Source organism: Lathyrus oleraceus, chromosome 1 (genome assembly GCF_024323335.1).
Source record: "Lathyrus oleraceus cultivar Zhongwan6 chromosome 1, CAAS_Psat_ZW6_1.0, whole genome shotgun sequence".
NCBI classification, from domain to species: Eukaryota; Viridiplantae; Streptophyta; class Magnoliopsida; order Fabales; family Fabaceae; genus Lathyrus; species Lathyrus oleraceus.
Window position 1 is genome coordinate 200,763,027 of NC_066579.1, and position 72,089 is coordinate 200,835,115.

General features: G+C 34.8%; 2 protein-coding genes and 1 long non-coding RNA gene across 22 annotated transcripts; all 3 read right to left on the bottom strand.

Annotated features, from left to right (window-relative positions):
• Window positions 1–19,311: 19,311 nt before the first annotated feature.
• On the bottom strand, window positions 19,312–29,304 carry LOC127127511 (uncharacterized). 20 transcript variants are annotated; one of them, XM_051056718.1, is made up of 18 exons: window positions 28,954–29,301; window positions 27,986–28,103; window positions 27,753–27,899; window positions 27,424–27,648; window positions 27,124–27,339; window positions 26,824–27,039; window positions 26,338–26,739; window positions 25,383–26,219; window positions 24,711–25,250; window positions 23,907–24,578; window positions 23,488–23,775; window positions 22,997–23,389; window positions 22,377–22,592; window positions 21,946–22,161; window positions 21,515–21,730; window positions 21,009–21,299; window positions 20,062–20,472; window positions 19,312–19,926 (listed from the first exon to the last, which is right to left on the bottom strand). In XM_051056718.1, exons 1-18 carry the CDS (start codon window positions 29,065–29,067, stop codon window positions 19,625–19,627), a joined length of 5,820 nt encoding a protein of 1,939 aa, XP_050912675.1. In that variant the 5' UTR covers window positions 29,068–29,301; the 3' UTR covers window positions 19,312–19,624. The 20 variants fall into 20 exon arrangements, with proteins under 20 accessions (XP_050912675.1, XP_050912683.1, XP_050912693.1 ...); XM_051056726.1 differs by having other exon boundaries at window positions 23,488–23,754; window positions 27,424–27,651; XM_051056736.1 differs by having other exon boundaries at window positions 21,084–21,299; window positions 27,424–27,651.
• Window positions 29,305–29,958: 654 nt separating this feature from the next.
• Window positions 29,959–30,938, bottom strand: LOC127127614 (uncharacterized). Its single transcript, XR_007805382.1, has 3 exons — window positions 30,836–30,938; window positions 30,274–30,623; window positions 29,959–30,179 (listed from the first exon to the last, which is right to left on the bottom strand). It is a non-coding gene; the product is annotated as an uncharacterized LOC127127614 (long non-coding RNA).
• An 8,531-nt stretch (window positions 30,939–39,469) lies between these two features.
• LOC127099608 (uncharacterized) lies at window positions 39,470–40,156 on the bottom strand. The gene has a single exon (XM_051037399.1). The coding sequence runs from the start codon at window positions 40,154–40,156 to the stop codon at window positions 39,470–39,472; it is 687 nt and encodes a 228-aa protein (XP_050893356.1).
• Between the last annotated feature and the right edge of the window lie 31,933 nt (window positions 40,157–72,089).

Consider the following 72,089-nt stretch of genomic DNA (forward strand, 5'->3'; position numbering starts at 1 on the left):
AGAACCCATCAAATGAATCCCAGAAGATGCAAGCACAAGATCCCCTCAAAGAGATCGATCTAGGAGACGGGGTCACTAAAAGACCAACCTACATAAGTACTAAGGTTTGGTCAAAAATGAAGGCGAAGTTGATTGAAGTATTAACCGAATGCAGAGACTGTTTTTCCTGAGATTATAACAAAATCCCCGGTTTAAATTGAAGCATTGTGGAGCATCGACTGCCTATCCAACCTGGGAAAAGGCCAGTGAAGCAACACCCTCGACGATTTGCTCCGAAAATCACCTTGAAAATTAAGCAGGAGATCGAAAGACTCCTCAAAAGTCGTTTCATCAGAACTGTGAGGTACGTAGAATGGTTAGCTAACATAGTGCCTGTCATTAAGAAAAATGGAACTCTTAGAATCTGTATAGATTTTAGAGATCTAAATAATGTCACGCCAAAGGATGAATACTCGATGCCCGTGGCAGAAATGCTGGTCGATTCGGCCGAAGGCTTCGAATATATGAGCATGTGTGATGGTTACTCTGGCTACAATCAAATTTGTATAGCTGAAGATGATATCCCCAAGGCAGTGTTTCGATGCCCTGGAGCTTTAGGGACATACGAATGGGTCGTGATGTCGTTTGGTTTAAAAAACGCATGAGCGACCTATCAAAGAGCTATGAATGCCATATTTCACGACTTCATTAAGAATTTTATGCAGGTATATATTGACGATATTGTGATAGAATCGTCATCACAAGGAGATCATTTGGATCACCTTCGACGCTCGTTCGACAGAATGAGAAAATATGGATTGAAGATGAATCCATTAAAATGTGCTTTCGGTGTACATACTGGAGATTTCTTGGGGTTTGTGGTACACAAACGAGGCATTAAGATCAATCAGAACAAAACAAAGGCAATCTTAGAGCTCAAAAGTCCGTCGACAAAGAAGCACCTCCAATCTTTGTTGGGGAAGATAAACTTCTTAAGACGGTTCATATCGAATCTAAATGGCAAGACGAATGTGTTTTCGCCACTGCTCAAAATTAAGAAGGAAAGTGATTTTCACTGGAGACCTGAGCAACAAGAGGCTTTCGGCGCCATCAGAGGTTACCTTATAAAGCCTCTCATTTTGTTACCTCCTAATAGGAAAAAAATGTATGAGTTTGTATATTGTTGTGTCGGATACAACTATAGGGAGTATGTTAGCCTAAGAGGATATTAATGGTGTTGAAAGACCCATATATTACCTCAGTAGAATGTTAATAGCTGTTGAAACTAGGTACATTCTCAACGAGAAACTGTGCCTATGCCTGTACTTTGCCTGTATGAAATTAAAGCAATATATAAAACCAGTTGATGTGTATGTCTCTTCTCATTACGATGTTATTAAACATATGTTGTTTAAACCTATTCTGCATAGCCGAATTGGAGAATGGACACTAGCTTTAACAGAGTTTTCTCTGACATATAAACCTTTAAAGGCTATGAAGGGCCAAATTATGGCAGATTTCATAGTGGATCATGCTATGATTGAACCTTCACTAAACATGGTTGACACAAACCCGTTGCGGCTATATTTCGATGGGTCGAGCCACAAAGATGGAACAGGAGTTGGGATATTAATATTATCCCCACAGGATGCTCCGACAAGGTTCAAGTGTAGAATCGACGAAAAATGTTCCTAAGGCTGAGCACGAGGCCCTAATAACCGATCTTCGAATCTTGAAAGAATTGGCAGCCGATAGAATTGAGGTACGAGGAGATTCGGAGTTGGTAATCAAGTAGGTCACACGAGAGTACAAATACATCAAGGAAATTTGTTGAAATATTTCGTGACGGCAACACAATTGTTGGAGTATTTTGAGGTCGCCGACATAACGCATGTGCCGAGAAATAAGAACCAAGAAGCCAACGATCTAGCCCAGATCGCGTCTGGGTATAAGATGTCTAAGTAGAGATTCCAAGACATCATTGAAGTCTGAGAGAAGATGGTGTCAGATACACCACCACTAAGGGAAGATATCCTCGACGGAAATATCAGTTGTGATGAAGGGTTCGACGTAGAATGCCTCGGAGGTTTCGAGTTTAAGAATTTCTGGGGGCACGAAGTTTTCACTGTTAACAGTTCATCACCATCAGATTGGAGAAGGCCAGTCTTAGAATACTTAGAAAATCCAGTCGGAAATACTGACAGGAAAATCAAATACAGAGCCTTGAGCTATGTGCTGCTAGGAAATGAGTTGCTGAAGAAAACACCAGAAGGAGTATTACTTATGTGTCTGGGAAATACAGAAGCATATTTGGCCATATCTGAGGGGCATAGTAGAGCATGTGGCGCGCACCAGGCAGGCCACAAGATGAAATGGTTATTGTTCCGACAAGGCGTTTATTGGCCCAGTATGTTGAAGGATTGTATCGAGTTCGCCAAAGGATACCAGGAATGCCAAATGCATGCAGGCGTTCAACACGTGTCAGCGAGTGAGTTGCATGCAATTATAAAGCCATGGCCTTTAAGGGGGTGGATGTTAGATGATATTGGTGAGATTCAACCGGCCTCATCGAAAGAACAAAGGTTCATCCTTGTCGGAATAGACTACTTTACTAAGTGGATCGAAGTCGTCCCTCTGGTAAAAGTAGATCAGGAGGCGGTGATCGAATTCATCCAGAAACATATTATATATTGATTCGGCATCCCAGAAACCATTACCACAGATCAAGGTTCGGTTTTTGTGGGACAAAAAATGCAAGAGTTTGTCGCCGAAACGGGTTTCAGGTTAGTCACTTCCACACTTTATTATGCACAAGCAAATGGTCAGGTCGAAGCGGCCAACAAAGTTATAATAAGTCTAATTAGAAAACATGTTTCCAAAAAGCCAAAAAATTGGCACAAGACTTTGGATTAAATCCTATGGGCTTGTCGAACATCCCCAAAAGAGGCAACAAACTCGTCGCCTTTTTAACTAACATTTGGGCATGATGCCATATTACCAGTAGAAATTTGTTTGCAATCCTCCAGAGTACAACGCCAGAACGATCTTCAGTCGGAACAATACTAGGAGTTGATATTTGATGAACAGGTTGATTTGGACGAAGAAAGATTGGTTGCGATGAAAATACTGACACGACAGAAAGAACGCGTGTCGAAAGTATACAACAGAACGGTAAAGGCAAAAACCTTTGCAGTGGATGATTACGTCTGGAAAGTAATCCTGCCCATGGATTGAAGAGATCAAACTTTAGGAAAATGGTCTCCAAAATGGGAGGGCCATTTCAGATAATCTGAACATTTACCAACAACGCTTATGAGATCCAAGAACTCGGTATGGATCAAAGGGTTTTGAGAGTTAATAGGAAATATTTAAAGAAATATAAACATATGCTACAAGAAATCCATATCCAAACATGACGAAATTCATTAATTCATTAAGGGGCCTAGAAATACGCTACAAAAATGGTCGATTGACCTTACAAGATGAAAACAAAATAAAATCAGGCGGGAAATCTAGATTTGAAATCCTCAAAAGAGGTTATCTTGTGAACAATCTTATTATCTAGAAAAACCTTTTTTCCACGCAACTGTTTGATGTGGGCCTCAATTTTGAGGGATTTTTACCCATGGGAGATTCCTTTCAGAACCTCGCGGCCGACAGCCTCTTGCGCTGGAAGCTCTTCAGCCGTCTCTAAGGAAGCCTTTTCTGCTCCCATATCAGCAATTTTTCTATTCAGTTCGGCTATCTGGGTTTGGTAGTCCAAAATGTGTTGGTCGAAGGCTTGTTGTCGACAGAGGCGTTCCTTTTTCTTTGTTTCAAATTCGCTGAGTGTTTGCTCACATGATCCACTAGAGTCCCACTCAAGCCTCACTTCGTTGAGTTTCATCTTGATTTAAAGATCAATGTTTTGACAGAGGTTAAGTACCTTGACAAGTGAAGAAGGCCTCAAACTCGACAAAATACTTGACCATCGAGGCAGGAAGGTCATGAAGCGCAAGTGTGTCAAGGAATTTGAAGATGTCACGGGCTATCCCTTCTTCTGTTTCAAGAGCAGTTAAAAAGTCGCTCTCGAAAAGTGACGCCTTTAGTTGTTGAAGTATGAAAGTGGCTTCAGCATTCAGATCCGAGGAAGGAGTTATAATCGAAGACGGAGGAGACACATCGGTCGAAAGATGACGGAGTTATTGTAATTTTTGAAGGGCCTCTGCGGGGTTTTGTTGTTTGATAATCCTAATCTCACTCGAAGTTAGAACGCTGGTGGATACACCTTCGTCAACAACATTTAGAGGATTTAGAGTTGGTGGGGAAACAGGATTTTGTTGAACCACTGGTGAGGCAATTTGAAACTCAGCTTGTCATTGTGGACTCAAGACAATGTCGGCAGATAGATTGTCAGCCCTATCTTCTGCCACAATTTCGATCGAACTTGGAGAGGCCACGGGTTGCTGGGGGATGAAAATATTAGAACTTACGACGAAAAGAAACCCACAGTTTATTGATATAAAGATGGACGAGTACCTGAAGGACCACAAGAGGTGGGGAAACTGTAGGAGTCCTCTCTGGATCATGAGGGGTCAAAACCTCCTCGGGGTCATCTTGGATTGCAGGGGGCGAACTCGAAGGAGCCACCTTGGATGGAGTCTTTTTAGCCTGAGCCTTTTTTCTTCGGATAGGAGTAGGGGGCATTTTGGGGGGTGCCTTTAACGTCGGAAAAATGTGCGAATGCACACTACTGTCGGATTCCTCGTTGTCGACTGAAGGTACTTCTTCAGGGACCTAAATTGCAAGATAAACAAGGGGTAATGAAAGTTGTTAAGATGGAAAAAACTTGAAGACATTGATATGAAATACCTGTGGATCAGGAGTCGATGGCTCCCGTTGCTTCTTCGAGTGCTTGGCCAAAGTTGGTTTAGATGAGGGAACAACCCTCTTTCGACCCTGATAACAGAAACTCTCAGTTTTACATCCACAGGAAAAGAGGAAATAAAAGTAGTAACATATACCTTTCTGGGAGCTTCATCGACATTGTTAGTTTGGATTATGTGGTCAGGAGCATTAATAGGCGGTATATCGTCGGCGGTGGTGGATAGAGCATAAATCATATTCTGAAGAAATTGGTCACTAGAAAAGGCGTGACTCTGGTAGGTGGCCCACCATTCGTCAAAATCAAATGTTGTCAAAAAGGATTGTTGAAATTTGAACACAGGAAGTTCATAGCGTTGAGTAGATTTGCAGAAACGAAGGCAAGCTTTATGGCCATCAACATTTAAAGATCGACCAGACTACAATATCAGTCACATGAGACACTAGAGGCTTCATAACCATTTAACTTAAACCAAACTGGCGAGCTACCAAATTGGGTTGATGGCTCATAAAATCGTACTCCTTCGACCATGTTTCAATTCTGTAAGATAGCAATGTAGGAGTCAAAAATGCTCTCCATAATGCATTTGATTATGCTGCGGTCTGAGGAGAGCCACCTGGAAAAGGATCTTTAAACCACTTTGGGCCGAGGTTCGATCAGCGAATAGAGTCATGCCAGGAGAAAACTTATCGGCTTCGATGAACATATCCAGGTACTTCATGAAGAGGTGTTTGTTGGGAGTTTCTTGGCATGTTGTCAAACCTAACCTAGCCCCTTCGATTGGTCGATCTTCATTTAATATCATGATGCGTTTCGACACGGGATAGCCCAGTTGATACTCGAAGGTGGCATTTAGCCAGTGTTGTAGAAGCCACAAGGGACCCGACAAATTCAGGGCCTTGGAAGTGTTAGGGATGAGTTTTAGTTTCAGATTTGCAAGCCCCAATGCCTGATACAAAGAGGCTAATAACAGTTTACCCAAATACATATGTCGGTCCTCATGAATTTGGATCGCCAGGTTAATGTATCTCTTCGCTATCTGCAAGGAGTTGGGACAGAATACATAGTACGAAAGCCATAGTGTGAGGAAGGCTATGTGTTCTTCGTCGGATACCTCGATGGAGTATTTGTTATGGTGATCCTCGATGTAATTCTGGAGACTGGGTTGACTGAAAGAGAAAGTATTTTCCGTTGGAAGTGTGGGGCGAAGATTTCTCCCAACGGTGAAAGACCAGTGATGTCCACTATGTCAAAGAGTATGGGCGTCAGCATACCACATGGCAGTTGGAAGGTGTTGATCAAACCCTCCCAAAAGTACATAGAAGCCAGTAACATGCAAGGATTAACGCGATGGGCATACCTCGATTTTTGGATGGCGTCGAAGATTCCTGCACTCCTCCATTGATCTTGGCGTTTTCTCTGAACTTTGTTAAACCACGCCAGATACTCTTTATTGTCGGGAGTAGGCATGGATCTGAAGACTCTGGCTTTAGCCTCCATAAATCTAACATCAATAACGATAGACTTGTCGAAGGCAGGAGGAGCAGCAGGTGCATAACCAGAGAAAAAAGCTACAACAACTTTTGGTGAAGATTTTGGCTCCGCGAGAGGCCCATAAAATGCAACTAATTTCCTGTCGACCACAAAAGGAATCAACATCTGGCGTTGCCAGTTTTTCATCACTGTTTCATCAGAAGAAGTAGGTTGAGGAATGTGGTTCATACTCTCCTTTGCAGTAAGCTTAAAGGCGATGGGGTTATGCCCAGTGGCGTAGAAATAAGTTCTTTAATGTGGGTAGAAGAAGCCATGAAGGAATGAAGAAAATATGGTGAGTTTGGAGGGTTTTTTTTATGAAAGATTCACTGCAGAAGTTTGTTGAAGAACTGTGCAAGGAAAAGGCGTGGTTACGAAAGCAGAAAAGTTTTGAGGATGAAGAAAGAGCTATTTATAAGCTAGCAAGATGAACAATCAAACACTAATCGACTAACAAATGTCCAGGGAATGAGTAGTGAGAGAGTTAGTGGTGTTGGTTACAATCCCACGACCTAGGGGGTAGCTAATAATGATGGAAATACGTCTGGAAAACAGCGTTGCAGGAAAGCCATCATCACACATTAAACCATAATTAATGACAAGACGGCTAGCCGAAATTTGGACAATCAAAAGACAAGTTCCTCGATCGGCGAGCTCAAGTCAAAACCAACCTTTTCAGGGGGAAATTTGTTAGCTGACAAATTTCGACCAAAGAAGGCAAAGCGTGGTCGATTAGAAAGTCCGTCGGAGGGTTAGGTAGACGTGGAAAGTTGACAACCCAGGGTCGACGCATAAAGGGTCAGTCAAAGTCGAAGGTTATCACCATGATGAGGAGCGATCGTGGGTGTCGGATACGTGGGTAGTTATCTACATACGTGGGAGAAGTGGGGCGACACGTGTCATCTCGAGACAGATTTGCAACCTCCCAACGGTTAATTTTTACTAGTATTTAAGCAAGTTTTAGGGATCATTTCAAAGGTGACATTTTTAGCATTTGCGGTAGGAGTACATTTGAAGTACCAAAGCGTTTACGAGAAAATAGTCATCTCCCTACGAAAAATGCATCTTTGCCTCCATTTATATTCAGCGATCATTTAACTTATCAAATTATCTTTATTTTGTTGCCTTTATTTTCACCAGACTTTCGTCTTTTATTGCATTTACTTTATTGTATTTCCAACTCACCAAGAGTTATATTCACCCCTTTTTGAACATTCCAAAGATTTTACCTACTAAACCACCATACACTCAACAGGAAGTCTAGGACTTTGTAGTCGGTCTTACAAGTAACCCTCTGATAGGAAGGGTAGAGATTGTTGACGAAGAACAGTATGCATGTTATGTTTGAGTAGCATCCTAAAATATTGATTTTATTCTTTAATTAAGAGTGGGAGTTTTAGGGTGTTACACAACACACTGACGAAAGTAAATATTGTCCAATTTTCTCTATTTTTCTATAATTCGACTCATTTATCATAATAGAACAAGAGGTTCGTGTGTGTCTTCTTAGACAAGAATCATGCACCATAAACCCTGCTTTTAAATTATAATCTTTATTCATTAAAGATTTGTTTGTTTCAAAGTCAAACTCAATTTAAATTGTTTTAAACAATGATAGAGTAGAATTCAAAATATTTGATCTTTAAGGAACGCTAATTCTTTTACTACTTTAATATTACCTTTTGCGATGTGTCAGATGGGTTCAATTTTTTATAGACGAGATAATCCTGTCTAATTTTTAAAATTGTGACTTTTAGATATGCTATAAATTATTTTCATAAATTATTTTAAAGTACACAAAAAATAAGTTTAAAAAGTTTATAAAATATATTTTTAAAAAATTGTTTTGATAGTTTCACAGACAACGTCATAAAATTTATATAATAAATAAATTCAAATTAATTAATTAAAACAGTTAGTATAGTAGGACGATAGCTTCTACTCATACAAGAATATATTTATCCATGTAAACATATGTATAATTACATTTATCATGTAAATAATTCAAATAAAACAATTAAACAGCTAGTATGTAATAATTACATTTGTATGTAGTTTTATTTTAAAATGTTTTTATAATAAATATCTTTAATATTAAATATTTTTATATTGTAAATCAATTACAATTATTAATCTATTAAAAATATTTAACTTTAAATAATGAGTCTGGTTATTTTAACTTTAAACAAATAGTTTTTTTTTTAAATAACTTTTATACAACCATTTTTTAAATATATATATATATATATATATATATATATATATATATATATATATATATATATATATATATATATATATATATATATATATATATATATATATATATATATATATATATATATATATATATATATATATATATATATATATATATATATATATATATATATATATATATATATATATATATATATATATATATTTATTTATTTATTTATTTATATATTTTAAATTGAAAGATTAATTTTGATATGTTATAACATAAACATATATTATTAAAGATCAAAACATAGTTGAAATTACAATAATTTTAAAAAAATTAATTTTTAAAAATGTTTTAAAAAAAAAAACTATTTAAAAGAATATTAAATTTTTAATATTTAAAAAAAGAAATCAATAAAATATTTAAAATAACAATTTTAAGAATAACTTTTGAAGCTTTTTTATTAAAAAATATCTATAAATTATTATTACAACAAAATTATATAAAAAATATTTTTTTAAACAAAACAAACGGGCTCAATATTCTTCACTTTATTCTCAAATTTAATATTCTTCACTTTATTCTCAAATTTAATATTCTTCACTTTAATCTCAAATACTATAATTGCAAACAAAAATATAGAATATCTGTGCATTCGAACAATTCTCGTGGTCTTTCACATTTATTATATTCAACATTAAACTTGTTGTGCCCTTGTGCATATACCTTTATTTAATAGACTAACTTCTACTAAAAATGTAAACAAAAGTAGATAACATAAGATGTGGTAACTGGAATGTTTGTTAAAAGGTAATCAAATGATTTCGATAAATTTGAACTAAAGTTTATCATATAATAATGTTGATTATTACTCCTGCAAACGATGAAAAGAAAGTATTTATTTTCACATAAAACATATTATTCTATTTCGAATTCTATTTCGAATGAATAGACAATACTATGGAATAAAAATTGGAAATTTTGTTTTTTCTATCAAAAATTTCAAAATCAATAAGTATTTTTTTATCGTGAATTAATAAATTTGCATGCCTTTGTACCGGAAATTTTAAATTTTTCGATAATAATCTAGATATTTTATTCGAAAATTTTAAAATTTCTGGTACAAAATCACTTGAAAATTCCAGAAATTTCAAAATTTCCGATAGTTATAAAAACTTTGGTTATTCCGGAAATTTCAGAATTTTCAATAGTCATAAAAACCTTGTTTTTATCGGAAATTTTAGAATTTCCGATAGTTATTAATTTTTTCCTTCTTTTGCAATGAAATATAGAGGCAGTGACGACACTATTGTAGGCAGAGCGATAGATAGAGTGGAAAACTAAGTTAGGGCTGTTGAGGCTGAGTCTTCCCAGATACGAGTTGGACGAGTGATTCCAACCAATTCACACCGAAAATGGTTGGCTGAGCAGAGGCAGTTCTGCGCATCCCGTAGCATCTGACGTCGATCGATCAGATCAGTTGAGCAGCCCATAGATGATGTTGAGGTTGTTTATGCTCGGGATGTTCATGACCCAGCGGTAGAGACAGATGTGACACATATTGCTGATGAGATGGTTGTTAATTACTGATGAGGCGGTTGTTGATGAGGTGGCAGATGAGGTGGTTCATCCAAATGTCGTTATTACAGATGTCGTTGTTGTTGATCTCGTCCCATCTGCTAGTGCTGACATAGAGGTCATGACTCCTTTGACCAAGTCGTCTGTGCACACTGATGGAGGATTCCCGGGAGGACCCATTGACTGATCGATGTTGATCGAGTATGCTGGCCATGTGGCATATCGGCTATGGCAGGGAGAGGTATATATATTTTATGTTTAACTTTAGTTTATTTATTATTGTGTCATGAAAGCTACCTGCTAATTTTTTTAATTGTTTGTTACAGGACCGTCTCCCATTAAAGGTGAAGTCGCACGAGTCGAAGCTGAAGGGCTTCCCGAAGTCTCTGATGCTTGAGGAGGTCATTCGTATTGTACGTGATTTTCAGCTCCTTGATTTTGCCCACTGCTTCCTCGTCATGCTCGATGTTCCACCACTTACTGCTTTTGTTGAGAGATGGTACAAGGAGACATCTTCAATTTATCTTCTGTTTGGGGAGATGACTATCACTCTGGATGATGTCTCCTCATTGTTCCATCTCCCCAGCAGATTCTAGACGACTCCTCTTATTATCCTATCGCTTGCAAGTTTGACTGATGCACGAGATTTGGGAGTTTCTTAGGAGGTTGTGTTGAAGGAGTTTGACTTCAACAAGGGAGCTCACCTTTGTATGTCTTGGCTTCAGGATAGGAGGAGCGCGTTGCGGCATAGATGTATGAGGTTGTCATTAGGGTGTACATGCTACATATAACAACATGTACTCTTTTTGCAGACAAGTCAGGTGTCTATATCGATGCCTGATACGTGTGGTTGTTCAGTAGCCTCGACGTTACCGATTGAGCTTGGGGTTGCGATGTGTTGACAATCCTGTATACTGCACTTGGAGTGGCGATAGTATTTGAGACCATACAACTTGCTGGTTATTTGAGTTTGTTATAGGTATACCTGAAATTATTATTTATTGTTGATTTCTTATTTAATTATTATGAATAACATTTCTTAATTATTATTTGTTGTGTTGGTGTTTGTATATCAGTGTTGGATATACAAGCATTTTCCTGCCATCTGTGATAAGAGAGTGCAACATTCCCAGTGGGGGCCCCCACGAACGAGGAGATGAAGGGTCGGGCAGTCACATCTTGGAGGTGTTGTTGAGTACATGAGGAGGATAGATGCGCTGACTGTAGATGATGTCATCTCGACACCATACATTGATCGTAGAGTCCACCGTGAGTTTAATGACTCTTCTTTATATTCAGGTTATATGCAGTGGGAGACCATGGTCGCTAGACACTTGCCTGAGAGGTGTCGCTAGACACTCCGCCGCCGCCTCCTACAACTGACGTTGATGACCAGCAACGCCTCCAGATGATTATAGATATTATGGATAACCTCATGGGTTTGGTTAACCCAAATGTCGACGTTTATACTGGATTATCTCGTGATGTATACATAGCCCGTGGGAGGCCTATTTAGACATTGTTATCTTTATGTATTATTTGTATATTATTTGTATATTAAATGTAACATTACTCAGACATCTTCATCAGAAACTTTTTTATTAGATAATATTTTTGATCTTGTATTCATGCCACATCAACATAAACTATCATTAGATAATGAATTATATAACTTAAATATAACTTTAAAAAACAGCGATAAATAAGAAAACTTAGACACTACCAGATGATTATGGGCGTTTCATCATCTTTATCATGTCGTCGACAGACATTGAAATCTTAGCATCTATCTCGATCGTCCCCTTTGTTAACCTACGGCGAAATAATCTCCACATATCCTTGACATCTTCATCGATCTTCAATTCAATAAGGTTGTATTTCACTCTTCCGTCAGTATCAATCCAATCTTCTTAAAACTCAATCTTTCTCACCATTATGTTTTCAGTATCACGCAACAACTCTTTCAAATTGGACGTCAAGGTGGCGAGAGATGTAGTGCCATCAGGAAGTCGGTACTCTACATGAGGTGAAACTCTGTTAAAGAAAATTTATGCCTTGATCAAAAATTGAGGAAGAGTCAGTTTTGAGAAGTTTTTATCAAACAGTAACTGACCCCTCACCCCACACCCCTATTTATACAACTCCACATTTATTGTGGACCACACAAAATTGTCGGTCACAAACTGTCGACAAAATCCTAAGCGTTTAAAATTTCAAACAAATAACACTACCGGAAATTTCACTTTCGTTGAAATTTCTAGTACAAAATGGTATATTCATAATTTCTAATATTATTTGTAACTTCCCAGAAATTTCATACATTCTGGTATACCAGAAATTTACAATACACTGACGGAAATTTAGTGTGTACCACAAATTTTGATTTTTCCTACCGGAAATTTCATTCAATATTTTGTCAAGGGTAGTTTTGGAAATTTGAAACTATGAGGGGTGTCAGGTATAACTGGGGGTGGCAAGTTAAATGCTCACAAAACTAAATTGGAACAAATAAATGGGCCAAATAGGTCGGCCCAAAGTCAGTGCATTCAATTGATGGCCAGTACGCCCCAACACACAAACAGGGCCTTAATATGTCAATTGTAAACATAAAGTAAAAGGAATTTACGTATATTGAATGATCTCAGACAGACAAGGGAACATAAATGTTTATGATCCCTCTATTAATCTTATGGAGATTGAGCCTGCAAGACCATATATTATCATTTCTACTTTAATCTTTACAAGAATTACAAAGATTTTAAAACTCTGGTATCAGAGTCTGACTTTATTGTGGTAGTTACTTCTTTACACTATTATTTTCTAAAAAGATTTGCATTATTTCAAGGTTTTACTTATTATTTCTTTCATAAGCTTGACTCTTGTTTTCTATATTGGTACCTGCTGGGAGTGTGTGCTCCAGGTAGTAAGACACGTTGAGTGAGGCAGTGAATCTGTTGATTTAGCACACTGTAGTTACTTCTTAGAAAACAAATTATAAGGGGGCAAGAGGAGTTGTAAGTTTAACTTAGTTATAAAAGAATTATTTTAGAATTTACTTTGTAAAGTCATGACATTGTTTCATTAGTCATGTCTCAAATCCTTAGAACCTTAAGTGAGATAAGGAGTAGTTCTTGTAGTGTTAGAAGCAGACCTTTAATTCACATTACTTCTAATAATGATAAAATTGAATTAGATCAAGATACGTTTCAAAATCATGTGCTAGAAATCCAAGAATTAGAAAGTAGATTAGTTAACTGGTCTATGTCAGAGATTAAGCTAAAAGAAATTTACAAAATCAACACGTTTGATTACCATAGTAAGAAAATTGCTCATATTGTTGAATCCTCTAGGTATATATGTAATAAAAATGAAACTATTAACTTACTTGACATAAAGTTGTTAGAGAATCATCATAAAGAAGGATATCGCTATATCCATCTTGGCTTAATCCAGATCGCCATTAAACATCTTCACAAGTTAGGTCTTAATACTCATATATTTTTAGTCCTTCGTGATACGCGTATTAAATATTTTCATAATTCAACAATTGTTATAGTTGAATATAACCTTAATGATGGCCCGGTTTACTTCAACTGCCATCCAAATTACTCTATGAGTTTATCTGATGAGTTTACTAAGAACTCTTTAGTTGTTTATGTTCAAGGCCTAGGAGATACTTTTAATCTTGGAGTCTCTAACATAGATGTCATTATTAGAATTACATGCAAAGTGTCTAATGTCAGCTATAATTTCAAATCTCTTAGATCTACCCCCAGAAATGAAACTTGCATTATTGAGGCTAATCATAGCAAGTCTAATGTTATAACCCCTAAGATTCTTACTGCGTCTGATATTATTGATAAATTTCCTCAAGAGTGGATTTTACAAGATGTAGTTAAATCTGAAAAGATTGAAGCTAGATCCATTAGAGATGTTATTCAAGACCTTGATAGATCTGTCAAAATTAGAATGAATAGGAGTCAATCTTTTTGCTATAATCAGTCTAGCAGCATAGGTTCTGCACCCAGTGTTAGGCACTCTGTAGATTCTGCCATAAGGGTAAACCTGGCAAGGGTAAATTTTGCTCTTATAGTACCCCCCCGATCTTTATACTCATAGAGGACTTCTAGTACTAAACCTCTATCTCCCATCCATGTCATATTATAGGTGGTACAGAGATATGTTTCTCTCTAAATTATGCCTTAGGTCTGACGAATCTGCAGATTATTGGAAAGAAAGATTTATTAGTGGCTTACCTAGATTATTTGTTGAAAAGGTTAAGACAAACATTCAACAAAATTTTAATGGTACTATTCTTTATCGATCTTTAACTATAGGTGAATTATCTAATTATATTATAGAAACGGGAATACAAATATGTATTGATTATAAACTCCATAATAAAATTAAAAATGAGAAAATAAACAGTAGGCGTAAGATGGGTTCCTTCTGCGAGCAATATGGAGCTACCCCTCTTAGAGCTCCCAGTAACCCTAAGAATAAGAAAGTTATTCGTAAAGGAAGAAATAACTTTCGTTACCACAAGAAAAAACCTTATAAAAAAACTATGAATTTTACAAAACACCTTACAAGAAAAAATATGGTAAAAAACCTACAAGAAGTCGTTTACCAAGTTTAAAGACAAAGATGTTAAATGTTATAAATATGGATGTTTCATCCATTATGCTAATAAGTGTAAAGTTCAAAAAAAGATTGATCAATTAGGAAACCTGGATATTTCGAAAGAACTAAAGGATAGTCTTATAACTACCTTATAAAACATCTTACTTAGTTCTGACAAAGAAGAGCGTTCTTCTTCTGAAGAAGAATCGTCTTGTGAAGATATCAACCAGATTAATAATTCTAAAGATTCTTATTCAGATCCTGACGAATGCTTAGGAATAGATTTTTGTAACTGTGATAAAAAAAAGTTAATGTGCTAACCAACCATCAGGCCAATACCTTAATAGGAATATTAGACAAAATGGAAGAATCTAATAGCAAAAATACTTTCATGAGACAGATTAAAAACATTATTGACGAAAATGATTTCGGTAAAAGAAATGGTAATGCAATAGAATTTAAGGATGTCATGAATTTATTTTAAAAAACCCTTGAAAAGGTTGTTTTAGTGAATGATTTACAAGAAGAAATTAAGAATTTAAAGAAAGAAATTCAGAGTTTAAAAATCAGGGATGATGATTTAGAGTTTAAACTTTTGGAATTACAAGGTCATATGATTATTCAAAAGCCAAAATATAATTTCGCCTAGTGTTACACATGATGAAGACAATAAATAAATTATTGTCACTACTAATGAAGACCCTTATATCAATAAAATAGAAAAAATAATATCACATAAATGGTATAGTAAAGTAAAACTCATAATACAAGACAAATTTTTTGAATTAATTGCTTTAATAGATTCTGGTGCGAATTTAAATTGCATCCAAGAAGGATTAATGTCAACCCAATATTATGAAAAAACTAAAGAATCCTTAAGATGGGCTAACGCCAAGATCTGTAAAGATCAGGTTTGTTATGAAACTTCTTTTCTTTTAGTCAAAAATATTCAAGAAGCTATTATTCTAGGAACCCCGTTCCTATCTCTTCTATATCCTTTTAGCATCGATAACATAGCTATTACTACCAAAGCCTTAGGACATGAGATAAAATTTAAACTTTTAGATCAACCAAAAATTAGAGATCTTAACTTTATCCAAAGTAAAGGAATTTCTTTTATTAATCCTATTAACAATAAAAGGAAACGCATTAATGTCATTAATAAGGAAATTCATTTTAAAAGAATTGAAGAACCATTACTTTTGTTTGGTATTCAAGAGAAAATTAAAATTATGAAAGATAGGTTTGTTAAGCATCTTTGCGCAGAACAACCTAATGCTTTCTGGAAAAGAAAGACTTACACTATATCTTTATCCTATGAACCTGATTTCAAAGAAAAAGATATCCCTACTAAGCCTAGACCAATACAAATGAATAAACAATATTTAGATTATTGCAAAAAAGAAATAAATGATTATCTAGAAAAATGTTTAATTAGACCAACAAGTCACCTTGGAGTTGCTCTGCTTTTTATGTTGTTAACGCAACTGAGTTAGAACGAGGTAGTCTTCATCTTGTGATTCATTACAAGCCTCTCAATAAGGCTTTGCAGTGGATTAGATACCTTATCCCTAATAAGAAAGATTTGATTAGTAGACAACACCATAAAAGTATATTTTCAAAATTCTACCTTAAATCAGGATACTATCAAATTCAATTAGAAGAATATGACAAGTATAAAATTGCTTTTGTAGTACCCTTCGGGCACTATGAATGGAATGTTTTACGTCTTAGATTCAAGAATATCCCTTCTGAATTTCAAAATACTATGAATATCATTTTCAATAATTACTCTCATTTTACTATAGTCTATCTTGATGATATTTTAGTCTTCTCAGACTCCATTAATCAGCATATGCAACACCTTAATCAATTTTATGATTTAATTAAGAATAATAGTTTAGTTCTATCTGAAAAGAAGTTTAATCTATTTCAGAGTAAGATTAGATTTTTAGGTTTTGACATTAGCCAAGGTATGTATACCCCTATTAGCATATCATTAGATTTTATTAATAAGTTCTGAACCGAATTAAAAGACAAAATCCAACTATAAAGGTTTTTAGGATGTCTTAATTACATTTCTGATTGTATCCCTAATCTTAGAACTATCTGCTTACCCTTATTTAAAAGACTTGGAAAAAAAACCTCACCTTGGGATGATTCCATGACTGAGAGTGTTAGACAATCAAAACAATTGGTCAAGAAGTTACCTTGCCTAGGAATTCCTCATCCTAGGATCAACCGTATTGTTGAAACAGATGCCTAAGACTTAGGGTTTGCTAGTATACTAAAGCAGATACTTCTGGGCACGGAAAAGGAACAAGTTGTTAGATATTATTCTGGAACTTGATCTCCGTCTCAATTAAATTATAGTACTATTAAAAAAGAAATTTAGTCATTATTTTATGTATTTCTAAATTTCAAGATGATTTGCTTTCAAAATCATTTGTTCTAAAAACTTATTGTAAAGCGGCTAAAAGCGTTTTAAAAATAGATATTAAAAATTTAGTTTCAAAACATATTTTTTCCATATGGAAATCTTTATTATCTTGTTTTGATTTTGAGATAAAACATATTAAAGATATTAAAAACTCTTTACCCGATTTTTTAACAAGAGAAATTTTACTGGGAAAACATAATCAAGAAACCGAGTGATTCGCGAGATGACTACGGTCCTCCATTGTCCCCATTACAGAATAATAAATTTATAGTATTAGGATTGCCATCTTTCGTTACCAAAATGACTTCACATACACCCTTCAAACCACTAAACATACCAGCTTTATCATCACCATTATCTTTTACGCAAAAGATTATCACTCCTTCATCTTCACAAATTAAGTTAAATTCTAAATTAGTTTTTTATACTTCCCCTCCTTCGGTAAGAACTTCCTTTATTACTAAAAGTTTGGTAGACCCTATCATCCCTCTAGAACCAATGTATTGTTTATCAGATGCATATGCGTCTCTTTTTTTGTAAGTTATCTCAAAAAAAATCCTCTGCGATTTTTCTTCTTACCTAAAGAATTAACAAAGACTAGAAAGTTTTATGAATTTATTTTAGTTGATATTGACTTCATTTCTCTCACTCATCAATACGATGAGGTTGATAAAACAAAGATTAAGTTTTTCAAATTTAAGATCATTAAAGTTTGATCTTCGTCCAATTGGGGCCAACTCCCAACAGAAGGTTGCTCCTTCTCCAGAACTTACTCTTCACGGACATTCAATTACTTTGATTATATGGAAGCCTGGACGGATATCTTAGTTATTGAACCTTTCAACCATACTTGGTTTATTTGATTCAACAAAGATATCTCCTTAAACTTCCTTTACTGGTTCATTCAATGGTTCCAACTTGTTGGACCTACTTTGGACATTTTCCCAGATTACACTGTTAAATCTTTCAATGAATTTACCTCAGTGACTACTTGTCCGACGCACAAGGCGCTATTATCATTTTGTGAAGATTTTGGCATTACCTGGATTAGTTCTTGGACTTTTTCATCAAAGTTATTAGGGAAAGACTGTCCGACAACTCAGCTAATTAAAAGATTTTCAATTAAATGGTGGGTCAAGTTTAACCCATAATTATTATCTTCAGCAAACTTTGAGGCATGGTGCAAAGCTCATCCCAACTTTTGCAAAAAAGCAAACTTAAGTTCTCAAGATACTGTTTTTTTCATGGACCGGTCTAAGTTACTAGCAATCTTATCTACTAGTGTAGGTCCTAATGAATTTTTGTCTAAATTAAAGGAAGTTATTTCCGGTCCTAATGATTTTTTGTCTAAATTAAAGGAAGTTATTTCCGGTCCTAATGATTTTTTGTCTAAATTAAAGGAAGTTATTTCCGTTTTATCTAACAGTGAAAGTGGATCTAGTACCTCTACCAACTTAAATGAAAATGAAGACGACTGTTACGGTATTACTGATCTGAATGGTTAAAGTTTGAAGATAAGATTTGAATTATTAATTAGACTCGTTGATGATAAGATTTACTAAATGTTATGTCAGAAGATAAGTTTGAACTACTTTTAGAAATAAGATTCGTTATGGTATTATTGTAGGCCATGTGGGCCACCTTATCGCATTATCTTTGCTTTTTTATACTTTGTCGACCACGTACCTGTAAAATATTAGGGCGTTTTCAATTTTATTTCACCTACGTTTTGTATGTTAAGGTGTTTTCAATTTTATTTCACCTACGTTTTGTACCATTCTCTATATAAGAGAATGAATGAAGATTGTTTTGAAGGGGTATTCAAACTTGGAACTTCTCAAGTAGGAAACCCTAAAGTCTAAGATCCTCTTGTAAGTATTTTAAAATGAAATCATGTTGTATAATAATTTCGTTCTTATTTCTGCATTTATTTTAACAAACTATAACTTTTGAAACTATTATCATTTATACTTTAATCTTTAGAACTTATACCCAGTGACATTGCGACTCTAAGTAACCTAGCACCCATAGAACGAGAAAGTATTTAGCATGTGAGCATAACCATGCACAGTAGAAGCAAGAACTTAATCCAAACTGAACAAATCTCTTCCACACAAGATAAACAACCAGTCTTTAAACATATTCAATACAACACATTTCATGTGAAAATGTCTTACAATAAAAGGCATTAAACAAGATAAACAAGTAACCAATCTTTAAACGTATTCAATACAATAGATTTCATGTTAAAATGTCTTAAAATAAAAGGCATTAAGCAACAAGCATTAAAAAGAACTTAGACTTAACACCAACAGTCATCATAATGTCTACTATACTGCAAAGCATGATCATTCACTAAATTACAAGTAGTAACTTACAAACACTACATAGACTGTTAAGATCAATTCTGATGAAGATCTTGAAGAGGTAGCCTCTTGGCAAACTTATTCCTTGACACCGTCGAGCTATCGACTTCTTTCTTGTCAGTTTTAATGTTCTCTTTCATATCACAAGTACCAACACTATCTCTTGTTGCGGGTTTTTGAGACAAATTCATTTCAATCCTCATCTTTTTACGCATCATTGATGATTCTTGGAGCTTGGGAGTAAAAACGATGCTTTTCTCTCCACTTGCAGTTGGTGTACCCTTTGATGATGAGTCCAATTTCTTTTGATACGCATCTTCATCACCAGAAGCAGTATCTAGAAATCAAGGTTTACAAAAATTATGAAAACGTCAACATTGTTTGAACTCCTACCTTAAAAGTGCAATTGCAAACACGACTTCGATTTATCAAATTTGTTGAATACATAAACACTTCAAATTTAAACTCCTACCTTGAGCAAAAAGTTGTGGAAAGCCGAAATCACACGACTCCATTTCACTAGAATGCGGCACAGCTGGAACAAACTCATCTGCCTTCACTTCCTCATTTGAATTTCCACCACTAGTATCATCCACATCACTCATTTTTCTTTTCCGGCTTGCCCAATAAGCTTGATTTTCATCTTTGGCTCCATCTAGACCAATACCAACATGAACATCAGAGGTGTCTAAAAACTTGCAAACTTCCCACTGAGCATTATTTTCTTCTTCAATCATGGCAATCTCCATCTCTTTATGCATCATAGATGATTCATTGAACATAGGAGTAAAAATGATGTTTTTCTCTCCACTTGCAATTGGTGTAGCCTTTGATGGTGAGTCCAACTTCTTTGGACAAACATCTTGATCTCCAGATGCAGTGTCTACATATAAAGGTTAACAGGAATATCAATTAGTTCGTTCTTATATAGAAAAAGTCATTCATACAATATTTTATCATAAAGTATACCAGCCAATGCACATATGACCTCGCCTGCAATTTAACACAATTGTTGAGTGCATAAACACTATAATAGAAATTGAAATTAGGGGTGGCAAAACGGGCCCGGCATATTGGCCATGCCAATTTTGCCCGCACTTTAGTGCGGGGCGGGCCAATGGTTTAGGCCCTAACCCTCTAATGTGTCCGCCCCGCCCTGCCCCGTTTTTTTTTTTTTGCGGGCATGGGTATTAACATAATTTTATGCATTTTTAGGCTTAAATTGTGCAATTTCCGCGGGGCCTTCCCGCCCCGTCCGCAGTTTAGTGCGGCGCGGGTTAAGGTTTTAGGCCCACACTCTTAACTATGCCCAACCTGCCCCATTTTTTACGGGTTTTTACGGGGCAGACCTAACCGGACCGGGCATGCCCGTTTGCCATCCCTAATTGAAATTCACTCCTTACTCAATTTAAACTCTACCTTGAGCAAAAATTTGTTGAAGGCTGAAATTGCATGAATCCATTGAAGATTGAGGCACAGCTGGAACAAGCTCACCTGCTTTCACTTGCTCAATTGAACTTGCACCACTAGCATCATCCATGTCACTTCTTATCCTTTTCCGGCTTGCCGAAGAAGCTTGATTTACATCTTTGGCTCCATCTCGGCCAATATCATCATGAACATCGGAGTTGTCAAAAAACTTGACAACTTCTCGCTGAGCTGAAACGCAATCCTCCTGATTGTTTTCTGCCTCAATCATGGTGATCTCGCCTGCAATTTAACACATTTGTTGAGGGCATAAACACTTGAATAGAAATTGAAATGCACTCCTTACTCAAAATATTTAATTATAAAAATTGAAACTGAAATTGAAATTGCATGAATCTATTAAACTGCAATGCAAGAGAATGTTTACATTCCATAATTCCTATTATCATTTTTACTTCAATTAATGAACCATAAAATAATATCGGTCCAATATTCACCTGCTTTCACTTGCTCAATTGAACTTGCACCACTAGCATTATCCATGTCACTTCTTATCCTTTTCCGGCTTGCCGAAGAAGCTTGATTTACATCTTTGGCTCCATCTCGGCCAATATCATCATGAACATCGGAGTTGTCAAAAAACTTGACAACTTCTCGCTGAGCTGAAACGCAATCCTCCTGATTGTTTTCTACCTCAATCATGGTGATCTCGCCTGCAATTTAACACATTTGTTGAGGGCATAAACACTTGAATAGAAATTGAAATGCACTCCTTACTCAAAATATTTAATTATAAAAATTGAAACTGAAATTGAAATTGCATGAATCTATTAAACTGCAATGCAAGCGAATGTTTACATTCCATAATTCCTATTATCATTTTTACTTCAATTAATGAACCATAAAATAATATCGGTCCAATATTCACCTGCTTTCACTTGCTCAATTGAACTTGCACCACTAGCATCATCCATGTCACTTCTTATCCTTTTCCAGCTTGCCGAAGAAGCTTGATTTACATCTTTGGCTCCATCTCGGCCAATATCATCATGAACATCGGAGTTGTCAAAAAACTTGACAACTTCTCGCTGAGCTGAAACGCAACCCTCCTGATTGTTTTCTGCCTCAATCATGGTGATCTCGCCTGCAATTTAACACATTTGTTGAGGGCAAAAACACTTGAATAGAAATTGAAATGCACTCCTTACTCAAAATATTTAATTATAAAAGTTGAAACTGAAATTGAAATTGCATGAATCTATTAAACTGCAATGCAAGAGAATGTTTACATTCCATAATTCCTATTATCATTTTTACTTCAATTAATGAACCATAAAATAATATCGGTCCAATATTCACCTGCTTTCACTTGCTCAGTTGAACTTGCACCACTAGCATCATCCATGTCACTTCTTATCCTTTTCCAGCTTGCCGAAGAAGCTTGATTTACATCTTTGGCTCCATCTCGGCCAATATCATCATGAACATCGGAGTTGTCAAAAAACTTGACAACTTCTCGCTGAGCTGAAACGCAATCCTCCTGATTGTTTTCTGCCTCAATCATGGTGATCTCGCCTGCAATTTAACACATTTGTTGAGTGCATAAACACTTGAGTAGAAATTGAAATGCACTCTTTACTCAAAATATTTAATTATAAAAATTGAAATTGAAATTGCATGAATCTATTTAACTGCAATGCAAGAGAATGTTTACATTCCATAATTCCTATTATCATTTTTACTTCAATTAATAAACCATAAAATAATATCGGTCCAATATTTTCCTCATGAGTTAAAAATAGTATATTTTTTATTCACAATTTTGGAAAGTAAATCTAACAATTTTAGAAATTTTTAAAATGTCAAAACATTGTTTCAGAAAATAAACAGGGCAATCAAATTGTAACCAGGACTATGATTTGACTCACTAACACTTGAACAGAAACTGAAATGTATTCCCTACTCAAAATTTAAACAACCTTGAGCAAAAAGTTGTTGAAGGCCAAAATCGCATGACTCCATTTCACTAGATTGCGGCACCGCTGGAACAAGCTCATCTGCTCTCACTTCCTCATCTGAATTTGCACCACTATTATCATCCACATCACTCCCTTTCTTTTTCCAGCTCCCCGAATAACCTTGATTTTCTTCCTGACTGTTTTCTCCCTCTATCATGTTAGTTTCCATGCATCCTTCCATGTTACAAGTTTCCATAACATCACCAAGTGCAGTTGATTCAAAATATGTTTCAACCTCAGAGCCCTTAGTAGTTGAAGCTTGAAGGTCATTAAGGGAAAATCCAATGCATTCCTCAGGATCAGCAACCATACAAGTCTTTTCTGATGATTTAAGCATCTCTTCTTCACAAGCTTCTGCAGAAAGAGTGCAATAAAATATTATTTTATGGATTCCTACTTATATATAAAAACTATAAATACTGATATATTTAAGAACCAAAACTGCATTATACCTAGAGCAGCCATTTGATGAATACTAAGATCAACCTCTTCGTTATCACTGGTGACCACTAGACTAGGTTCTGCATGTAGAATTTCATCACTAGGATCAATGTTCACTTTATTGCGACCAATCTGCAAGTTTTCATCCACGTCACAAAATCCAAAATGTGTTGGTGCCCCTGAATTTTTAAGCAGCTTGGTAGATGAACCAATCATTTTCTCTGGAGTAAGACTTAAACTCATTTTTGTTGAAGATTCAAACTTCACTCCACCTGTATCTGCATTTTTAGTAGCAATAGCTGAAAAATACCAAAATTAGAGAGATTATACACTCATTCCTATTAAATAAATGTTACAAGGTTAAGAAATCTTGCTAATATATGTCTATACATGGCTAATCATCAATTATTTGGTGGAAAAATCAATATACCTGTTTCAAACATTTTGTGAAGATTGAGAACACTAGTTTCCGCTTCCCTTAACGGATCAGTTTTCAGAAACTGAACTGGTGTCGCATCTGAATCTTCAAAACTAGATGAATGAACCTCATCTAGAATATCTCCACCAGTCACGTAGGTGTTCAAATCAGCATTTTTCTTTGATACTGGGTTAACAGATCCAGGAACATCTTCAAGAAGATCAAATTTATCATCCACATTAGCAACTTCATCCTCCATCAAATCGTTACCAAGTTCTTCTGAAACAGCATGTATAAGATCCTCATTGTCGCTCATGACCAACGCACTAGGTTCTTCATGCATAACATCTTCATTGGGATCAATGTTCTCCTTATTGACACCAATCTCCAAGTTTTCCTCCAAAAACCAGAGTCCAGTTCCACCATTTGTTGGTGTCTCAGGATTATTAAACAGCTTCGGAGAAAACTCCATCGTTTTCTCTTGGCTAGGATCAACTTGCTCCTTATTGGCACCAATCTGCAAGTTTTCATCCGCATCACAAAATCCAAAATTCGTTGGTGTCCCTGAATTATTAAGCAGCTTGGTAGATGAACCAATCACTTTCTCTGGAGTAAGATTTAAACTCATTTTTGTTGAAGATTCAAACTTCACTCCACTTGCATCTGCATTCTTAGTAGCAGTAGCTGAAAAGTATCAAGATTAGAGAGATTATACACTTATTCCTATAAAATAATTGTTACAAGGTTAAGAAATCTTTCTGATATATGTATATACATGGCTAATCATCAATTATTTGGTTGGAAAAATTAATGTACCTGTTTCAAACATTTTGTGAACATCGAGATCACTAGTCTCGGCTTCCCTTAATTGATCAGTTGTCAGAAACTGAACTGGTGTCACATCTGAATCTTCAAAACTAGATGAATGAACCTCATCTAAAATATCTCCATCAGTCACATAGGTGTTCAAATCAGCATTTTTCTTTGATCCTGGGTTAACAGATCCAGGAACATCTTCAAAAAGATCAAATTTATCATCCACGTTCGCAACTTCATCCTCCGTCAAATCATTACCAAGTTCTTCTGAAACAGCCTGTATAAGACCCTCATTGTCGCTCATGACCAACGCACTAGGTTCTTCATGCATAACTTCTTCATTGGGATCAATGTTCTCTTTACTGATACCAATCTGCATGTTTTCCTCCACATCACAAAATCCAAAATTTGTTGGTGTCCCTGAATTATTAAGCAGCTTGGTAGATGAACCAATCATTTTCTCTGGAGTAAGACTTAAACTCCTCTTTGTTGAAGATTCAAACTTCACTCCACTTGTATCTGCATTTTTAATAGCAGTAGCTGAAAAATACCAAAATTAGAGAGATTATACACTCATTCCTATAAAGTAATTGTTACAAGGTTAAGAAATCTTGCTCTTATATGTCTATACATTGCTAATCATCAATTATTAGGTTGGAAAAATCAATATACCTGTTTTAAACATTTTGTGAAGATTGAGATCACTAGTCTCCGCATCCCTTAACGGATCAGTTTTCGGAAACTGAACTGGTGTCGCATCTGAATCTTCAAAACTAGATGAATGAACCTCATCTAGAATATCTCCACCAGTCACATAGGTGTTCAAAGCAGTTTTTATGTTTGATCCATGAGCGCTATTTGTGCCACCTGGGTTAACAGATTCATGAACATCTCCAAGAAGATCAAATTTATCTTCCATGTTCGCAACTTCATCTTCCATCAAACTGTTACGGAATTCTTCTGAAACAGCCTGTATAACATCCTCATTGTCGCTCATGACCATCGCACTAGGTTCTGCATAAATAACATCTTCATTGGAGTCAATGTTCTCCTTATTGACACCAATCTCCAAGTTTTCCTCCATCAACTTATTACCAAGTTCTTCTGAAACAGCCTGAATAACATCCTGATTGTCGCTCATGACCATCGCACTGGGTTCTGCATAAATAACATCTTCATTGGGATCAATGTTTTCCTTATTGACACCAATTTCCAAGTTTTCCTCCAAACCACAGAGTCCAATGCCACCATTTGCTGGTGTCCCTGGATTATTAAACAGCTTGGGAGAAAACTCTACCATTTTCTCTTGGCTAGGATCAACTTGCTCCTTATCAGCACCAATTTGCACGCTTTCTTCCAAATTACAAAATACAACATCTCTTGGTGACACTGAATTATTTAGCAGCTTGGCAGATGAACCAACTATTTCCTTTGAAGCTGGAGTTATACTCATCTTTTGTGACGATTCAAACTTTGCTCCGCTTGTATATGCATTTCTAGTAGCAGTGCCTAAAATATCAAGATTAGACATTAAACTCATTTGTATTGAAAAATGTTAAAAGGTTGAAAAATATTTCTAAAATGTACACTATGACCATAAACTATTTGGCTAAACAAAACAATTTACCTGTGACAACCATTTTCTCAGCATCAAGAAACTGAACAGGAGTCTCATCTGAATCTTCAAAACTAGACGAATGAACCTCATCTAGAATATTCTCAACATTCACATCAAGGCAGGTTTTAGCAGATTGGGATATTACACAATGATAAACATCTGATTTGTTAAATTGTTCAACTGATCCTTGATGGAGATCAGTATCTTCATGAACATCAGTACGTTCACTCGAGGTCTGATCTCCCAACATCATGTAGTTGCCAAATCCAGAATAGGACCCAAAACTATTAAGATCACTGGACTTGACCTCACTTATTGGAGAAGTTGTTGTAAATTGACTTGGTTCCTCATCAAGTAAATGTTCAGCACTCACATTGGTTCTCTCATTACAATCCTTCTCAGCAACAGTATCTAGAAATATAAAGTATGAAAAATTATAAATAAACTAATATTCTTATAAAAACATATACAAAACTAATATAGAACTTAATATACCTGAAACTTCCATTTGAACATCAGTACCACTGTCAGTACTTCCCAAATTTGATTTGTCTTCATCGGATCGTAACAGGTGCGACTCGAGATTATTAAGATCACTGGACTTGACCTCACTTAGTGGAGAAGTTGTTATAAATTGATTTGGTTCCTCATCAAGTAAATGTTCAGCACTCACATTGGTTCTCTCATTACAATCCTTCTCAGCAACAGTATCTAGAAATATAAAGTATGAAAAATTATAAATAAACTAATATTCTTATAAAAACATATACAAAACTAATATAGAACTTGATATACCTGAAGCTTCCATTTGAACATCAGTACCACTGTCAGTACTTCCCAAATTTGATTTGTCTTCATCGGATCGTAACAGGTGCGACTCGAGATTATTAAGATCACTGGACTTGACCTCACTTAGTGGAGAAGTTGTTATAAATTGATTTGGTTCCTCATCAAGTAAATGTTCAGCACTCACATTGGTTCTCTCATTACAATCCTTCTCAGCAACAGTATCTACAAATATAAAGTTTGAAAAATTATAAATAAACTAATATTCTTATAAAAACATATACAAAACTAATATAGAACTTGATATACCTGAAGCTTCCATTTGAACATCAATATCCTTTTCAGAGTCCAATTCTGTAATTTCCAAATTCGATTTGTCTTCATCGGATCGTAACGGGTGCGACACGATATCATTAAGATCATTGGACTTGACCTCATCGGTATGCTTCATAGCTGTTGATGCATCAAGGCACATTGCAGCAGCTTCGTCCATAACATAAATATTATCATCAAGTTTACAAACTTGCTTAATCTCTTCTACATAAACTCAGATATTATACATTAATTCTAATAAAATCAACTATAGCACATATCAACAATCACAAACTATCAGTAAATTCCAAAAAAACTAACTATACCTGAATCAACCATGTGATGAATATTATGATTAGAAGATTTGACTTCACTTCGAGGAGAAGTGGTTAGAGATTGATCTGGTTCCTCATCGAGTAAATGTTCAGTGCTCACATTGGTCTTCTCATTAGAATCCTTCTCAGCAACAGTATCTAGAATCATAGTTTGAAAATTATAAATAAACAAATATTATAAAAAACAAAAATCAAATACAAAACTAACATAGAATTTGATATACCTGAAGCTTCCATTTGAACTTCAGAATCACTGTCAGAGTCCAATACTATAATTTCCACATTTGATTTGTTCACATCAGATCGTAACCGGCGTGACCCGGGATTCTCATTCTTTTCTTCCTGTATGCATAAGCAACCCAAGCCAACAACTAAATAAAGAAATAACTCAAGAGAAAAGACTATTTTAAGCCCCAAGAACAAGATACAGTGTGAAAAAAATCTGCACAAAAATACTTAACAAAATTTAAACAACAAAACTAGTAATTATTATGTTTCGTATACTATATCAAAAGGAGTAAGGTTCCTATGTTACATACTATCACAAAAAATAAACTTTTCGTAAAAAAAAAAGTATATATATATATATATATATATATATATATATATATATATATATATATATATATATATATATATATATATATATATATATATATATATATATATATATATATATATATATATATATATAAATTAAAAAATAATTTCAAAGAGAAGCTACTCAAACAAAAAACTTGTGAAACTTATAAAGGTGATTTTTCTATAAAAAAAAAATACTATTGATTTTTTGGGTCTTTTCTAATTTAATCTACTTCACTGTTCCTAACATTTGTATCAAACATGTTGTTAGGGGAAAAACATACTTTTGCAAAACCTAAAATTCTATTTACCCCTAATTATCTTGTTCCAGAAATCAAAACTAAAAAAAATAAACTGAAAAATTAAATAAAACTGTGGAAAACTATAACAGATGATGAAAAGTGATTAATAATAATAAATTTCTATTTTCCCATAATTTAATCTACTTTCTTTTCCTAACAAGCATGCTATAAGGGGGAAAACATGATTTTTCCAAACCCTAGAATTATACTAACCACTAAAATTCGTATTCCATCAATCAAAATTCAAAACAACAAACAGATCAAAAAAATTAAACACTAGAAAAATAGCGTAAATGAGAAACCCTAACCTTGTAAATCAAAGAAAGTTTCTCCGCCATATCGCTATTCTTAAGATTAGCCGGAATACCGTGCTTCTTGCAAAGGCTCTGAAGCTTCTTCCTCTTCATTGCAAAGAAATCCATTTTTTTGTGTTTGTGTAGAAAAAATCGCAACTGTTATGGGAATTTTTCAGGAGAGGGTTTGAGAGAGGAAAGAAAGTGAAATGAAAGTGTTTGTGGAATTTGAAATTTGAAAAGTGAAGAAATGGTTCAGTTTCCCGCTGTTGTTGGAACTAATTAACTGTATTGGATTTTCTTTTCGGGTACGGTTTTATAGTCGTTTAAGGGTTGTTTGTTTTGAGAGAATTGGGGGAGGGAGAAAATAGAAAAAAGAGTTAGAGGAGAAATGGGTTTCTTCTTTTGTTTGGTTAAGAAGGAAATAGAGATGGGGAAACAAAAAAGTGGGTCCGAGGAGATTTTTCTTTTCTTTGATGTATGTTAAGAAATACAAGATGTGAAACAAATTTTACATTCCTCCTATTGTTTGTTCCCACGCATGCATTCTCTACTTTTTATTTTGGCTTATATTTTTATTTAGTTACAATCGTAAGCTTTTATTATTCCTATTCTCTCTCATCTTATTTATAAAAGAAATATTATTTTTTTAATTTAATGAATTTAAAAAGTAAATTTTTTTTATAAATAAGATCAGAAATAGTATTTACTAGTAACAAACTTGTGTGTATGTACGTGAATGGTTTTGTGACTTAATATGTTTATGGACTCGTTTTTGTTTTTCAAATTGTAAGAAATGCAAAATAAAGATTCAAAATAAATTTTAATCTAACCATTCATAATTATATACCCTAATCGATATATGGTTCAGCATTGTACTACAATCTAAAACAACCAAAATGTTATATAAATTAAATATCTCAGATATTCTATAGAACTACAATAGTTAAAACATACTTAAAATATTAAGAATTAAGTTGAATCAACTAAATTTTAAACTCAAAAAATCAATTTCCAACTCTAGACATCAACTTTTCCTCGATCGAACATAAATGATTCTTGAAAAGCGGTAGATCTTAAATGCCAACACATCCCCCTTACAAGACTTCTTTGTTTTGGCGAATTCATAGCAACCACTGTCAATGAACTTTCTAGCATTGTTCCTTTTATTAGTATGAATGATACAGTTGTAAGTCTTCTCAACTTCAAGATCAAACATTTTTATCTCCAGCAGTTTAGGCCTGAGACAATATTAAAATGATGCATTGTGTTATTACCAATGGGATTGAAAAATATTAAAATTAATCATGTAAGAAAGGATTAGAATAGTATTACCAAGACATTGTTTGCTTTCCTTTTGGGATTAATTATCATGTTCTCCGAAACATATTGAGTATTGCATAGATTCCCACTATCAACAACTTCCTTCGTCTTCATAACTTCACCCTTGACTATTTTGTTCACCTCTTCAACATTTTCCTTCAAAACAACACTTTCCTTAAAGTCAACCAGTTTCTTTCTCAAATCACTCATCATGGTCAGGTTCAGTAACAACCGTCATATCTTTCAGCTTGTTATTCTCAACAACATATTTGTTAAGAAGTTTACTTTTTGCATAACTTTCGCAAAATTTATCCACCTCTGATATTGTCTCCATCACAGATTCTCATTCATCGTCAGATGAACTGCAAAAACAAAAAATTTCAAAAATATTAACATAACAGTTACACTAAAGAGTCAGTTAAAGCATGTATTTTTTTAGATAATATCTACAAAAACTAATATTCATCTTATGCATGTATTTTTTTTTCGAAACCCATGAGGCTCAACACATTATACATGTAGAAAGAATGGTTCCTTTATTATGGTAAAGACGCGTAGTTTAATAGTTGATTACCATCACTTCAATTTCAGAATAACAAAACCAACCAAAATGATGAATACAAGTGTGTGAAACGGCAAAAATATAACATTTTCATTCATATAACATGGATTACAAAGACTTCATTATCATAAGAAAAAATCCAACCAAAATGATGATTACAAGTGTTTGAAACGGAAAACAAAATAAGAGTTTCATTACCTATTGCTTGATGAAGATGAAAGGTCAATGTAAATGCGCTTGGCCATTCTCAGAACTTTCATCCTTAATTCAACAAATATGGAAATGTTGAAAACCCTAAGTCAATTTAGATGTTATATGATTTTTGTTTTAGTGGCCCAATAATACATAACAAATATACGATTTGGCCGACATGTTATAACATAAAAGTGGACCACCTAATTATTTACGAAAGGAAAATAATAGCATAAAGAAAGTTTAACAAAGCCAATTTGAAAAAAAAATGGAATCCGAAGTGTATATATGATTATTTAAATAGACGTTACATTGAAGATGAAAAATTATATTTAATTATGTTGGTAATAGTAACATATGGTGTTTTGAAAAAGTGATTTTCATCAATTGAAAATGAATATTGATTGCCTAATATTTTTCTATTAAATATTGCATTAAAAGCCCATCAGTAATCGTTTTTACCCATAACTATAGCATTCAAGTGTATTGTCATTCAACAATAGAGAACACCATCTTAGACCTCAATTTTGACCATAAAATCCCTCATGTTATCTCATCATTTGCATTGATTTTGGGGATCACACCTTAGTATCCTCCTCACCTCCATTCATTAGGTTTGCATTGGGAGAGATCACCAAGCATATTTGATTATATCATACTTTATTTTTATTTGTTTACTAACCAAAATACCAAAAATATGTCTAGTGTAGCTTTGTTTCTTTTGTAGGTAGTGTGTGTGTCCACTTGTGCCTTATCAAGCTCACATTTAGGGTTTGAGACCCTCAATGCAAGGGATGAATCAAGGAAAGGTTCATAATGGTTCTAATCATCATGTATGGATCCCCATGTTCTTTATTTATCAAGAGTTTGAAGCTTGTTTGCCTTGGAAGCCCTAATTCATCTGAGTATCTTGTGTGACTTCCTTAGCAAGTTTCTTCAACAATTGGTCAAATATTTCAAGGGATACTTCATAATACATAATCTTATGCATATATGATCCTCCAGGAGCCCCAAAGAACAAGATGACTTCACGTTTGCAAGTTGGTTCAAAGAGGTTGACCAGAGAAAGTCAACTAGTCAAATCTAGGGTACCCTAGACCATATCTCCTACAATTTTTGTCATATGAAAATGATTCCAAAATCAAAGTTACTCTTTATGACATTCCAAACAACTCTCATGTTTACATAAAGAGCTGATTTTTCTTGGAAATTCATTTTTTATGGTGAAAGATTATAGGTCATTTTGTTTGTGCCCTAGTTAGTAGGTTAACTTCCAAGAACCATAACTTGCTCAATTTATATGATATGAATACCATCCAAGTTCCATGACCAAATTCAAGACGTCTTATCCAACTTTTCTTCTTTGAGAAATGTCAAATTCAACTTGAAAGGACAGGAACCAAGAGGAAACATTATAGGTCATTTTGGATCATCATCATTGAACAAGCAATTTTCCTCAACTTCTAAAATACATAACTCCCTCCTGCAAGATTAAAATGGTGTCAAATTTGTGACCAAATTGAATAGGAATGAAATATCTACAAATTTGAAGAAGGAACCATTTTCATTTAAAACGCATAGCAAACGTTATGCAAGGTGGAAGAAGTGGTCATTTGACTTATAACTTAGAAAATTTTCAACCATGTTTGATTTCTCCAACTTCCACCTCAAAATTCATCATGATCCAAGCTCCAAATGTAAAAGTACTCAACAACAAAGTTGTTCCCCTTCATGTTACCTTTCCAAAGAGTCCGTGATCATGGAATTTGGAGCATTTTTGAAGGACTTGCGCATGAGTGTAATGCATGGCTTTATTTGGTAAGATCAATGTCCAATTTCCATTTCCCTAATGCATGATTTCATGTTATCATTTCAAGTTGGTTAGAACGTGATTTTGTACCTTTTTCAATCATTTCATGGGCCTATCACACGCCCATGCAAGCATGCAACCAAGAGTTGCTATTTTTGGCCAAAGTTTGGAAGTGTGTGGAAAACATTTGAAAAATCTATAAATACATTGCTTAGCTTATCATAATGAAGACCTTTTGCCCAAGCTTCGCCCCTGTAACCTTCCCACCCTCCATTAATAGGATAATCTTGAGGATTTCAATTGAAATCGAGTTTCAATTCAACTTCTGTTTTGAAGTTGAAACTCCAAGAGTCCAAGCCATTTAAGCTCTCATTTAATCTCCTGCAAGCAAGTAGAAGTAAGCCCAAGCAAGTTGAGATCCAGATCGAGCTTCATCACTGCAAACAAAAGGTGAATTTTTTGAAACTTTCTCTCTTCGATTCTCTCTCAATTCTCCATCATTTAAATAAATTTTTGGTTGGCTGAAGTCCTACCAATGTAGGCAACAAGATTGAGTTGCTTTGAGGTCAAATCGAAGCAACTCTGATCATACACCTCAAATTTCAAATCCATGTATCTTTCAATATACATGGGATTGGGAGAAATTGAGGTTAGATTTGGACTCCTGGGCATTTTTCCTTTAAATTAGTGTATTAATTTTCCATTTTTATGGAGGTTGGTGGTGGACTAGTCCGGTGAGGTCCACTGGAGAAGAAGATCGGAGCTAGGGCATAGGTGGTGTGTTGGCACCCTTCCAACCGTTTGATTGTGTTTGAACGTTTTAATCATAGCCATTGGTTCAGATTACCATGTATGTGACGCGTGTGACTTGGATGTGCATGGCCATCAGATCTACCACCTCAATTAATGAGGGAGGTCTGATGGCCCTTGTTTTTTCTAATTTCTTTTTATTTTCTGATTTTTCTTTTAATCCTTTTATTTTGATTAATTCATAATAAGTTCATTTTTAGTCCAAAAAATATGCCACTTTCACCAAAAATCTTTAAATATTCTTTCCTTATATATTTTGAATTAAAATCATTTTTTGGATCAATTTTGATATTTTTTGTGAATTAATTGATTTTTGACTTATTTTTAAATATTTTAAAATACTTCTAACTTTCTAAAAATTGTGAAAATTTTTGTCTAAGGTCCTTTGACCTTGTTTGACCTAGGATAAATCTCCTGGCCATTTATTTGGTAATTTGAAGGGATTTGAGGTTTTGTCCATTTAAAAATTCCTTTTAATTCATTTTAAATTTGATTTTTAATTGTTTAATTGTTTAAAAAATTTGTTGAGCCATTTAATTGACCTTGTGGTGTTTGACTTCCTGTTTGGCCTTGGTCATGGTTGATTTGATTTTTATTTGACCAATACTATTGGATTTAGGGGGTTGATAAAATGTACATTTCATCCCCCATAATAAATGGATAGTATTGATCAGATGAAATTCCTCTTATGATCAATTTTGGTTTCTATTTCCCCTTCCCTCGTCATCTTCATCCCTATTATTTCCCAATCCATCATTGACCAATGATTTCTCTAATGTCCAAATGCTAGTTGATTCATCAATGATCTTGTGTCAGATGAATCAACATGAGCTGGATTGAGATAGATTATTCTCATCTTTATTTTACTTTTTTGTATGTTTTAGGAGCTTGGTTCATTATACCAAGTCTTTAAACATGCATTAACATCCATATCTTTACTGCCCGGTCTCAGATAGTTGTGACTTCTACATAAGTCCAATTACAATTGCTTAACATAGAGTTAAATTTGTCCCGCAAGGCATAGCATTCTAGTAAGTGAGATTGTAAGTCTCCCATTCTTCATGGTATTGTGTGAAAACTTGATCTTTTTTCCATTCATGAGAGCTAGTGGCATACTTGTTAATTTATCCAAGTTGAAGCCATTCTCATGGATGATGTTTTGGTTCATGTATTCATACTTGTGAATGAATGGTTGAGTGTTCTCTGAAGAATGACTTAAACAATCAAAACTCTTCACTAACACTTGACTAACTCTTTATTAATGTTGCTTTACTTTCAAGTCATTTACTTAATGTAATTTAAATTTCAATACCTTTATCATTCATTTTCATTTACATTTCATGCAGCTTGTTTATGTTTCAGTCCTTTTCAATTTGCTCACTTTAGCCATATCTTGTGATTGTATATATTGTTTGCTTATGATTTTGTTCTATTTATGGTCTTAGGACCTTAAAATACCTAATAACAACAACAAAAAACCTTAAAAAATATATTGGTGGATTGTTGGGCTTGATCTGAACTTTTGGACTTAGAGTAGGCAACTTCCCTATGCTTCGAGGACTTGGCCAATACCACTATCGGAGACTGAGTTATTCTTGACTGTGCCTTTCATATGATGTAAACCCTGATTGCTCTTGGTTCATCTGTCACTTTGTCTCTATGCTTGATTGTTATATTGTCATTATTGTTGATGTTTGATGATTGTTTTTGTGAGTTTGCTAAGGAAATATTTCATCTGATACATTTGAAGACACTGAATACTGCTTGCTATTAGAATGCTCGCTTAGATGTTATGGCTATCTTTATTTGATGCCTTGGTCTTCATATGGTTTGATTGGATATTGCTTATGCCTGTTGCTTGCTCAAAAGTCCAAAGGAAAATGGGTTTCTATCTGACATTATTGCCTTATGGATTGCATCCCATTGGTCAGATCTTTTCAACTCTTAACTTTTAATTTTTGTATAGGGTATCATCTTTATCTCCTTCCACTTCTTTAATTTCAAAATCTCTCTCTTTTCAAAAAAAAAACTTCTTTTTTTGTGTTTTCAATTTAGACATTTTAATTATTAGAAATTTTAGCCTTATGCCATTGAACTTTTAAACTTTTTTTAAAATCAAACCTGTAAATAAATTAACTATACTGACTTTAATTTCAAAAGACAAAAAGAATTAACAACCCCATTCAAATCTTTGGCCAGTTTTGTGCCTTTTCCTGTTAAACTTTTGTTAAAATCAATTCACCAACTTCTTTGAAATTTTTACCACGAACTACGAGGTTTTTATCCCTCATTTTTATGTTGGTACGTAGGCATAAGACCGAAGGTCTTGTCAAACACAAAATATTAATGAATTATTTTTTCATCCCCCCATTCCATTTTTATCAATTATCCTTTTCAACAAAAACATTTGCACACAAAAAAGGGCTTTTTAGGAGTACCTATGACACTTTGGGTGTTAATATCTTCCCTTTGTTAACCAACCCCCTTACCTGTAATCTCTGGCATTTTATTAGTTTTGATTTGAAAACTTCTTATCTTTGGGTTTTGTTCATACCTTTTCCTTTTTCCTTTGGAAACAAATAAGGCGTGGTGGCGACTCTGATTTTTCAATTGACGTCGAGTTTATCCATAGCTCGATGGTCACGAATGCGCCGCTACAGAAATAAAGTGGTGATGTCGCATCTCGAAAAATACGATTCTTCGCGATGGTCGCGGAAAAATTAATGTTCGAACAGAGTCGCCACCGAACTTTATTTATCCCAATAAAGGAATATGAAAATATCGATAAAACCTTTAAAAAAGGAATAATGGTCGTCGCAACCATATTTGGGTTCAGGAGTTAATTACGCAAGGGGAAGGTATTAGCACCCTTACGTCCGTTGTACTCAACGAGAACCTTTTAGTTCTAATGTGTGTTTATAGTGTTAATTTATGTTTGTTTGTTATCTTTAGGTTATAAAATTATTAAAAATAGAAATGGATGGGAATCTCAGAAAGAGAAATTGGAGGTTTTTTTATTAGTGTGCTCGCGAAGATACAAGAATCTCCTGCCTACGTATCCTTAAATAAGGAAATCAGAGCATTCGTAGTTCGGGGAACTACGGTTGGTTAGTGTCTTTTAGTGAACAACTGTTTAGATCGCGTTCTAAAGGCTAAACGTTGGCTTGTCTACTCTCGGCGGAGGCTTAAGCATTGGTTTCTTATGCGCATTAGAAAGGAGTAAATAGTATTCTTTCTGAAAAAAGTTTTGATCACACGAGGGTGACAAGTTGGATTAATATGTTTGACATTTTGTTTGATTGGCTTTGATCGCACGGGGGCGAGAAAGATATATATTTGATATGTTGAGACATTTTTTTTGGATGACGATTACTCGGATATTCGAGTAAGACAACTCGTATCCTAATAGTCGAGGAGAGGAATCGAAGGCTCTAGACCATCTCCCTTTTCATCCTTTATTATGAAAGGAGTTGATAATAGTTAAGGTATTTTGAATGGATGACGATTACTCGGACGGTCGAGTAAGACAACTCGTATCCTAATAATCGGGAAAGGGAATAGAAGACTCTAGACCACTTTCTGTTTCATCTGAGTGATTATGAAAATAGGTTTATGTATGGTCGGTATTTTTTAGAATAAACGACAAGTACTTGGATGGTTGAGTAAGACAACTCATATCCAAGCATTTAAGGCGAGAAATTGAAGACTCAAGATCATCTCCCTTTTCGTATAGTTTATTGTGAAAATGATTTAATTGATTTATTAATTTGCGGAAAAAATGACAATTGCTCGACTGACCGAGTAAAGAACTCGTATTCAAACAATTGGGGAGAGAAGTTGAAAACTCAAAGTCATCTCCCTTTTCATTTCATTATTATGAAAATAATTTGATTTAATCTGGGTTTAGAAGTTTGTGGAAGAACGACAATCATTTGACTAACCAAGTAAGAGAACTTGTATTCAAATAATCGAGGAGAGAAATTGAATACTCAAAGTCATCTCCCTTTTTGTTTCTTATTATAAAATGATTTGATTTGTTTGTGCTTAGGTTAATAGAAGTGACGACCATTTGACTAACCGAGTAAGAGAACTCGTATTCAAATAATCGAGGAGAGGAATTGAAAACTCAAAGCCATCTCCCTTTTCATTTCCAAATGAAACAGTATTTGATTGTGATTAAGTGTTTTGAATTGATTTGGAAAAGGCGCACTCGATATTGACCGAGGTTTGTATTTACATGTGCATATGAATTGAATTATGAAAATGGTCTCGAAATGAGATTGATTATGAATGAAATCGAATTGATTGTGACTGCCAAGTCCATTGGTCATTTGAAGAACAATCCAACATAACCTTTGGATTTTGCATGGTTCCTTCTACACTTCGAGATGTGTGCAAATAATATCATGTGGTTGATCTACAGACAGGATGCTTCGTCTTGTAATTTGAATGTGTAGTCAGATTAACTGAACACTACCCTGCCCCAGGTTTAATGTAAGGTTTTTTAGATCTAAAAGAAACTCCTACTTCTAGGCTCGAAGTGGTTGACTATGGATTAGCTCCTTATCTCTCCAATGTTTAGGGATTTGAAATAATGCCTGTACATCATCAGTAGGATTTTATCCAAAAGCATACAGTCAACAGTTATGGGTATCTTGTTTTCGTCATCCTCCCTCAAATCTTTGCTAAAATAAAAGTTATGACAAAGAAAAGTGAATGGGAGAAACACTGATGTATTTTTTTGTTTTTGATATAAGAGAAGAAAAATGAGAGAATGCGAGATAATTAATTCAAAACATGCATCATTACTTCATCAATATTACCATTAAAAACAAACAATGTTTAAACACAAGCAGTTTTTAACAACAAAGAAACTACAAAATGCAAAAACAAATTAGTCCAACAATTGCCAGTGTTGAGGATGTCTTCCTGTCTAAACTACTGGCATTATGAGATACTCTATGAAATCTTTGAACTTATTCTGATGAGAGGTTAACGTGCACCAACAGGTTACCTTTTGCAAAGGATATGTACCTTTTGTCGATCAATTGTTGCACTTTAGCCTTGAAAGCATTGCAGTCTTCAGTTGAATGCCCTATTGTTCCGACATGATATCCACATTGCACATCAGAATCATATCCAGGTGGGTATGGTTCTGAAAATGGCTTGAGAGACTTGGGCTCTACTAGCGAGCTTTGAATCAGAAATGGCAAAAGTTGACTGTATGACATAGGGATTGGATCGAGAGGAGCATTCCTTCTTTCCAGATTGTTTCGAGGCCTATGCTGGTTTTGATGCTGATTCTGATATCCTTGACCACGAGATCTTTGATTTGTATGAGGAAAAGTCCATGGTTGCTTGAATGGTGCTCTAGGCCTTGCCGGTTGCCTATAAGGATAACGTGGTACTGGAAATGGTGATTGTTGAGAAGGTGAAGAACCATAAGGTCTGGCTGGTGCATCGTGAGAATACCCAACATCTGCCATGACTACATTTATTTCATTATCCTCTTCCTTTTGGGAATCACTGAGGTATTCTGTCTCGTTAGCTTGGTTGGTCGAGGCACCTTGGATTCTTCCACTTTTTAGGGCACTCTCGAGGCGTTCTCCAATTGTCACTAAGTGAGCGAAGTCCGATGCTGCGCTGCTAATCATCCTTTCGAAGTATGGACTTTGCAGGGTGTCCCTGAATAATTCCATCAATTCTTTGTCTAAGAGTGGTGGCTCAACGCAAGTCGTTAACTCTCTCCATCTTTGGGCATACCCTCTGAAGGATTCGTTGTCTTCCTGAGATAAGACTCTTAGCTGCATGCGGTCGGGATCTATGTCCATATTTTATTTGTATTGCTTCAAGAATGCGTTAGCTAGGTCCAACCATGATTGAACATGATTCCTTTCTAACTTCACGTACCAACTTAATGATGCCCCAGTCAATCTGTCTTGGAAACAGTGAATCATCAACTTATCATTGTGGGCATGAGAGGTCATTTTTCGACAAAACATCACCAAATGGTGCTTTGGACAGCCATCCCCTTCGTACTTCTCCAATTCTGGTGCTTTGAATTGTGCGAGTATAACCAGGCCAGGTACCAAACACATGTCTAAAGCATTCAGTTCAAGAGTATCTTGTCCTTCTATGGCCTTGAGTCTTTTCTCTAGCACGCAACATATTTTAGCAATCTCATCATCTTGTGGTTGTTCAGCATTAACCACTGGGCTTGTTCCATGGGAATCTGGCACGGAGAATGCAAAACTGTGATACTCAACATCATCATGACGTGAGGAATCTTGAACAACATGACGTTCTTGTACAATAGAGTTATCAATTGGGGTTCGCACAAGCTGAGGTTGGGTAGGACCATTTACCGGAGCTGGAATAACATTCTCTATGACTGCAGTCTGCTGAATGTTGTCCTCCCTCTTTGCTAAAACTATCATAGCTTCCACAAGTTGGTCTAACTGGTTTTTCATTGAGTCAACATCTCCTCTTAATGCAATGTGACTTTGCTCCAATGAATCCATAATCTTTCAAGAGTTACTTCAAGTCTGATATGAGTGTCGGGAATTCAACTGCGAGTTATGGACGAAGGATGGATGAGTTTTTTTGTATTTATTTTTGTGCGGAAAATGATATGAAATGTATGATAATTAATTCAAATGCAATGATATGTGTATGAAGGTAGTGACATGCTTAGGATGAGAGGTTCTAGGTGTTCTCAGATGAATCAGCATAACGGGTAAATGACAGGTATCTCTGATTAATGGAACCTCATGGGTAGGCTCTACAGTTGGTAGGTTCCCAGAGTCATGGATATTTCTTGAGGACGTCACTGCTGTGACGAAGACTCGTCGGACAATAATATCCTTAAGATGATCTCGTCTAGGTGAGGTCTTCGTATTGTCCCAACAAGGAAAACTCCATGGGGATTCTACTACACAACTCTCGAGTCCAAGGTTCTAACAAGGTTCTCAGAGTCATAGATCGAGGTTGGAAATATTACTGTAAGGTAATAATACGTCCAAGGGATCTCATCTGATTGGGGCTTTCATATTAACCCAAAAAGTCTGGGACTTTTCAGGTAAATACTACATAACCGCCGGATATAGTGGGTTAAAAGGTCTCTAGAGTCATTTATCCGACTTGAGAATACTATCGTCGTGACGAAAACTCGTCGGGCAATAATATCTCAAGAGAATCTCCTCTAGGCGGGGTCTTCGTATCTTCCCAACAAGGAAGATTCCTTGTGGGCGCCCACTACACAACCACCAACTTAATCTTATGGTTTTTCTCAGACTCGGGTAGAGAGCCTATCTCACAAAGCATCATCAACCAGAGCATCCCCAATAAGACACAGTCAATAAATAATTATGACAAAATAATAATAGAAAAATTAAAAATAATAGATAAACAAACACACAATACAAAAACTGAACTAAATTAGGTTTCACTCTCTTTTGCTTGGAGCTAGTCCCCAGCAGAGTCGCCATCTATCGCATCTCGAAAAATACGATTATTCGCGATGGTCGTGGAAAAATTAATGTTCGAACATAGTCGCCACCGAACTTTATTTATCCCAATAAAGGAATAGGAAAATATCGATAAAACCTTTAAAAAAGGAATAATGGTCGTCGCAACCATATTCGGGTTCGGGAGTTGATTACACAAGGGGAAGGTATTAGCACCCCTTATGTCCATTGTACTCAACAGGAACCTTTTAGTTCTAATGTGTGTTTAGAGTGTTAATTTATGTTTGTTTGTTATCTTTAGGTTATAAAATTATTAAAAATAGAAATGGATGGGAATCTCAGAAAGGGAAATGGGAGGTTTTTTATTAGTGTGCTCACGAAGATACAGCAATCTTCTGCCTACGTATCCTTAAATAAGGAAATCAGAGCATTCGTAGTTCGGGGAACTAAGCTTGGTTGGTGTCTTTTAGTGAACAACTGTTTAGATCGCGTTCTAAAGGCTAAACGTTGGCTTGTCTACTCTCGGCGGAGGCTTAAGCATTGGTTTCTTATGCGCATTAGAAAGGATTAAATAGTGTTCTTTCTGAAAAAAGTTTTGATCACACGAGGGTGACAAGTTGGATTAATATGTTTGACGTTTTGTTTGATTGGCTTTGATCGCACGGGGGCGAGAAAGATATATATTTGATGTGTTGAGACATTTTTTTTGGATGACGATTACTCGGATATTCGAGTAAGACAACTCGTATCCTAATAGTCGAGGAGAGGAATCGAAGACTCTAGACCATCTCCCTTTTCATCCTTTATTATGAAAGGAGTTGATAATAGTTAAGGTATTTTGAATGGATGACGATTACTCAGACGATCGAGTAAGATAACTCGTATCCTAATAATCGGGAAAGGGAATAGAAGACTCTAGATCACTTTCTGTTTCATCTGAGTGATTATGAAAATAGGTTTATGTATGGTTGGTATTTTTTAGAATAAACGACAAGTACTTGGATGGTTGAGCAAGACAACTCATATCCAAGCATTTGAGGCGAGGAATTGAAGACTCAAGACCATCTCCCTTTTCGTATAGTTTATTGTGAAAATGGTTTAATTGATTTATTAATTTGCGGAAAAAATGACAATTGCTCGACTGACCGAGTAAAGAACTCGTATTCAAACAATTGGGGAGAGAAGTTGAAAACTCAAAGTCATCTCCCTTTTCATTTCATTATTATGAAAATAATTTGATTTAATTTGGGTTTAGAAGTTTGTGGAAGAACGACAATCATTTAACTAACCAAGTAAGAGAACTTGTATTCAAATAATCGAGGAGAGAAATTGAATACTCAAAGTCATCTCCCTTTTTGTTTCTTATTATAAAATGATTTGATTTGTTTGTGCTTAGGTTAATAGAAGTGACGACTATTTGACTAACCGAGTAAGAGAACTCGTATTCAAATAATCGAGGAGAGGAATTGAAAACTCAAAGCCATCTCCCTTTTCATTTCCAAATGAAACAGTATTTGATTGTGATTAAGTGTTTTGAATTGATTTGGAAAAGGCGCACTCGATATTGACCGAGGTTTGTATTTACATGTGCATATGAATTAAATTATGAAAATGGTCTCGAAATGAGATTGATTATGAATGAAATCGAATTGATGGTTTGCAAATGATTTGTGAAACTGACAGTGAAATAAATCGATGCTTATCTAATTAAGGAAATTAATTAATAAAATTTGGTTAAATCGATTAAAGAAGTTAATTAAGATTAATTATCAGAAATTATTTAATTAAATTAAATTATCAAATAAATTAAAATTAATTAATCAAAATTATCTAATTAGACAAAACTTTAATTAATTTAATTAAAACATAAAAAATGAAATAAACAACAAAATAAATACAAAATGGTTGAATCAGAGAATTAATCGTAACACAAAACAACCTATGATACTTTATCAATAGCAACATATATAAAAACTAATTTGTCTGCATAAGAAAAAAAATTGTGAAACCTTGGAGTACTTATGCACTTTGGAATAACTTGGATGTATTTAGAAAAACAAATTTCTATACTTTCAAATTCTATACTTTTATAACTTTGAATGTATTTTAAAAAAAAAGTTTATATACTTTATAACAGCAAGAAAAAAAAATTATATTTTAAAATTCTATATTATATGATTTAAATATATTTAGAAAAGAATAACTTTTATACTTTTAAAATTGAACAACAGCAGCATGTATGCATTTAAAAAAGGATCACTTTTTATACACTTAAAAATCCAACAGCAGCAACATGTATGATTTAGAAAAGACCACTTTCTATATTTTTTAAAATCCAATAGCAGCAACACAAGATTAATATTCACATAGCTGTAACAATACCGTAGAATCAAAACAAAAAAATCCAGCACCAAACATCCCATAATCGAGTCGCAATTGATAACCAAAATATGAACTGAGTAATCAACACGATGCAAACATATGTTGTTAATATATACACAACCATCTATTAAAACAATTGCACAAAAAGGAAATTTAATCATACAAAATCAAAATAAAAGCTATACCATCATACAATCATATAACATATATCTACTTAATTGTCACACTCAGTCTTGGTAAAACAAAAAATAAATGAAAAAGAAAAGATCTGAAAAAGAAAAGATCATTTAGAATCATAAAGACATTAATTCTATATTAAACCAGTAAACCAGTAAAGAAAAAAAATTCATGACAGTTTGAAATGAAAAAGAGGGGACAAGAGTCATAACCGTTTGGCGGAATTTGAACCTTAGGTTAGCGAAATTGTAAACAGCTACGATGGAGGATGATTATGTTGGTCGCATCCGAGTTTTTTTCGCGAGGTTTAGGATGCAAAGTGACCGGATATCCAATAGCGGAGGTGACGATGGACGGAGTTGGTGTGCGGTTGAGGAGGTTGCCGAATCTTGGACTGTTTTTCGAGAGTGAAATCGTCGGAATGATTCGACCTATAAAATAGAAATAAATTTGTAACTAATCAAGTGTTCAAAACAACAGAATCATGATGTTGGAGTAGTTGTTGTTGCCGGGGATCTCGTCACGGCGGTACTTCGCCGTTGAGTGAAGGGTGTCGCCGAAATGTCGGTTTGATGGCGGTTGGCAGAAGATGATTTTTGATGGTGTTTTGTTATTGAAAGCGTATCGAGTATGACAGTTGTGTGAGGAAGAAAGGGATGTGAGTTATGTTGTTGTAGCTTGCTTTGGATAGCATTCACCGGCGATTTCGTGGTGGCGGTAATGAGGGTTGGGTGGTGTTTGTACGGCGGTTTGTAGACGCAGGCGGTGGTCGAAGTTAGAGGTGAGAATGGTGCAGCGAGAGTGTGGATGGCGGTTTTTTCGGTGTTGTTGAGGTAAGTGGTTGGAAATGAAGGTGAATGGAGAAGAGGAACAATAGTCCTCTCTTTTTTCGTTTTTTCCTCTCTTTTCCGTTGGAAGAAGAGAGTTTTCTTTTATTTTCATTTTTTTTAATTATTATTCAATTTATTTCTAAATTCTGATTGGATGATAAAATATACATGGATTGTGAACTTAGACCCTTGATTAATTTGAATCAACGATTCAGATTGAATCAAAGAAGCACACCAAGAAACACACATTATTTAATGCATTTTTTAGATGACTTAATCGATTTAAAACAATTTTAATCAATTGAATCAAATAAAATTCACAACTTTTTAAATAATCTTGATAAAATTAAAATAATAACATGGAAAATTTTATTTATTCAATCTGACTATTTTGACGAAAGAACAAAATTAAAACGACTAAAAATGAATAAAATTCGGGCAAAAATTTGCTCGGAAAATTAAATCGGATGCATGAGAATGATAAGTCCAAAATATACTTATTGAAAAAATACAACGTTTCTTCAAATTCTGAAATAAATTTTCACCGGTTAAAAGGCTCAGGCGGGTCAAAACGCAACTGAAACAGCTGCTGAAAAATACAACGAGCACACCAGGTTAAACTATATGAATTGTATATTAATAATACTGGTGTCTGTAATTTTAATTCTGAAACTTTTTACCCGCTGATTTTACAAGTTCTTGAGAAATGATTTAACCAATTTGTCTGTATTTTCAATAAATTTATTCTGAATGATATTTTAGGTTTTATTCATGATGAAATGCATGTCATGATGTGCGTATGATGCAAATTAAAAATGAAATCAGATTTACGAAAATTTAAATATGGCCGGATAAAATTAGGGTATGACAGACGACTCTGCTAATCTTTGTACGTCACAACCATCTTCTAAATAATCTTCTTAATATTCTTGTTCACAGCTCCAACACACTCCTTGTTAAAGGTTATAAATTGATTGTTGATCAGTAAAGTTAAAACAAATCCTTGAATAGTTGATATTTGATTACTTTAGTATAAATAGGTAAATGGCTATATTGCTAACTACAATTTAAACAGAAGTTGTGTTCAGACTTAAATGGTAACTCACATATCAATATCATCAGGTTCTTCCAGGTACATAACTTCTTACATGACACATATATGACAATGACATTATTTTTTTTGTATGCTTGGAAATAAAATGCATTTTGAATTGTATATAAACTTGTGTATCCATGCATGCAGTTAAAACGAAAGTATGATGATATTCTTTTGTAGTGTTTCCTCTGTTGACATGGAAGAAGTAATGTCTACTATAGAGATACTTAGGGCGGAAATAGATAGGAAATCGCATGTAAAACACATAGAAAATGCAGTTGAACCTATGAATGAAGTTGAGAAGGATAAAAATGTTGAAGAGACCATGAATGAAGTTGAAGATGATGTGAATGTGGAAGATGATTGAATTTAGTAAGAGGTCGTGGTAACACAATTAATGAAGAATGGAATAAATATTCTGATATGAATCTATAAGAATATAATTTATATCAAATTTGTTAAGTAATTTTGCATCATAATGTAAAAAAATTATTTTGTGTTTAATGTGGAATTTTCCAAGCGACATTTCAAATAATTTTCTACCAAAGAATCTTTCTGAGACAACTCTTGTTGATGAGGAAATAGGTGATATTTTTTATTGTGTAGTTCACATTACAGGCAGAAATCCAATTGAAAAATCAATTGGACATGGTTGATATAAGTTTGTCAAACATAAGCAATTGAGGACAAGTGATGTGGTTGGTTTAACCCTTTTCCCTCTAGCGGACATATTATACGTGGCAATGAAGAGGTGTTGGAGTATTTGGAAGATTTGGTTAATTATGGTGTAGTTTATTTCAATAATTAGTAATGTCATAGTTAAGTATGAAGTCATTTATTAGTAATTGTATAACAATGTTTATGGTTACATTATAAATTCCCATAGTTGTGATGGTTAATGAAATATGTGTTGAATTGTAGACCAACGTTCATGGTTATATATGGTTCTTAAGCAAGTATATGATAATTGTTAGTACTCTACGATAATATAGTCCTTAACTTTTTGGTTATACGGGACTATGCAGCCACTGTATGATAATGTAATCTTTAAGTTTCTAGTTATTCTCTAGCCTGATAATATATGAATATGAACTCCTAAGCTTAATATCCCATATATATGATTAAAAGATGAACAAACATAAGAGATAACATGTGGTTGTAATTGGTTATGTTAAGCAAATGGGTTGGTATAATGTAAATAACAATGGTCTTGGATGACAAAATACAAAAATAATGACGTCCAAATCAGATTTGTAAACAAGATGGTGGTGTCAACTTCCATTGTATAACATTATAAATATTAAAATAATGAAGTCCAAATCAGATATGTAAACACGATGGTGGTGTCAACTTCCATTATATAACCTTGTCAACCAATATTGTAGCAAAACTCATTCCTAGGTTCCTAAAAGAAGAAGAAAATCGGTTGCATAATTATGTGAAGTTGTAGAATGGATAAAACACATTTAAAGACATAATTCATATGAATAAAATCATGATATTGAAACAACATGGCATAAAAGTGAGACATCAATAGTTAATGGTATTTTACTGTATGTTTATATATACAAACAATAACAACATTTATATACATTTTATATGTCCTGGAAAACCTAATTGTAGACATCATTAGTTGTACTAACATTGGCATTATTTTTTCATCATGTATAAAAAATTTGATCTCTTTCTTTGAGGTCACCCTTGAAATTACTACATAGATCTGTCTATGACTAAAAACATCGTGTGGCAAATATAACCCAACCAAAACAAGAGATTGGCCCTGTGATTTGTTGATGGTCATTGCATATGACTCAATTATTAAGAGCTATCTTTGATTTAATTTGAAGGACCATGGAGATTGTGGGGTAGACATGTCCATACGTTGTATGTAAATGAGGCTTCCATGGCCTTTACCACCCATAATTTATGCCTCAATTACATGGTTTGCCATTTTAGTCACAATTAAACGTGTTTTATTACATAATCCCTCATACTAATCAATGTTCTTCATAAGCATCACGGGAGTTTCAATATTCAATTTAATGTGGTGAGTGGTAATCCTAATGTTCGTAGAGAGCTGAGAAATTCAAGACTAAGAAGTTCTAAAACGTCCATGTCATATATTTCAGATCTATCGACTGAGTTTGAGTTGTAGTAGTCCCTTGCTTCACCTTAAGATATATTAATTTGTAAAGATTAAGAAATATAAATTTGGGAAATTATCATGTAATCAATGTCGAACATTTTAATAGTTATCTAGCATGGTTGCAAGAACATATTCATTGATTTGATCAACTATTTCTATGGTTAAAGCCATAATAGCTTGACTTCTTAGGTAGTCATATGAATGGTAATCATCCAAAAAATTAGGATATGTACTTTGAACAATTTTCTCAATTGGGTCATCAAAAGTTGTGATTAAAATATCAAAAGGAATATCAAACTCAACATAACTATCATTAGGCTAGGACACTTTACCTTCCCCAATATTCAGGAGCCATTTAGAGAATCGTTCGATTTCAAAACATCCAGTTGTGCTTGACCCATGTTGTAGCCACATGTTCTTTGTCAATGTTAGTACTTGACAGTGATTCCAAATGTATGAAACATTTATGGAATTGTGGACAATATACGAACGAGTTCCTCTAGGGACAACTAGGAGTATTTATCTAAAGTCACCGCCAAATACAATAACTTTTCCATCAAAAATGTTATCAGAATTGAGGTGGTTACTCATAATATCTCTAAATGTTCTATCAAGAGCCTAAAAACAATTATTATGAGTCATTGGTGCCTCGTCTCAAATTATCAATTGTGTTTGTCTCAACAATTCTGCAAGGTCATCATTAGGTTAAATGTTACAAAGTGAGTTATCCAAAGTAGGCACTGGTATTTTGAACTTGGAATGCACAATTTTGCCATCAGGGAAAATAGATATGCAATCCCACTGGATGCGACAGTCAAAACAATTTGATGTTTTGATCTCAAAGAACTTCCAAGGGTCCTCCACGTAAAAGTTTTGTCGGTTCCTCCATAGCCATGTAGGAAAAAACATAATTTTTTGTCTGTTAACAACACTTATGATTTTGACACATATTATGTGGTGTTCATCTATAAAATAGGTAAATTAGACAATGTCATTTACATAACAAAATTGAAATGTAAAGTATAAAACTGATTAGCGTGTACAAAATTAAATTACAATGTAACAGTAACTTGTACAAAATGAAATTGAATGTAACAGTAGAAGAAATACATGTTAGTGATTCAAAAAGACATAAAAAATTTGTTTTAAGTGTTTCAACATCATAATTCCTTTCTTCGTAGATCAATCGATTACCAAGTTATTGCAAAAATAGTCGTTTGGATAGAGAAAGAACAGTGAAAAACAATAAATGTTGAATTATTGTAGTTTATACCTGGATTATTTGACAAAGTTTTTTGTGAATGCAAATACCATCCGACAATCATGCCCAAGTATTATTAACACATGACCTAGTCTATTTATTGTACTTGACAACAACATTATGACAAATAGTTTCCTTAAAAAGTGACCCGAACCTCATTCACTTGCTTATTTTATAGCCAAAATAAATCCACTGTCATATTCAAGAGAACCCATTGCAAAACATGCATCTCTAAAGGAAAAGTATTGTGTTTCACCTAATTTACAAAATATCCTCATAAGTTGTTGGGCCTTTCACCATAACCAACATCATTCTCAAATAAAATAATTCACCAGTTGTCGATGGAACCTATATTAACCGCCCAATGGTAAAGTCTTTCTTCCTTGGTTTCCATGATCTACTTCTCTTCTCATAAACAAACTTTGTTACAAACTAGTCGTATGTTTGGGTTATTACCTCTTTAATCTTTTCACTTGCAATCAACCATGTTGCAAACATAGATTTGGTGACACTGGCTTTTTTAAGCACATTTTCCATTATTTCAAAATTAGTGAAATATACAGGATTTTCTCCAATGAGATGGCAAAACAATGTTCAACGATATATTTTCGAGCATGAATTTTGAAATAAAATATTCTCCAACATGCATCACTCAGTGAGACATACCTACAATCAAGATATTATTGAATTTCATCTATAGGTGCAGTCGATGATGAAGTACCAATATTGGTTGGGACAATTGACGCAGATATTCTATCGTACTCCTTATGTATATATTTGAATAAGTACTTAATGGAAGTACATTGTTTGAATCATTCCATATTTACATGAGTTTGATACTTCAAGATAACTTTGTGTTATAAGGCACTACATGTTTATTGTCAAGAATAATACCATTTTTCAAAATTGTGGTGGTGTTTGACCTTCTTCTATATTGAGGATAACCTCTTGGTCAACAATAGTTGTTTCATTGAACATTTTTGGGAAGAATTTGGAACATTTTATGTTTTTCATGCATGGAAATGATAATCTTGACAATCCACATGGCCATGCATCATATGTTGCTTGACCAATTTGTAAAGTCTAGGATGTAGTTCAGGGTTTGGAATTTCACATGAGATTATTCTATCAATATTTGAAGGATTCAGATACTTACTTTGATGGTGCAAGAAAATAAGAATACGAGCATGCGTCAACCCTCTTTTTTGATATTCAATTGTATAGATAACCTTTAAAAGAAAAATAGTCAGTGCTAAAAGAATTAGTTAAACATAAATACACTTTTGTAATATTGAATGTAACAACATGTAGCAGAAAATGAACATATATTGCATCAACAACTTACATGCTAAAACCTTTACGAGAATATGCCACTCGTGATATCAACCATCAATTCGTCAAATTTAATTTTGAACACCCTCAATATGATATCAATTCGATCATGTGGTTTTATGTTGTCTTTTGCTAACTCCCTTATGATTTTAGGCCAATTAGGATTACATGTGAGGGTCAAAAACAAATATGGGAACCCAACAACACTTAAAATATCTATACCATCAAAATAAAGTTGATCCATATATCTGTTGCTCCCAACAAATGTAGAAGTTAGGATAACTCTTTTATCATTCTTTGTATTCGTCAGTTTATTTGGGTTTGCTGTATTTTCTTAAAGTTTGTTGTATTTACCGACTCTCAGTTTTGATTGATTCTTTCTTAGCCAATCCAACCGCTCAGTTTCCATCATTGTGTAGCCACCAAACAAAAAATTGAAATAATCTCTTTGAACAAAGAAGTGTTTTCGCCTCACATTTCCTTTGTTGCGATCTAAATGAAATCCAATCTATAATGGTCTGACAAATTCTTTTTTGTCACAATTACCTCACCATCATAAACATGCAAATATTAGCTCGGTAACCATCCTCACCAAATGGGAATAACAATGGATATTGAAAAGCAAGGTAGCTTGGAATGCACTACAATATTGGTATTCCCATACAGGATCTCAAATATCATAAAAATCGATTAAAACAAAAAATGTTAACTGTAAGTGTTTTTGACATCACCATGCAATAAGACATGGTATTCATTTGACAATGAGTTACAACTTAAATTTGAATATTTAACCACAAAAATGAAATACCTTGTAGGTGGTCTTCCACCAAATCTTCATCTTCGGTCATTATATCATAGTCAGAATTATCAAAACTTGTATTACCTGAACCAGAATTCGAGATATCGTCTTTCACATTGAAACTGGCATAATGGTTACTTCTTTGTTGTGGAGTGGTGTTTTCAAGTAATGTGATATTAGTTCCTACTTGTCCATGATTAACATTTGGAATAGAACCTGTTTTAACATGTTGTATAGGAGTTGGTACAATATGGTCAGCTGATTTGTGAGATGTAGTAGCTTGGAACTAGTTAAATGGATTAAATCCAACAGGTCTTACAAATGATGTAGTTTTATACCAACAATGACGTTTTGAATGTTGAGTATTCAAAACATTTGAAGTTGAATCGTCAAGTGGTGTATGGTTTGAAATGCTTCCTTGTCGACTAATAGATTTGAATGTGTGGTATTTAGATTGAACACTAGCCTCAACAAGGTTAGGTTTATGGTTCGACAATAGTCGAAGATGTGCATGTCGTAGTCGAAGTTCATTCTTGCATGTAGAAATATGTTAGCTTGTTAGTTAACTTAGCATGTTGAATTAGGACAATTGTTTTAGTATGTTAGTTGAAAGGTATGGTTTAGTTCTCTCATAAATAACATACTAGTTCTCCCTTATCCATCAATCCCTGATAATCCTATTCGGGTGGAGAAAATGGTGTGCTTGAGATTCAATTGTAAACTTTGTAATTGAATGTGTAATTGAATCAAGAATCCAATTTTTTACCACTTTGAATTGTTCTTTCTCCTTTCCTCTCTTTTCTCTTTTACTTTGTGGTTTTCTTGTTAATCAAGAAACTGGTCATACTCTGTTTTATGGGCATTAATTTCACAACAAATTAGTGTGGTGAGTGTTGGAAAAAAATTGGTTGATACTATATCCATTGGGTTTTGATGATATCAAAGTATTTAAAGAATAATATTTTAACATTTGTTTGAGTATGCAAAATTATAAGATTGAGAACAAATGAAGAGAAGCTTGAGGATTTTGAATATGAAGTTTAGACTCTGACTCTGAAGATCACTTCTGAAGACTCTGGCTCTTATGGGATAACCTTACTCTAAAGAAGTAAACTATGAAGAAAGTCAGCCTCTAGTGATCCAAACTCTAAAGCTTCAGAAGCCAAGAAGTAGACTCTGAAGAGATTAGACTCTAAAGAATCAAGTCTAAAGAAAGTCAACCTTTGAAGTTTGTATCTCTTTAATCGAGGCAACTCATACATACTTAGACACCTTTTGATCACGTGAGGACTTAAGGAAAAATCTCTTCATTATTGTCTGAGCTTCAACGGATAAATCCTCTTGTAGAAAGTTATTTTCTTAATGTGTCCAATCAAGTACAAAGGTTATCCAACCTTTTGGTGAAAGTCTTCAACGTCTCTTTTCTTCCTATTTATATAAAGAGCGGAAGACCTGAAGAAGAAAACCAATACATTGATATACAAGAATCTGAACCATCGACATTCAAAGAGAAGTCACTCAGTCAAAATTGTTAGACTTATAACCTCTTAACAATTTGTATATTTTAGGAGTTCTTAAGTCTTAGAGTCTTTCTAAGTCATATTATGCCTACACCTCTAATTGTATATCATGAGTATTTCTTACCATATCTCTTAACAATTTGTTATAGAGTTAAAAGTCTCTTACTTGAGGGATTAAGCATTGGAAGTCTCTTGCTTGTGTGCTTCAGCATAAAAGTTTCTTACTTGTGGGTTTGAGCATTGGAAGTCTCTTACCTGTGGGTTTAAGCATTGAAAGTCTCTTTCTTGTGTGTTTGAGCATAAAATTCTCCTACTTGAGGGTTTGAGCATTGGAAGTCTCCTACTTGTTGCTTGAGCATTTGTAATTAGTTTGGTTATAGTGAAAATCCCATGGAAGTATAAGGGGACTGGACTATTCTCAAGTTGTAAGAGGAACCAGGATAATTGCTATATGTTCTTGCTTTTGCTTTCTTGGTTTCTGATCTTAATATTCCGCTGCTATTATATTTGTAAATCTGAGTCAGATTCTGGTTTAGAATCTGATAAGGACTTTCATAAGATATCATTGCCTTATGAGTTGGACTCTGAACTAAGTGTTTAGAATCTGGTTGAGAACTATCATAAGCAGAAGAAGAAAAAGCTTAAAAGAAAAAAGCCAACATAATTCAACCCCTCTTCTTGTGTTTTTCTCACTTTTAGTTGGCATCAGAGTAAGGTCTGTGCTAAATACTTAATAATGGTGCAGAAAAGATCCTGAGAAAAACACTTCTTTCTTTATCATGAGTGATTCTAAATTTGAATCATATCACTATGGTGATGGTATTCCTAGTCCACAACCTACTCCTATTGGTGATGTTAATCATGATTATAGTACATCTGAAAGGAACAACTATGTTGCTAGACCTCCAAAATTCAGTGGAGACTCTACTGAATTTGAATGGTTGAAAAGCAATATGTACACATATATCATAAGTCTTGATGATGAGTTATGGGATATTCTTGAAAATGGCATTGATATTCCCGTGAATGTAGTAGGAATCATAACTGATAGAAAATTTCTAACATCATCTCTGAAGAAGATTTACATAAAAACCACAAAGTGAGAGGCATTATGGTAGATGTTTTACCTCACTATGAGTACATAAATATTATTGACAAGTCTACTGCAAAAACTATTTTTGAATCTTTATGTGCTACTTCTGAAGGAAACTAACAAGTCAAAGAAGCCAAAGCTAATATACTTGTTCAACAATATGAGCTGTTCAGAATGAAAGAGGGTGAAAATATTGAAACCAAGTTCTCAAGGTTTCAACTTCTTGTGTCTGGACTTCAAGTCTTGAACAAAAGCTATACCACCTCTGATCATGTCAAGAAGATTCTTAGTCTTCTTATCAGATACAGACCTAAGGTGACAGTTATTCACGAAGCCAAAGACCTGAACAATATCAGTCTTGAAAGTATAATAAGTGATCTCTAAAGCCGTGAGTTAGAACTCAATGTAAATTAAGAACTAATCAATAAATCAAAGTCTATGGCTTTGAAATCTGTTGGAAAGTCTGTTAAATCTTCATAGACTTAGGATCATAAAGAAGCCACTCATGTTGAAGCTTCTGAAGAGGATCCAGATGATGATTAAATGGCTTTCATCATAAAGAGATTTCAGTATTTTACTATAAATAATAAAAAGTTATCTAGAAGAAGATTTGGATTTAGAGGATCAAGCTTCAAGTTCAACAAAATTGATCAGAAAGGATGCTTCAACTGCCAGAAGTTTGATCACTTCATAGATGATTGTCCAGAGCTTCAAAATAACAAAGCCAAAAGGGGAACTTTTCAGAAGAATAACTTCAGAAGCAAGTTCAAGAAGAGTATCATGGAAACATGGGATAAACTTGACAGTGAAGAAGAAGCTGACAAGAATGAAGAAGAAGCCACTCTAGCTTTGATGGCTTCAACATTCTCAGACACGGAATCAGAAGCTGATTCTGACTCTGACTCAGAGGATGAAGATGAGGTATTCTCTAAACTCTCTACATCTAATTTAATTACATTTTGTCAAAACCTTATGGGTCGATGTCAGGAGAAAGCCAGACATATGAAAACTATACAAAGGCAACCTAGTCTTATGAAAGTTGAATTAAATTTTCTAAAAATAAGATTGAAAAATTAGAAAGAGAACAAATTGCTTTAGGAAAGGACATGTCTGACAAACCCCTTGATGAATATGAAATGGCTTTTCAAGAGTTTGTCATAATTCACTTCAACATAACCAAACTTTCATCCATGATTTATGGTGTAACTAGAAGGAAAGGGAAAAGTCTTGGTTACTCTGAAAAATCTTTTAATCCAAGGTCTGAAACCTTGAGTGAACCAATAGAATCTTCCTCTCTAAGCTCTGTTTAAAAAGGGTTGTACTCTCATTTTATACCCGCTGATAAAAAGGTTTCGAACCAATCATAACATATAACTACAAAATCAAAAGTTCTGAAGAAATCAGAACCAATGATTCTTAAGTCAAAGGTTCTAAAATGATCAGAACCTGAGACCTCAAAGTCAAAGATTCTGAAAAAGATAGAACCTAAGATAATAATTTACAAGGTTCTTAAAGGTCCGGAACCTAAGTTAGGATTCATTCAAGACAACAAACTCTTAAATCTAAAGTTTTGAATGATCCAAATCCATAGTACAAAGTTAAGGCTCAAAATAAGAGAAAGCCTATTAAAACTAACCTCAAAGGGCCCATAAAATAATGGGTACCAAAAAGTGAGATTATCTTTGCTGCATATATTCCAAAAGGGAAGAACATGGCAACCATTTCAGTTCCATGACAATGGCTGCTTACAACATATAACAAAAGGAAAGCCTATGTTCCAAATCCTAACTCTGAATGAGGAAGGAAGTGTGGAATCTGGAAGAAACCAATAAGGAAAGATCACTGGTACTGGGAAGACTGGAATTGATTAATCAGAAATTGGTGCTTCAAATGCTTAACCAATATCAGAAGCTCGTCCAGTTAATATGGCCTCTGAAAAGGCTCATAATGGTTATCAAAAGAGCATTGTTGGAACAAAGCAGTCCCTCAAGAACAATCTCAGTAGCAAAATAAAACAGATCAGGAGTTGCATAAAGGTGGCAACTTCTCTATTTTTACTTAACAATTTCTAAACCTGGTATTTCAATATCTGTTTAGAAGTATATCATAACTAAGAAAGTATAATTACATTTCACTATGATAATGTCATACCCTAATTTCGCCCCATTTTTTTCATTCTTTTTCTTTTTCTTTTCTGGCTCATGATAAATTCATCTGATACACCATAAAAAAGTTTCATTTGGTCCACCTTACATTTCATTTTAATTAATGGTTAAAAGCTTCTCTGTTAATCTTTATATTTTGTTAGTTTGTGACTTATAATTGACTATTGACTAACTTTGATCATTTTAATATTGTTAACCATGCTCTTGACAATGTTGACTTTTACCATTACTGTTGATTTTTTCCATGCATTGACTTTTATCATAATTGTTAACTTTATAATTACCGTTGAATTTTAATTATTATTGATTTCTCTTCATTGATTGGATGTTATTGACTTTGAAATGTTATGAACATTAATCATTGTTGACTATTTCCTAGTTATTTTTTACTTTGACCATGCTCTGACTTTTGTTGAATTTTTGGAAAGAAGGAGAATATCTTCATTCATGAGTAATTGGAATATATTACAAGCATCCCAAGATTTATTACAAGGAAAGGGATCAATTACAAGAAAAAAACACTGCAAAATTTTGGTATAGTTGACTTTTGACCAAATGTTGATTTTTTGGTCAATTGTTGACCGTTGACTTGATTTTGACTCCTGAATTTTCCTAGACCTATTCTACAAACATTTGACCAAAGGACTCATTATTATTCATCAAAAATCAATTATTCCATGATTATGTTACAAATGCTAATTTCCAACAACTCAATTTTATCTTCCATCAAGCTCCATTTTCATGGCTTTTTCTTCATTCTTTGGTGTCCCCTCAAAGCTCATTCTTCAATCACAACCCTTACTTTGATACAAGAAAAAGGTACATCAAATTATAAATTCATATCATGGATTAAAATCATCAAAATGCTATGGAAAATTCATTAAAAAATTTGCGCTACTCCACAAAATTTTGCACTACTTCATAAAATTCTACATTATTTCTTAAATTCAATACTTATTTTTTCAACACTTTCCAACATTGATCCACGGCAAAAAAGTCAGAATTTGATTCATAAGTTTACACCATTCAAAAATGCATTTTTTTCAATGCAAAATCACTTCTCAAAAGCACTTAAAGTCATGGGATAATTCACCAAAAATTCATGGCAAAAGTGGCAAAAGTGGAAAAAGCATTCCAAAATTTCAAGTTTCCTGCATAATCACCAATGACCTTCTATCTTACATTCCAACTTGGTACTTTTGCAAAAAACAAGCATAATTTGTCTCTATCTACCTATACATTCACAACCATTCAATTACACAATTAATTCTTAACTACCAAAACTAACACAAATTCCAAGTTCCATTTTTAATCAAATCTCCATTCAATCATAGTCATTCATAAAAATCAATCCAAGGATTGGAAGTAGTGATCCACAACTAAAGTTTAAATTAATTTTCAACCATTGATAAATTTCTGATTGGATCACAATCCAAGGGTCCTCATTCAGCCACAAAACCTATATAAACATGCTATTTTTCATAATTTGGGGAGGCTAAAAATAACCATTTTTCCACCATTTTTCTCACAATCCTCTCTTTTATTCACTCCCTCACCACCACCAAAGTTCAATTTTTCACCATTTAAAACTTCACATTGAAGTTCTAAAGTTGGTGGGTTTTAGCCACAATAAAGTTTCAACAATTCATCAATCAAAATTCATTTTTATCGTTCAAGATTCAACAATTCAGGCAACATCAAGTTTCAGCAATTCAAGCAATCACCAAGTTTCTACAATCATCAAAGCTTCTACATTCATCATCTATATTCAACTATAATCATCAAGTAAAGAGTAATTGGAAGCATGGCAAAAAGACTTACTTTTAAAGTTTTATGGGTTTCTCTTTGGCACTCCGTTAGCAATCTTTAACCAGAGTAAATCTATGGTAATTCTTCATGTCTTTTCTTCCATACCATTGCCATGAGTTGTTGGATGCTTCTTGTTGATTAATTCAACATACTGTAAAAAACAACTTATTTAGAAAAACACTTATTTCCAAAGAAAACCAAATTCAAGTAGCATAAAAATCAACATAGCATACTTTCTAACATAGTTTAGTATAATATTGAATTAGGCATTGTATTAGCATAGAGTTTAGATACAGAGTATGAAATAGCTTATTAGAAATATCACTTATTTGAGCCAAAAACCCAACTTTGACATAGAACACAAAAATCTCTCTCCTTGAATTTCCAAAACCCAAATCAAAATCCCATGCATGAATTAGTATAGAGTTAACATTAGAATCATAAAACCCATGAAAATCCACACTACCAACTCCATGTTTGGACCAATTTTAAGCAAAAAATCAAATTTCATTTACCTTGAAAACTCGTTCATGGAGGAGGAGCTTTGGGAAGATGAGAGAACCACCACGAGGTCTTTTTTTTTTATATATGTTATACAATTTTTATCTTTTACTCCTTACAACCGTCTTTCTTTTTTCTTGCCGTATCAAAATATGACATTAGTGCACATTGGGCCACATTAAAATTTTCCACTTATTTTCATTGAATATTTTTAATTCGATATGGTTGTACTGTGTGCTAATTCTTTAGTATATTTTTACATGCATTATTTTATTTTGTGTGATTCTGATGTATGTTTAGTGTGAGAGAATTCTTTACCTTGAATTAATTTTTAATGATAGCAAATTGTGTGATCATCATCCAAATGTTGGTTGTGCATTGCATTACATGATACATGTGTGTTTTATTATGTTTTTCATCCCACTCTATTGTTGCATAACTGTACATATAAACCTACATTTATACTTCCCTTTAAATAACAATTAAAATGCATTTTATGTCAGTAAGCATCGATACATAAAGCCTCTGCATCGATACATACAGCCTCTGCATCGATACATATAGCATGTGATAAATCACAAAACCTTTCTGTTCAGTATGCATCGATGCATACGAGTCATGCATCAATACATGGAAGACAAAAACTCTATGCATCGATACACACGATCCCTGCATCGATACATGACCAATTGAAACAGCCTGTGTATCAATACATGCGCATTAGGCATCGATACATACCAGTGAGATAATCACATGCATCGATACACACGAATTATGGATCGATACATGATTAATAAATTTCACCAAAAATTCACATAACTTACAGTATGCATCGATACACACCCTTGTGCATCAATACATAAAGCTGTTTCATGTTATAACAGCAACTGTTTTGCAGCATATAAAAGACAGATTACAACAGCAGTGCAAAAATACGAATTCATTGAGGGAAAACAATTGAACACAAGATCAAAAGCAGTGTTGGAGCAATTGTTTGAGAGCAAATTAGAAACCTGAAAGAGACTTCATCTTCTTCATCTTCTCAATCACTTTTCTTCAAGAACATTTATACATAACCATTCTTGTTCTTTGGATTAAAGAAGCATCGAGATAACGTTCAGTGGTACGATCAAGGATCTAGCTGTGGTTTGCAGTGGAATGATCGATGATCTAGCTGAGTTGAAGATTGAAGGGGGTTTCTAGGAAAAACCTACTGGTTTGTCCTTCAAGAACTGGAGTGTTCTTGAGGGTTTGGGAGTCACGTTTGCAGAACATATTCAGCCGCAGCGTTGCGTTTGGAGATCGGGGGATTTCGCAAGCAGGTCGTGGAACCGGTGAATTATTTGCAATTTCGTGCAGGAAAATCTTGATCGTGCTCAGATCAAGTGAAGGTTCATACAAGAAGAAGTTCTTAGAGTTTAGAATTCTGTCTTTGTATCATAACCTTGTATCAACGGATTCGGCAAAAATTGATAATCAAAGTTCTCAATTTCATTTGAAATTGAGAGGGAGACGTACTCACACGCGAGGACGACGTGGGGAACTTCCTTACCAAATCTCTGCGTATCGTATTCTTACCTTACTCCTCTTTACGTTTTAAAATTGTTTTCGCAATTTCAGTTAGTGTGTGGTGATTGTTACTGTTGCAAGACAGCAGTGGCAAGAAAACTTTTAATCAAACTCCATTGCTGTTTATCATCAATCACATACACACCAACTGTTTGATAAAACGGTTAGCTAGATTTTATTCATTGGAAATAGACTTTAATGATAAGTGCATTCAATTAGTTAAAATTCTGGTGTGAATTGCTTCTGTCATTCTCATTAAAATCCAGCAATTAAACTTGTGTGTCCGGCTTTCTAGTAGCGGTTCAGAATAGACGGAAGTCGATTCGGGACTGATTTTTCCGCCAACTTTGAAAACTCTGATAAAATTTCAAATCCGTTAAATTTCAAAGAGGTGATCTATTCACCCCCCCTCTCGATCACTAGCCACACCGTCTAACAAGTGGTATCAGAGCGCCGGTTCGCTGGTGCTCTGTGGCTGCCTGTAACAGTATGGATTCTGAACCAAAGGGGGCGTATAATAGAGCGCCTATTTTCAACGGTGAAAATTATGGCTACTGGAAAGACTGCATGCGAGTTCATATAAATTATGTGGATAGGTTAGTATGGGCTGCCATTGAAAACGGTCCGTTTCAAATCACTATGACAAATGCGGCTGGCGCCATAGTACCTAAACCAGAAGATGATTGGAATGAGAAAGATGAGAAAAAGTGGTCGTGTGATTGGAGAGCTCGAAACATGTTAATTTCAGCACTTGGTGTTGATGAGTATTATCGAGTATCCCATTGCACGACAGCTAAAGAAATGTGGGACGCTTTAGAAGTTGCCCATGAGGGTACTACTGAAGTAAAATAGTCCCGCATTAACACACTCAATCAAGAGTTTGAGCTCTTTCGCATGAAACAAGGAGAATCATCTCCGACATGCAAAAGAGATTCACTCATCTAACTAACCGATTGAATGCTCTTGGAAAACCTATTTCCAATGAAATTGCTACTAATAAAATTCTCAGGTGTCTTAGCAGGGAGTGGCAACCTAAAGTTACAGCAATCAAGGAAGCCAACGATCTTACAAGACTTACGATTACAACTCTGTTTGGAAAGCTGGAAGAACATCAGCAAGCTTTGGAAAGTCTTGAAAAATATGAGAATAAAAGTAAGAAGGAAAAGGAGAAGAAAAGAGACAAAGAGGGAGAGAAGAAGCCAATAGCTCTTGTGGCCTCTAGCTCTAAGTCCTCACGAAAAGAGCAAAGCGACAATGATTCAAGTAGTGACAAAGACTCAGATGATGAGGAAATGGGACTGTTTGTAAGGAGATACAATAGATTCATTCGAAAGAATGGAGTCAAGCATTCCGACAAAAATCTCATGAAGTTTCGAAAACAATCTACAAATTTGAAACAAGAAGAGAACAAGAAGAGTAGAGGAAGAGGATCCTGTTTTAATTGTGGTAAATTCGGACACTATAAAACGGACTGCCCTATGAAGTATAAGGATCAAAGAAAAGATTCGCCAAAAGGGTACATCAAACAAAGAAGAGCGTATATTGCATGGGAAAGTGATAGTGATTCATCAAGCACACAAAGCTCAAGTGATAATGATGAAGCTGCAAATCTGTGCCTTATGACTCACACAAAAAATCTGTCCTACCACAAGAAGAAAAACAATGACAAAAAGGATGAGTGCCTTGCCTCCGCAGATAGAAGGTGGTTTCTTGACAACGGCTGCTCGAGGCACATGACCGGTGACATATCGCTCTTTATAGACTTCAAGGCAAAGAAGAAAGGATATGTCACTTATGGAGACAACAACAAAGGAGCTATACTCGGCAAAGGTAGTGTAGGTAATCCCTCCACCACTACTATTTCAAATGTCCATTTAGTTGAGGGACTTAAACACAATTTGTTAAGCATAAGTCAACTATGCGACATGGGCTATAAAGTGTCGTTTACAAAAACTTGCTGCATAATTGAACATGTTGAACAAAACATTGTGTTTAAGGGTGTAAGAGTAAACAATATCTATATGCTTGACTTGTTTGATGTACCTTTAACAAATACTAAATGTTTAGTCACCTTGAATGATGATTCTTGGCTTTGGCATAGACGTTTAGCGCATGTTAACTTCGATTTGCTAAATAAGGTTGTATCTAAGGATCTAGTAGTCGGTCTACCAAAAATAAAATTTTCAAAAGACCACCTATGCGACGCGTGCCAAATGGGAAAGCAAACAAGGGTGTCCTTTAAATCTAAAAATGTAATTTCAACTTCACGACCCCTTGAGCTTCTCCATATGGACCTCTTTGGACCTTCTAGGACAAAGAGCCTAGGTGGAAATTACTATGGCTTTGTAATAGTTGATGACTACTCTAGATTCACTTGGACTATATTCCTTCATAGCAAAGATGAAACTTTTTCTGCTTTTAAAATTTTTGCAAATCTGTCCCAAAACAAAATGAATTCCAAAATAGTTACAATTCGTAGCGATCACGGTGGTGAGTTTCAAAATTACCACTTTGAGAAGTTTTGTGACAAGTATGGTATTGAGCATAACTTTTCAGCCCCTCGCACTCCATAACAAAATGGCGTTGTGGAGCGTAAAAATCGTGTTTTAGAGGAGTTGGCAAGAACAATGCTTAATGAGGGTGGATTACCAAAATACTTTTGGGCTGATGCTGTCAGCACAGCCTGTTATGTTCTAAATAGAATCTCAATTCGCCCTATTTTAAACAAAACTCCTTATGAACTTTTGAAAGGAAGAAAACCAAACTTGTCACATCTTCACGTATTCGGTTGTAAATGTTTTGTTTTGAATAACGGTAAGGAAAACATTGGGAAGTTTGATGCAAAAGCGGATGAAGGTATTTTTCTTGGTTACTCACTGTCAAGTAAAGCATATAGAGTGTATAATAAGCGTTTACTTACTGTTGAAGAATCTGTTCATGTTTCGTTTGATGAGTCTTATCTGAAAATTGTCGGAAAAGGTATTTCTTTTGATGACGCAGGTGTATCTACAGAAGACATACTCAAGGAAGCTGTTGAGGAAACTGATCAGTCCAAAACAGCTGCCCATGAGAAGGAGGAAGATACTAGTCATGAAGAAATTGAGGAAGAAAAGACAGCTGAAGTGAATGATCTTCCAACAGCTTGGAGATCCTCAAAAGACCATCCCATTGACAACATCTTGGAAGACATTTCAAAGGGAGTAATGACTCGTTCTAAGATAAGTAATTTTTGTTCTCACTTCGCGTTTGTTTCACAAGTAGAACCTAAGAATGCCAAAGAGGCCTTGACTGATGAATTTTGGCTAATGGCCATGCAAGAAGAGCTTAATCAATTTAAAAGAAATGACGTTTGGGAACTTGTCCCTCGTCCGCGAGATCATCATATCATAGGCACTAAGTGGGTTTTTAGGAACAAGCTTGATGAAAACGGAGTGATTACTAGGAACAAGGCACGTTTAGTAGCACAAGGGTATAACCAAGAGGAGGGCATAGACTATGAGGAAACTTATGCTCCAGTTGCTCGCCTTGAAGCTATACGTCTTTTGCTTGCCTATGCGTGTTCTAAGGATTTTAAGCTTTACCAAATGGACGTAAAGAGTGCCTTTCTTAATGGTGTCATAAATGAAGAAGTATATGTTTCACAACCTCCCGGTTTTGAAAATGCTGAAAATCCAGATCATGTTTACAAATTAAAACGAGCTTTATATGGTCTTAAACAAGCCCCTCGGGTTTGGTATGAAAGGCTTAGCAAATTCCTAATTGATCATGGATATTCAAGAGGTAAAGTGGACAATACTCTCTTTATTAAACACAAAGGGAAGCACATTCTTTTAGTTCAAGTTTATGTCGACGATATCATATTTGGTTCAACTAACATACACTTGGTCGAAGAATTTTCTAAGGTTATGCAGGGTGAATTTGAGATGAGTCTAATGGGGGAGCTGAACTACTTCCTAGGACTGCAAATAAAGCAACATGATGAGGGTACAGCAGTATGTCAAACAAAATACTGCAGAGAACTACTCAAGCGCTTTGGAATGAATGACTCAAAATCAATCGACACCTCAATGCCTACCAACGGAAATCTAGATAAGGATGAGCACGGTAAGTGTGTAGATGTCAAAAGGTTCAGAGGTATGATTGGATCTCTCTTGTATCTTTCTGCTTCTAGACCTGACATCATGTTTAGTGTTTGTATGTGTGCACGCTATCAATCAAATCCTAAGGAATCGCATCTAAAAGCGGTGAAGCGCATATTTAGATATCTTCACGGAACACCTAAATATGGGCTTTGGTATTCCAAAGGAAGTGATTGTAGCTTAGTAGGGTACTCCGATTCTGATTTTGCTGGCTGCAAATCAGATAGGAAAAGCACAAGTGGCACATGTCACCTGTTTTCAAACTCCTTGGTCAGTTGGCATAGCAAAAAGCAAGTTTCTGTGGCTTTGTCAACTGCAGAGGCTGAATACGTTGCAGCCGGTAGTTGTTGCGCTTAGATTTTATGGCTGAAACAGCAACTACAAGACTTCAACATTCAACTCAAACGTATTCCTATCAAATGTGACAACACCAGTGCCATAAACCTTACTAAAAACCCTGTTTTACACTCACGCACTAAACACATAGAGATCAGACATCATTTCCTTCGTGATCATGTTGAAAAAGAAGACGTTGTCTTTGAGCACGTTGATTCCAAAAATCAGCTCGCTGATATTTTCACTAAACCGTTGGCAACGGAACCTTTCTTCAACATTCGTCGCGAATTGGGAATCTTAGATCTTTCTCAATTGATGTCATAAGAATGTTATCTCTTAATTATATTATGCCTCACCATGGTTGATAAGAGCTGTTTTAGATGTCAATTATCCATCACAAGAGTTCTCCAACAGAGGTAATATCAATCCTTTCTACAACTTTCTTATTGCTAAGTGATTGTGTATGTTAGAACAAATGTTCTTACTCTAGTTGATATAAAATTTGATTGCATATACTCCTTGTCTATATTGTGTGCACATTAACAATCCGACTTCTGAATCTCTGTTGAGCATAATCATCATGACATAGTGCATAATGCATATTCATACTGCATTAAAATTCATTAAAAGCTAGTTCAGCATCAGTATGCATCGACACAAACGAAGCATGTATCGACCCATACATTCTGAAATTCAAATTTTTTTAAAAACTGCTTCAGGATGCATCGATGCATCCATCGCATGTATCGATACACATGCCCATTGTGAATCTTTGGCATCGACGCATGACCTTCTGCATCGATACATACTGATGCTATCTGAATTAAATGCATTTCTTTCTCTCTCATGCATCAACACATCAGCCAATCATATAACTTCCTGTCTCATTACTTCATATCATCTGCCCTCAAAAACCCCAAAACCAATGGCTAACCCTAATCCTCCTTATCTTCACTCTCTCTCTAAAACCCTAAATCTCACATCACCATGCCTCCACGCACTATTCCAGCCAGAGCCAAAGGAAAAGGAAAGGGAAAGGAAACAACCGGTACATCTCAGCAACCACCAGAAGTTCCTTCAAATGCCTTAGAGCTCCTTCATCCTGCTGTTGCTGCTGAATTTGAAGAGTCCTTCAAGACAAGGTTAGTCATGAAACCTCACGTCTTTGATAAAACAGATGCCATTCACCTACACCTAAATGAAGTGGTTGAACTCTTACATGCACAAAGACTTGGGTCGTTTCTGTCCACAAAGGATGATTATCATGAGGATTTCATTCGGGTCTTTTATGCTGGCTTACAAACTGGTAGAGGCTATATGTTCCGGTGTTCTATCGGAGTCAGAACATATACCTTTGAAGCCTCTGATTGGGAAACGGTGTTTCAAATGCCGCTTCCGTCGATGGCTGTCAAGTCCTGGCATGACCTGCACTTTGATCCTGAATTTGACATGAAAGATTTTACTCCTTCTATCCTAAAGATTGATAGACCGTTGAGTGAAGATGAACACGTCACGTCAGGTATGATCAAACAAACTCCGCGTATTCTTCACTGGATTATTACACACATTCTGCGTCCAACCAACAGTGGCCACTCTCGGTTGGATAAGCCTAGCATACATCTTCTCTACATTCTGCAAAATAAGATTCTCTTAAATTGGGCAAACTACTTTGTAAAACGTCTATTTTTTGTGCGAGAAAGCTCCAAAACTGTGGCTCTAGGGTATGCCTCTCAAATAATGAAAATTCTTAAGTTTTGGAAAGTTGCAATACCTATTGTGCCTCTCCTATCTCCATCTGCAGCTCAAGAGTTTGACTCTGCCACTCTATCGCATATGGGATATCGGTGGGACAAGGACCGCAAATGCTTCTATTTCTTCGATTTAGGCAATACTCCTTCATGGGCCAAAATCCAGACACAATGCCTCCTCCTCCGCCTCCGCCAAGCTACCGAGATCCTGATAGACATGATGAGGAGTCCTGTGGTGGCAACAATCCAAATTAACCCACCTGCATTTCATCTCATAGCATTTCATCTCATATTGCTCTAGTTTTTCTTTTGTTGCACACTATGGTTTAGCTTATGTAACTCTTAAACTCGTTCGTATCTTTAAAACGCTTTTCTAATTCTGTTTATCTCTATTGTTATTGCCCTTATTCTTCATTCTTTGTGAATGATTCTTTACTTTGATGCTTCATTCTTTGTGATTGATAGCCTGTTATCCATTGTTTGCCATGTCCTGCTACACTATGCTACCTTGATAAATTTGTCTCTTCCTCTTTTTGATGTTGACAAAGGGGGAGAAAATGCAGATATGCACAAACTCAGGGGGAGTATCACACATCTTGCCAAGAATTTGCCATCATCAAAAAGGGGGAGTTTGTGAGAGAATTCTTTACCTTGAATTAATTTTTAATGATAGCAAATTGTGTGATCATCATCCAAATGTTGGTTGTGCATTGCATTACATGATACATGTGTGTTTTATTATGTTTTTCATCCCACTCTATTGTTGCATAACTGTACATATAAACCTACATTGATACTTCCCTTTAAATAACAATTAAAATGCATTTTATGTCAGTAAGCATCGATACATAAAGCCTTTGCATCGATACATACAGCATGTGATAAATCACAAAACCTTTCTGTTCAGTATGAATCGATGCATACGAGTCATGCATCAATACATGGAAGACAAAAACTCTATGCATCGATACACACGATCCCTGCATCGATACATGACCAATTGAAACAGCCTGTGTATCAATACATGCGCATTAGGCATCGATACATACCAGTGAGATAATCACATGCATCGATACACACGAATTATGCATCGATACATGATTAATAAATTTCACCAAAAATTCACATAACTTACAGTATGCATCGATACACACCCTTGTGCATCAATACATAAAGCTGTTTCATGTTATAACAGCAACTGTTTTGCAGCATATAAAAGACAGATTACAACAGCAGTGCAAAAATACGAATTCATTGAGGGAAAACAATTGAACACAAGATCAAAAGCAGTGTTGGAGCAATTGTTTGAGAGCAAATTAGAAACCTGAAAGAGACTTCATCTTCTTCATCTTCTCAATCACTTTTCTTCAAGAACATTTATACATAACCATTCTTGTTCTTTGGATTAAAGAAGCATCGAGATAACGTTCAGTGGTACGATCAAGGATCTAGCTGTGGTTTGCAGTGGAACGATCGAGGATCTAGTTGAGTTGAAGATTGAAGGGGGTTTCTAGGAAAAACCTACTAGTTTGTCCTTCAAGAACTGGAGTGTTCTTGAGGGTTTGGGAGTCACGTTTGCAGAACATATTCAGTCGCAGCGTTGCGTTTGGAGATCGGGGGATTTCGCAAGCAGGTCGTGGAACTGGTGAATTGTTTGCAATTTCGTGCAGGAAAATCTTGATCGTGCTCAGATCAAGTGAAGGTTCATACAAGAAGAAGTTCTTAGAGTTTAGAATTCTGTCTTTGTATCATAACCTTGTATCAACGGATTCGGCAAAAATTGATAATCAAAGTTCTCAATTTCATTTGAAATTGAGAGGGAGACGTACCCACACGCGAGGACGACGTGGGGAACTTCCTTACCAAATCTCTGTGTATCGTATTCTTACCTTACTCCTCTTTACATTTTAAAACTGTTTTCGCAATTTCAGTTAGTGTGTGGTGATTGTTACTGTTGCAAGACAGCAGTGGCAAGAAAACTTTTAATCAAACTCCATTGCTGTTTATCATCAATCACATACACACCAACTGTTTGATAAAACGGTTAGCTAGATTTTATTCATTGGAAATAGACTTTAATGATAAGTGCATTCAATTAGTTAAAATTCTGGTGTGAATTGCTTCTGTCATTCTCATTAAAATCCAGCAATTAAACTTGTGTGTCCGGCTTTCTAGTAGCGGTTCAGAATAGACGGAAGTCGATTCGGGACTGATTTTTCCGCCAACTTTGAAAACTCTGATAAAATTTCAAATCCGTTAAATTTCAAAGAGGTGATCTATTCACCCCCCCTCTCGATCACTAGCCACACCGTCTAACATTTAGCATTTCAGTTCTCCTCCATATTCCACTTTATTCAATTTTATCTCATGTTCCATTTCATTCCAACAAATACCATTAATTACATATAAGAGCATGACCATAAAAAATAATTCTTTGAAAATTCAAAACTAAATGTGCTTAATTTTATAATTTAGTACCTTTTTTTCCAAAAAAAACTTTTACAAATTTGATACTTCGGTCCAACGCCAAGTATTGGATTTTTTCCAACTCTTTTCTGAAATAAACTAAAACACTTAACAAATACGATGCGAATCATCCGCCACGAGCCTTAAGAAATGGAGAAGAATTAGAGGGTGAATTCATATCCTCATTCTGAATATCCTTGGATATGGGACGCATGACTCAATTGTTCAAAGTATTCACCTCTATTTATAGACTTTAGTGTAATTCAAATCAAGACGAGTTTTTATAATCCAAGGAAGAAAAAGGAGGACGATGTAGATTCTCTCTCCTCAAATGATTCAGACACTATTGTAGAGCTCCCTGTCTGAATATTCTTCTTCAAATTAAAATCAATCACAACCAATATAAAAAACACACAACTTCCTTGATTTAAACACCACTTCATTGGCTTAAGTACCACTTCCTTTATTTAAACACCACTTCCTTGATTTAAACACCACTTACTTCGTTAAGATACCACTTTTACAATTTATGTCCTTGGTTAAGACACCATTTTTTATAATTTTCGTCGGTTAAGACGCCACTTTTACAATTTTTTTCCATGGTTAAGATACCACTTTTACAATTTTTTATTCTTGGTTTAGACACCACTTTTACAATTTTATCCTTGGTTCGGACACCACATTTTCAATTCTCTATCCTTGGTTTAGACACCACTTTTACAATTTTATCCTTGGTTCGGACACCACATTTTCAATTCTTTATCCTTGGTTCAGGCTAGACAATAAATTTCTTTTCATAAAAGAGATGTTATAATCCGTTCCTTAGCAGTCAAACTAATAACTTAGAGTATCCGAACCAAGATCAAACAACTAATGTCAACACTTCTAGGATACGATTATTACTCTGTTCCCTAAAATCAACTAACAAATACTCATTTTCTACCCACGAACTACAAAGTTCTAATTTTCTCATTGCACCATGAGAATACATAAGCACATTAATTTAAAAAAATCCCTTAATTAAAGCCAATCGCAAGTAACCTTTAGATAATAATACCCATTCGCACAAAGAACAATCAAAATGGTTCTCGTTGAGTACAACGAATGTGAGGGGTACTCATACCTTCACCTTGCATAACCGACTTCCTTACCATTTTCTCTTTCCTTTGGGTTTTATTGATATTTTCCCTTTCTTTTAGAATAAATAAAATTTAATGGCGAATTTGTTGTATTTTGAGCGTGTGATGCGCTTAGGTATTTTTCGTAGCGCATAAGATAATACTAATTCTATCTGAGTAACAAAGAATCTTATTCTATCTCATAATCAAGCACGTTAAAAACCTTTTAAAATTTTGTGCTTGCATCTAGATGGAGAATTAGAGTCCGATGATGATCAAAAGCTCTGAACTAGCTTATGGTGAATAATAGCCACTAAAGCATCCTATCCTTTGAATCCTAGAACAAGACTAATTGCCTCTTATAAGTGCACAAGTGGAAAACCTTGTCATCTGTCATTGGCACCTGTCTACTTATGTGTCATGAATCTGAAACGTCTTATGACATGTGGTTTGTAACTGTTGGGTAAAAACTTTCAGATTATGATGATTTGTCTTGAAAGTTATGTATCCTGCATCCTTAGTCTTAAAGTTTTGTTTTGATTAAAAATTGCCTTTCACTGAAAACACGCTACTTAATCAAACTCACATGTTTCTCTCTCACTTCCCTCACTTTTGTTTCTCAAGCCTTCTCTAAAAACTACCTATTTCAAAAGAAACTTTAAAACCATTTTGCAATGGCTTCATCATTTTCTCAACAAGTACCCATGAATGTCGAATCTGGTACAAGTCTCCATATCAAACCTAGAACCATGGATATTAGAAAAGAGGATCTGAAACTCATTGTGGAGTTGATTGTTGATTTTATATCCTTTAATCTGAATGGATATCCCCTCTGGAATTTCTTTAATGAGCAAGAGTGAGGTTCAATATTTGATATGTTGAATGGACTAACCTATCCTCATCTGGTCAGAGATTTTTGGGTTAGATCTAAAGTGTATGATGCTACTTATTTTGAAGTAAATCATAAGATTATCGAAGACAGTTTTGAGAGGGAAAAGTAGAAAAGAAATGGTTCTGAAAGAGTTTGAGGAAGATCAAATAATATCTTCATCTTTTGTCACCACTGATGTACCTGTGAAGAAGAGGAAGTTGAGAAAGATGATTCTTCCTTCTGAAATAATAGAGGAAGAAGAGGAAACTGAGGTACCTTTTTCCATGAAGACAAATTTTTTGGAAGTTGGAGCTCATAAGGTTGTAGAAGGAGGAATTCAGAGGGGAGCATAATTGATTGTCTCTGCTTTGTTGGATCATGCAAAAGAATAACCTACAACTTCTGAAGCTCATATGGAAGAAGTTTCTGCTGCAGAAGATGTTCTGAATACTGCTTAAGTTCAAGTTGTTAAAGCAATAACTAGGTTGAAGACTGTTAAGGGTGCTTCTGAAGCTGAAGCTTCTAGTTCGCTAGAAGAAGTTGTATCAGAAAATTCTACCATTCTTGCTTCTAAAGCTATTATTGATAAGGAGCAAGCTACTCTAGATGCATAAGAGATTGACAATACATGTAACAATCTGAATCCTATCTATGAGGACTTTTTTTATTCTTCCACTTTAAACCATATATCACTAACACCTTCCCCCTAACTATCTCTAGAACACAGTTCATCACCTGTTCATAACATGGTTCAACATTCAGAAGTTGTGATGGATTCCCCTAACCCAACACCTATCATTCAAATTCTAGAGAATGTTATGAATCTAATTGATTCCGAATGTCATGTTGGTGAAACCATTGATGATCAGAGACAACCAAAATACATGTCTGATTATGAACAACATCCACCTTTAAACACCATGACTCAACCCCCTATAAATGTCTCTAGTGGGAAATCTTCATCTAGTTCTAGCCCATACTCAGATTCTGACCTTATTATTGCTCTTGGTCTCAAACTTGTATTTATCAAACCTATCAAAGATATCCATCTCAAAATCTTCACCCCACTAAAACCACAAAATTACCAAATATGTTCTGCTGAAATAACTTCTGATAAGAATAAATTATCTGTTCAAATTGAAGCTGGACATGTTACCCAACCCCAACCTGAATCTGAACCCCAACCTCAACTTGAACCTGAATCCCAACCTCAACCTGAATCCCAACCCCAACCTCAACTTGAACATGAACCAAGTTTTACTCAGAATCAATCTCAAGTTCAAATTGTATATAATCCTCAAATTTAAACTGAACAAGTCTCTTTGGACCAACCTCCACCAAAAACTACCCTTAACCATTATCCAAGAAAATCAACCATATGACTTTCACTCTTCTCCTAAAACAACATATGGTGTGTCATAATCTGGCACAATGCACCTATTCATTCCCTCACATATCCCACAAACATATATTCCATCTCCTCCACCCTATCTCTAAGCCCAATTGGAAGAATACATAACTTTTTTTGTATAATGCAGAATCTTGTTGCTGAGAGAATTACAGATTTTGACCCATTAGCTTATGCTGCAAAATGAGATTCTCTCACAGCTTTTGTGGTATCAATTCTGTA

Excerpts from the sequence above, each read along its gene's own strand:
- LOC127127511 (XM_051056710.1), bottom strand. The coding sequence starts at position 29,067 with ATGGATTTCTTTGCAATGAAGAGGAAGAAGCTTCAGAGCCTTTGCAAG. Across the intron at positions 24,579-24,710 it reads TCACAAAATGTTTGAAACAG|CTACTGCTACTAAGAATGCA; the intron begins GTACATTAATTT and ends GATACTTTTCAG. Across the intron at positions 21,731-21,945 it reads AATTGAGCAAGTGAAAGCAG|GCGAGATCACCATGATTGAG; the intron begins GTGAATATTGGA and ends GTTAAATTGCAG.
- LOC127099608 (XM_051037399.1), bottom strand. The coding sequence starts at position 40,156 with ATGGATTCATTGGAGCAAAGTCACATTGCATTAAGAGGAGATGTTGAC.